General features: G+C 51.3%; 1 protein-coding gene across 1 annotated transcript; it reads right to left on the reverse strand.

Annotated features, from left to right (window-relative positions):
- Nucleotides 1–25,189: 25,189 nt before the first annotated feature.
- On the reverse strand, nucleotides 25,190–58,340 carry WNT7A (Wnt family member 7A). Its single transcript, XM_083869132.1, has 4 exons — nucleotides 57,290–58,340; nucleotides 56,325–56,551; nucleotides 45,522–45,793; nucleotides 25,190–28,529 (listed from the first exon to the last, which is right to left on the reverse strand). Exons 1-4 carry the CDS (start codon nucleotides 57,358–57,360, stop codon nucleotides 28,050–28,052), a joined length of 1,050 nt encoding a protein of 349 aa, XP_083725258.1. The 5' UTR covers nucleotides 57,361–58,340; the 3' UTR covers nucleotides 25,190–28,049.
- Nucleotides 58,341–70,492: the final 12,152 nt, after the last annotated feature.

Raw genomic sequence — 70,492 nt, forward strand, 5'->3', positions numbered from 1 at the left:
TGACTCACCCCTGCGATGGGAGCTGGACTTGCCTGCAGCATCCACCAAAGGAGCTGCAGAAGTCTTCCCTGTGGACACACCTGTAACTGAACGGCCACAGAAGCTTCTATCATCCCTGCCCTACTGGCTGACTTTTGGGCTCTGAGGTGGCAGCTCTTCCAGAAGGAAAAGCCTTGACCTACCCTCAGCATCTCCTACAGGCTCAGTCTTGGACATCGCTTCAGAAGCCAGATCACCTTGGCGAAGGGACTTGGCTGCAAAGAAAGGCAGGAGAGAAGAGCTCCCGTGGCACTGCAGGAGTTCCTCAGGCTCCCTGGGGCTGCCAAAGGAGCCACCCAAGGCACAGCCCCGGGGCACAGCCCTGGGCCCGGCCCCTTCCCTCTCTGCTCTTCTCCGTGGCTGCACAGAGCACACGGAAGGACACCCTGGCATTGCACACAGCAAGAGCATTGACAGCTAAATGCTCCTTCCTGCCCCTGACAGCCATGCTGTGGGATCACTCAGGGCTCCAGAAGGGAGCAGGGCAAAAATTCCAGAATCCTTCAACCCTGAGAGCATGTTAAGGGCAATGGCACATGAGTGAGCTCTTGCCACACTGACACGGATTATTCTGTCAGGAAAGGCACCCTCTGAACTTGCCTTCAATATCCTGGAAGAACTGCAAACCATTCTTCACCAGGGCTTCCACATAATCGGTATCACGTTCCCAGTCTAGAAGGGAGCAGAGATCAGAAGCATTTCCATGGTATGCGGGGATGCCCCTCTGCCTTAGGGAACTGGGCACTGCAAGGGGGTCGTGCCAGGCCGTGGGAGGCAGATGTCAATGGACATGGCCAAAGCTGCCCAGGGGCCTTGGGGAGTTCTGGGCTGCCTCTGCTCACTCTCCACACTCTTTGCAGCCCCTGTACAGCATCCCTGGAGACAAAACAGGGGCAGCCCTCACCCCATTGGAGCTCTCTCCCTCCCAGAGCAAACCCTCCCTTAAAGCCTGGGGAAAACCATCCCCAAGGCGTCCCAGGGAGAAGGGAGCACTGTCCCGGGAAAGGGGAGCCAGGCCCCGGCTCACCTGCTCCTTGTGCTGGCCATGGAGCAGCCTGGGCTGCCCTGGCAGGCAGGGCCACTGCCAGCAGGAGCAGGAGGAAGAGGCGCAGAGCAAGGGCCATGGTGCCTTGCCCTGTGCCAGTTCCCAGCTCTTGCTGCCACCGCTGTCCTTCACGGCTTTCCCGACACCGCTGTCCCCAATGTCAGCACTGCTGTCCGCAATGTCAGCACCGCTGCTGCTGCCGACGCTGCTGCCACAGCAGTTGTAGTCAGGGACTGACTGCTGAGTCCTTGTGGTGCTGTGCAACCACGGGGCTCTGGGGCCTCTGTGACCTCAGAGCCTGCTGTCAGCTCAGCCTGCTGCGACATCAGAGCCTGCTGTGACCTCATGGCCTTGGCTGTACTCGCAGAGTGTAGCGCCATCTGTACTAATAGGTTGCCTTGATTGTAACTGTTTGGCTTCATCAAAGGGCCATGGCTTAGCAAAACCTTTGTTTTGCCTGCTGACATTGCTGGTCAGGCTGTGCCCCTGGAAATGCTCTTCATGGCTTCCCTCTTTTCCTGGATATCCTTTTTGAGAAGACCCATGACCAGAGAGTCTACTGTAATAAACGGAATCACTGAATCACAGAATAAGCTGAGTTGGAAGGACTCACAAGGATCATGAAGTCCAACTCCTGGCCCTGCACAGGAGCGTCCTCAAGAGTCACAGCATGTGCTTGAGAGTATTGTCCAAATGCAGCTTGAGCTTTCTCGGACTTGGTGCTGCCCTGAGGTGCCTGTTTCAGTGCCCAGCCATCCTCTGCATAAAAACCTTTTTCTGTTACCCAACCTAAATCTCCCCTGGCACAACTACAGGCCACTCCCTATCACTGGGGACAATACAAAGAGATTAGTGCCTGCTTCTCCTCTTCCTGTCAAGAGCAAGTCAGAGACCTCAATGAGGTCTCCCATCAGTCTCCTCCAGGCAGAAGAGGCAGAGAGCCCTCTGCCGCTCTTCACACAGCTTCCCCTTAGGCCCTTCCCCATCTTCACTGCCCTCCTTTGAACACTCTTTCTCATACTGCAGTGACCAAAACTTCTGACATTATTTGAGGTGGGGCTGCCCCAGTGCAGAGCAGAGTGGGACAATCCCATCCCTGACCCCACTGGTCCTGCTGGGCTTGGTGCCCCCCAGGAGAGGGGTGTCACCCCTGGCTGCCAGGGCAGTGCTGACTCGTATCCAATTTCCCATCCATCAGGATTCCCAGGTCCCTTTCCTGCTCTTCAGCATCTCATTCCCCAGCCTGTCCACACAGCCAGGGTTGCCCCATCCCAGGTGCAGAATCCAGCACTTTCCCTTGTTGAACTTCACTGAGCTGGTGATTGTCCAGCCCTCCAAATTGTCCAGGTCATGCCCTCAGCTCAGGCACGCTCAGCACAGGCTCCCCCAGCCCCTCGGGGCCCCACCGCTGGTCACAGCAGCCCCTGCCTGGCTCCTGCCTGCCCACACCGTGGGCTGCTCCCGGGCATGGAGCTCAGCCAGTGCCGGGGTCCTCTAGGATTTGCTGGGGGCAGCACACGGACACTGGGGTAACAACTCCATGTCTTTATTAGAACACAAAGAGGCCGTCGTCTACGCTGGGTGGGGTGTGGGGAGGTCACCCTCAGTGTTATTTAGAGGGCAGGACCAGAGGGCACAGGTGCAGAGGGAAGGGCCATGTTGGTCTCAGCTGAGGCTGGAGGATGCTGGCTTGGTCCTGGGGTCTTTAGAAGAACTAGGGAATGGGCTGGGATAGGACAGAGTGAAATCAAAGAAGGGAGTGAAGGCAGTTTGGGGATACCTATGAGGGGAGGAAGTGGCAGTGGGATCCTACAGGAATGCAAAGTTTCCCTCTTCCAATGACTGTTCTGGGGTCCTCTTTGCAAAGATCTTGAAAAGGCTGCACAGGCCCTTATTACTGCTGGAGGAGCTGCTGAAGCTGTCCAGATGTGAGCTACAGCCACTGCCCTTCAAACGCTCTTGTGAGGAGCTCCTGTGGAGAGAGGAGGTGTCTGAGGCCTCAGCTGGTGCTACCTACAGTAGACTTTCAAAAGGAGTTGTTTGAGGGAAAGATGAACAAACACTCACCATTTTCTCTTCAAGCAACAGCAGATTCCAATGAAGCTTAAAACGACCACAAGCTCCAGAAGAAGCAGGCCTATAGTTAACGCTAGCCAGCAGCGTGTTCCCTGACAGACAGCGCTTAAAATGCCCTTCTGGGAGTCGGGAACATGTGTTGTGGTGAGGGCTGCATCTGTGAGAGCAATGGGGAGTGTGAAGCTGTGCTGTGCCCAACTGCTGAGCTGGCAGCACGGTGCACACGGGCAGGACGATCTCTGTTTCCCCCAGAGCTGGGGCCTGCAGGCACCTTGCCGCCCCTTGGCAGCAGGAGGGACCTTGGGCACCAGTGCCCTTTCCCAGGGGCTGCCAACAAGCTCCAGAGGCCTCCAGGCCCAGGAGCCTCCAGCTTTGGCTGCTGCTGGGCCATGCAAGGGTGGGTGCTGGGGGAAGAGCTGCTGCCACACAGCCCCAGAGAAGGCGGAGCCTGGCACAGCAATTACCTTCTGTAACTGTGTCTGGGTCTGTTTTCATGCCTGTGTCCATGTCCATGTCCATCTCGGTATCTGTGTCCCTGTCTGTGCCTGTGTCTGTCTCTCTCTCTGTGTCTCCGTTCTCCTCCCTTCCTGCAGCAGGGGTTGTCACCGAGCCACTGCTTTCTCCTGGATATTCTTCCTTCTGCACCACCTTCGGATCCATCCCTTGAGAAAGAAAAAAAACACAGCTGGATCAGATGTAAACATTCGCCGCTGGGGTGCTGGCGTTGTCAGGAGGCAAAATTTGTGAAAGATATGGATAAGGATAAGGAAAAGGCCCAGGATCTTGGGGCTGGGACAGAGTACTGTCTTCTCCAAAGAGCTGCCCTTCCTGATCTACCCAGGGCCCCGGAAATTGCAGGGATCTCAGGGTGTGCGTGGCCCGTGGTGCAGTTTGGGCTCCCTGTCAGCTGATGCCCAATGCATTCCTGCTGAGCTGAGGAGAAGCTGCAGCCAGGCCAGGCTGGGAAACAGCCCTGCAGGGTGTCAAAGCAGCAGTGGGGCAGCGAGGCTGCCATGGATCCCTTCCCACTGTGCCGGGCACGGCGGGTCCAGATGTGCAGAGAAAGGCCCCGGGTGCTGAGTGTCAGGGGAAGGCTCAGGGACATGCACCCACCTGGTCCTCCCTGCAGCACTTCCTTCTGTGTTTCTCTCAGGAATTTGCTTGACTCAAGAGGCATTTTGACTCCAATATCTTGGGTCTTTCGTTTTGGAGGACCTTAACAGAAAGTATTTCCATTTTCCAGGAGCAGATCCCACAAACTCAGGGTTCTGCCTGTGGGGTCAGCAGAGAAACTTGACTCACCCCTGCGACGGGAGATGGGCTTGTGTGCAGCATCCACCAAAGGAGCTTCACCTTCATGCTGAAGAGGTTCAGCTGCAAAGAAAGGCAGGAGAGAAGAGCTCCCGTGGCACTGCAGGAGATCCTCAGGCTCCCTGGGGCTGCCAAAAGGGCAGCCCAAGGCACAGCCCCAGGGCACAGCCCTGGGCCCGGCCCCTTCCCTCTCTGCTCTTCTCCGTGGCTGCACAGAGCACACGGAAGGACACCCTGGCATTGCACACGGCAAGAGCATTGACAGCTAAATGCTCCTTCCTGCCCCTGACAGCCATGCTGTGGGATCACTCAGGGATCCAGAAGGGAGCAAGGAAAGATTTCCAGAATCCTTCAACCCTGAGAACATGTTAAGGGCAATGGCACATGAGTGAGCTCCTGCCACACTGATTCTGATTATTCTGTCAGGAAAGGCACCCTCTGAACTTGCCTTCAGCACCTTCCAAGAATTGAAAATGGTTATGAGCCAGCGTTTCCAGATAATCCATGTCATGATCCCAGTCTAGAAGAGAGCAGAGATCAGAACCATTTCCATGGTGTTCTGGGATCCCCCTCTGCCATAGGGAACTGGGTACTGCAAGGGGGTCGGGTCAGGCCATGGGAGGCAGATGTCAATGGACATGGCCAAAGCTGCCCAGGGGCCTGGGGAGCTCTGGGCTGCCTCTGCTCACTCTCCACACTCTTTGCAGCCCCTGGGCAGCATCCCTGGAGGGCAGGCACTACCAAGCAGCAGAGGTGGCAGCTCAAGCCTCAGCAGGGCTCAGGCCCAGAGGAGCAATTACCTCCTGTGTCTGTGCCCGGCATCGCCTCCCTTCCTGCAGCAGAGGCCGGAACGGAGCCACTGCTTCCTCCGGGAGACCTTGCCTTCAGCACATCCTCTCTGTCCACTTCTGGAGAAAGGAAAAGCACAGCCAGATCAGATGGAGGTGTTGCCCATTGGATAGGAGGCATCTTCAGGAGGCAATGCTTGTCAAAGACACTGATAAGGATCAGGAAAGGCCGAGGTTCTTGGGGCTGGGCCTCACTTCTCCAAAGAGCTGCCCTTCCTGATCTATCCAGGGCCCGGGAAATTGCAGGGATCTCAGGGTGTGCCTGGCCCATGGTGCAGATTGGGCTCCCTGTCAGCTGATGCCCAATGCCTTTCTGCTGAGCTGGGGAGAAGCTGCAGCCAGGCCAGGCTGGGAAACAGCCCTGCAGGGTGTGAAAGCAGCAGTGGGGCAGCGAGGCTGCCATGGATCCCTTCCCGCTGTGCCGGGCACGGCGTGTCCAGATGTGCAGAGAAAGGCCCCGGGTGCTGAGTGTCAGGGGAAGGCTCAGGGACATGCACCCACCTGGTCCTCCCTGCAGCATTTCCTTCAGCATTTGCCACATGACTTCAAATGGCCCCAGGCATTTCTTGTCTGCTCTGTGTTCGGTCTTTCCTGTTGTAGGACCTTAACAAAAAGTAGTTCCATTTCTGAGGAATGGATTGCACAGAAGCAGGGCTCAGCCTGTGCGGCACACTACTCACCACTGCCGTGGGAGGTGGGCTTGTGCGTAGCATACAGCCTTGGGGCTGGAGAAGTCCTCTCTGCAGACACACCTGTAACTGAAGAGCCAGAGGAGATTCTGTCAGCTGGTTCCTGACAGGTTGACAATGATTATTCCTTGGTGGGACAGTGAGAACATACCTGCAGGAGGCCTGGAGGGCTTCAAAACTTCATACCTCCAGACTACTGGAGAAGCCTCCCCAGCAACCCCGTCTAGAAACAAACCAAGATGGGATCCATTTCCACTGTGTGCCAGGGCTGGCTCTGGTCCTGGGCTCAGGGCAGGGCTCCCACTTGGGGCTGCTCCTGTGCCTTGGGCCTCTGGGCACTCAGGGCCAGCTCTGGGAGCAGCTGCAGCAGGAGGGACCTTGGGGCACCAGTGCCCTTTCCCAGGGGCTGTCAACGAGCTCCAGAGGCCTCCAAGCCCAGGAGCCTCCAGCTTTGGCTGCTGCTGGGCCATGCAAGGGTGGGTGCTGGGGGAAGAGCTGCTGCCACACAGCCCCAGAGAAGGCTGAGCCTGGCACAGCAATTACCTTCTGTAACTGTGTCTGGGTCTGTTTTCATGCCTGTGTCCATGTCCATGTCCATCTCGGTATCTGAGTCCCTGTCTGTGCCTCTGTCTGTCTCTCTCTCTGTGTCTCCGTTCTCCTCCCTTCCTGCAGCATGGGCTGCCACCAAGCCACTGCTTTCTCTGGGAAGTTCTTCCTTCTGCACCACCTTCTGATCCATCCCTTGAGAAAGAAAAAAAACACAGCTGGATCCGATGTAAACATTCGCCATTGGAGTGGTGGCGTTGTCAGGAGGCAAAATTTGTGAAAGATATGGATAAGGATAAGGAAAAGGCCCAGGATCTTGGGGCTGGGACAGAGTACTGTCTTCTCCAAAGAGCTGCCCTTCCTGATCTACCCAGGGCCCCGGAAATTGCAGGGATCTCAGGGTGTGCATGGTCCTGGTGCAGATTGGGCTCCCTGTCAGCTGATGCCCAATGCCTTCCTGCTGAGCTGGGGAGAAGCTGCAGCCAGGCCAGGCTGGGAAACAGCCCTGCAGGGTGTGAAAGCAGCAGTGGGGCAGCGAGGCTGCCATGGATCCCTTCCCACTGTGCCGGGCACGGCGGGTCCAGATGTGCAGAGAAAGGCCGTGGGTGCTGAGTGTCAGGGGAAGGCTCAGGGACATGCACCCACCTGGTCCTCCCTGCAGCATTTCCTTCAGCATTTGCCACATGACTTCAAATGGCCCCAGGCATTTCTTGTCTGCTCTGTGTTCGGTCTTTCCTGTTGTAGGACCTTAACAAAAAGTAGTTCCATTTCTGAGGAATGGATTGCACAGAAGCAGGGCTCAGCCTGTGCGGCACACTACTCACCACTGCCGTGGGAGGTGGGCTTGTGCGTAGCATACAGCCTTGGGGCTGGAGAAGTCCTCTCTGCAGACACACCTGTAACTGAAGAGCCAGAGGAGATTCTGTCAGCTGGTTCCTGACAGGTTGACAATGATTATTCCTTGGTGGGACAGTGAGAACATACCTGCAGGAGGCCTGGAGGGCTTCAAAACTTCATACCTCCAGACTACTGGAGAAGCCTCCCCAGCAACCCCGTCTAGAAACAAACCAAGATGGGATCCATTTCCACTGTGTGCCAGGGCTGGCTCTGGTCCTGGGCTCAGGGCAGGGCTCCCACTTGGGGCTGCTCCTGTGCCTTGGGCCTCTGGGCACTCAGGGCCAGCTCTGGGAGCAGCTGCAGCGGGAGGGACCTTGGGGCACCAGTGCCCTTTCCCAGGGGCTGTCAACGAGCTCCAGAGGCCTCCAAGCCCAGGAGCCTCCAGCTTTGGCTTATGCCGGGCCATGCAAGGGTGGGTGCTGGGGGAAGAGCTGCTGCCACACAGCCCCAGAGAGGGCTGAGCCTGGCACAGCAATTACCTCCAGTAACTGTGTCTGTGTCTGTGTCTCTTTCTCTGTCTCTACCTCTGTCTCTGTCTCTGTCCGTGTCTATGTCTGGCATTGCATTCCTTCTTGAAGCAGAGGATGTCAATGATTGACTGCTTCTTGTGGGAAAAGCCACCTTCCACAGAAGCTCTAGGTCCATCACTTGAGAAAGGAAGGGAGAGAGCTGGATCAGATAGAACTGTTCTCGATTTGGATGCTGGCATCTTCAGGAGGCAATATTTGGCATAGACATGGATAAGGAAAATGCCCAGGTATTGGGGCTGGGCCAGGACATTCTCTCTTCCCTTTCTGATCTGCCTGGAGCCCTGGAAATTGCAGGGATCTCAGGGTGTGCCGTGGCCTGTGGTGCAGTTTGGGCTCCCTGTCAGCTGATGCCCAATGCCTTCCTGCTGAGCTGGGGGGAAGCTGCAGCCAGGCCAGGCTGGGAAACAGCGCTGCAGGGTGTGAAAGCAGCAGTGGGGCAGCGAGGCTGCCATGGATCCCTTCCCGCTGTGTCGGGTACGGCGTGTCCAGATGTGCAGAGAAAGGCCCCGGGTGCTGCGTGTCAGGGGAAGGCTCAGGGACATGCACCCACCTGGTCCTCCCTGCAGCATTTCCACAATTTGTTTCAGGTTCTTGTGTGACCCAAGCAATTCCTTCTCTTGCCTATGTTTGTACTTCTCTGTTGGAGGACCTTAAAAGAAAATAGTTCCATTTTTACAGGAATGGATCCCACAAACCCAGGGTTCAGCCTGTCCGATCAGCAGGGACACACGGCTCACCCCTGTGACGGGAGCTGCGCTTGCCTGAAGCAATCAGGAAAGGAGGTGCCGAATTCCTCCCTTCAGTCACACCTGTAACTCAACAGCCAATGAAATTTCTGTCATCAGGTTGCTTCCAGGTTGTCAATGATTATTGCTTGGTGGAACACTGAGAACATACCTACGAGAAGCTCCAAGGGCTTTGAAACTTTATCCAGCCAAGTTAATGGAGAAGCCTCCCCAGGAGCCTCATCTACAAAGGAGCAGAGATGAGAACCTTGTTCAGGGCATTCCTGGGTCCCCTTCTGCCTTAGGGAACTGGGCACTGCAAGGGGGTTGGGTCAGGCCATGGGAGGCAGATGTCAATGGACATGGCCAAAGCTGCCCAGGGGCCTGAGGAACTCTGGGCTGCCTCTGCTCACTCTCCACACTCTTTGCAGCCCCTGGGCAGCATCCCTGGAGGGCAGGCACTACCAAGCAGCAGAGGTGGCAGCTCAAGCCTCAGCAGGGCTCAGGCCCAGAGGAGCAATTACCTCCTGTGTCTGTGCCCGGCATCGCCTCCCTTCCTGCAGCAGAGGCTGGAACGGAGCCACTGCTTCCTCCGGGAGACCTTGCCTTCAGCACATCCTCTCTGTCCACTTCTGGAGAAAGGAAAAGCACAGCCGGATCAGATGGAGGTGCTCCCCATTGGACAGGGGGCATCTTCAGGAGGCAATGCTTGTCAAAGACACTGATAAGGATCAGGAAGATTCCCAGGATCTTCAGGCAGACCAACGACTATCCCTCATTGAAACAGCCACCCTTCCTATCGTCCTGGGGCCCCGGAAATTGCAGGGATCTCAGGGTGTGCATGGCCCATGGTGCAGATTGGGCTCCCTGTCAGCTGATGCCCAATGCCTTCCTGCTGAGCTGGGGGGAAGCTGCAGCCAGGCCAGGCTGGGAAACAGCCCTGCAGGGTGTGAAAGCAGCAGTGGGGCAGCGAGGCTGCCATGGATCCCTTCCCGCTGTGCCGGGCACGGCATGTCCAGATGTGCAGAGAAAGGCCCCGAGTGCTGAGTGTCAGGGGAAGGCTCAGGGACATGCACCCACCTGGTCCTCCCTGCAGCATTTCCTTCAATGTTTGCCTGATGAGTTCAGATGACTCCTGGGGTCTCTTGGGTCTTGTAGCTTTGTACCTCCCTGTTGGAGGACCTTAGGGCAAAGTATTTCCATTATCCAGTAACAGATCCCACAGACCTGGGGCTCAGCCTGTGGGGTCAGCAGGGAAACTTGACTCACCCCTGCGATGGGAGCTGGACTTGCCTGCAGCATCCACCAAAGGAGCTGCAGAAGTCTTCCCTGTGGACACACCTGTAACTGAACGGCCACAGAAGCTTCTATCATCTCTGCCCTACTGGCTGACTTTTGGGCTCTGAGGTGGCAGCTCTTCCAGAAGGAAAAGCCTTGACCTACCCTCAGCATCTCCTACAGGCTCAGTCTTGGACATCGCTTCGGAAGCCAGATCACCTTGGCGAAGGGACTTGGCTGCAAAGAAAGGCAGGAGAGAAGAGCTCCCGTGGCACTGCAGGAGATCCTCAGGCTCCCTGGGGCTGCCAAAGGAGCCACCCAAGGCACAGCCCCGGGGCACAGCCCTGGGCCCGGCCCCTTCCCTCTCTGCTCTTCTCCGTGGCTGCGCAGAGCACACGGAAGGACACCCTGGCATTGCACACAGCAAGAGCATTGACAGCTAAATGCTCCTTCCTGCCCCTGACAGCCATGCTGTGGGATCACTCAGGGCTCCAGAAGGGAGCAGGGCAAAAATTCCAGAATCCTTCAACCCTGAGAGCATGTTAAGGGCAATGGCACATGAGTGAGCTCTTGCCACACTGACACGGATTATTCTGTCAGGAAAGGCACCCTCTGAACTTGCCTTCAATATCCTGGAAGAACTGCAAACCATTCTTCACCAGGGCTTCCACATAATCGGTATCACGTTCCCAGTCTAGAAGGGAGCAGAGATCAGAAGCATTTCCATGGTATGCGGGGATGCCCCTCTGCCTTAGGGAACTGGGCACTGCAAGGGGGTCGTGCCAGGCCGTGGGAGGCAGATGTCAATGGACATGGCCAAAGCTGCCCAGGGGCCTTGGGGAGTTCTGGGCTGCCTCTGCTCACTCTCCACACTCTTTGCAGCCCCTGTACAGCATCCCTGGAGACAAAACAGGGGCAGCCCTCACCCCATTGGAGCTCTCTCCCTCCCAGAGCAAACCCTCCCTTAAAGCCTGGGGAAAACCATCCCCAAGGCGTCCCAGGGAGAAGGGAGCACTGTCCCGGGAAAGGGGAGCCAGGCCCCGGCTCACCTGCTCCTTGTGCTGGCCATGGAGCAGCCTGGGCTGCCCTGGCAGGCAGGGCCACTGCCAGCAGGAGCAGGAGGAAGAGGCGCAGAGCAAGGGCCATGGTGCCTTGCCCTGTGCCAGTTCCCAGCTCTTGCTGCCACCGCTGTCCTTCACGGCTTTCCCGACACCGCTGTCCCCAATGTCAGCACTGCTGTCCGCAATGTCAGCACCGCTGCTGCTGCCGACGCTGCTGCCACAGCAGTTGTAGTCAGGGACTGACTGCTGAGTCCTTGTGGTGCTGTGCAACCACGGGGCTCTGGGGCCTCTGTGACCTCAGAGCCTGCTGTCAGCTCAGCCTGCTGCGACATCAGAGCCTGCTGTGACCTCATGGCCTTGGCTGTACTCGCAGAGTGTAGCGCCATCTGTACTAATAGGTTGCCTTGATTGTAACTGTTTGGCTTCATCAAAGGGCCATGGCTTAGCAAAACCTTTGTTTTGCCTGCTGACATTGCTGGTCAGGCTGTGCCCCTGGAAATGCTCTTCATGGCTTCCCTCTTTTCCTGGATATCCTTTTTGAGAAGACCCATGACCAGAGAGTCTACTGTAATAAACGGAATCACTGAATCACAGAATAAGCTGAGTTGGAAGGACTCACAAGGATCATGAAGTCCAACTCCTGGCCCTGCACAGGAGCGTCCTCAAGAGTCACAGCATGTGCTTGAGAGTATTGTCCAAATGCAGCTTGAGCTTTCTCGGACTTGGTGCTGCCCTGAGGTGCCTGTTTCAGTGCCCAGCCATCCTCTGCATAAAAACCTTTTTCTGTTACCCAACCTAAATCTCCCCTGGCACAACTACAGGCCACTCCCTATCACTGGGGACAATACAAAGAGATTAGTGCCTGCTTCTCCTCTTCCTGTCAAGAGCAAGTCAGAGACCTCAATGAGGTCTCCCATCAGTCTCCTCCAGGCAGAAGAGGCAGAGAGCCCTCTGCCGCTCTTCACACAGCTTCCCCTTAGGCCCTTCCCCATCTTCACTGCCCTCCTTTGAACACTCTTTCTCATACTGCAGTGACCAAAACTTCTGACATTATTTGAGGTGGGGCTGCCCCAGTGCAGAGCAGAGTGGGACAATCCCATCCCTGACCCCACTGGTCCTGCTGGGCTTGGTGCCCCCCAGGAGAGGGGTGTCACCCCTGGCTGCCAGGGCAGTGCTGACTCGTATCCAATTTCCCATCCATCAGGATTCCCAGGTCCCTTTCCTGCTCTTCAGCATCTCATTCCCCAGCCTGTCCACACAGCCAGGGTTGCCCCATCCCAGGTGCAGAATCCAGCACTTTCCCTTGTTGAACTTCACTGAGCTGGTGATTGTCCAGCCCTCCAAATTGTCCAGGTCATGCCCTCAGCTCAGGCACGCTCAGCACAGGCTCCCCCAGCCCCTCGGGGCCCCACCGCTGGTCACAGCAGCCCCTGCCTGGCTCCTGCCTGCCCACACCGTGGGCTGCTCCCGGGCATGGAGCTCAGCCAGTGCCGGGGTCCTCTAGGATTTGCTGGGGGCAGCACACGGACACTGGGGTAACAACTCCATGTCTTTATTAGAACACAAAGAGGCCGTCGTCTACGCTGGGTGGGGTGTGGGGAGGTCACCCTCAGTGTTATTTAGAGGGCAGGACCAGAGGGCACAGGTGCAGAGGGAAGGGCCATGTTGGTCTCAGCTGAGGCTGGAGGATGCTGGCTTGGTCCTGGGGTCTTTAGAAGAACTAGGGAATGGGCTGGGACAGGACAGAGTGAAACCAAAGAAGGGAGTGAAGGCAGTTTGGGGATACCTATGAGGGGAGGAAGTGGCAGTGGGATCCTACAGGAATGCAAAGTTTCCCTCTTCCAATGACTGTTCTGGGGTCCTCTTTGCAAAGATCTTGAAAAGGCTGCACAGGCCCTTATTACTGCTGGAGGAGCTGCTGAAGCTGTCCAGATGTGAGCTACAGCCACTGCCCTTCAAACGCTCTTGTGAGGAGCTCCTGTGGAGAGAGGAGGTGTCTGAGGCCTCAGCTGGTGCTACCTACAGTAGACTTTCAAAAGGAGTTGTTTGAGGGAAAGATGAACAAACACTCACCATTTTCTCTTCAAGCAACAGCAGATTCCAATGAAGCTTAAAACGACCACAAGCTCCAGAAGAAGCAGGCCTATAGTTAACGCTAGCCAGCAGCGTGTTCCCTGACAGACAGCACTTAAAATGCCCTTCTGGGAGTCGGGAACACGTGATGTGGTGAGGGCTGCATCTGTGGGAGCAATGGGGAGTGTGAAGCTGTGCTGTGCCCAACTGCTGAGCTGGCAGCACGGTGCACACGGGCAGGACGTTCTCTGTTTCCCCCAGAGCTGGGGCCTGCAGGCACCTTGCCGCCCCTTGGCAGCAGGAGGGACCTTGGGCACCAGTGCCCTTTCCCAGGGGCTGCCAACAAGCTCCAGAGGCCTCCAGGCCCAGGAGCCTCCAGCTTTGGCTGCTGCTGGGCCATGCAAGGGTGGGTGCTGGGGGAAGAGCTGCTGCCACACAGCCCCAGAGAAGGCTGAGCCTGGCACAGCAATTACCTTCTGTAACTGTGTCTGGGTCTGTTTTCATGCCTGTGTCCATGTCCATGTCCATCTCGGTATCTGTGTCCCTGTCTGTGCCTGTGTCTGTCTCTCTCTCTGTGTCTCCGTTCTCCTCCCTTCCTGCAGCAGGGGTTGTCACCGAGCCACTGCTTTCTCCTGGATATTCTTCCTTCTGCACCACCTTCGGATCCATCCCTTGAGAAAGAAAAAAAACACAGCTGGATCAGATGTAAACATTCGCCGCTGGGGTGCTGGCGTTGTCAGGAGGCAAAATTTGTGAAAGATATGGATAAGGATAAGGAAAAGGCCCAGGATCTTGGGGCTGGGACAGAGTACTGTCTTCTCCAAAGAGCTGCCCTTCCTGATCTACCCAGGGCCCCGGAAATTGCAGGGATCTCAGGGTGTGCGTGGCCCGTGGTGCAGTTTGGGCTCCCTGTCAGCTGATGCCCAATGCCTTCCTGCTGAGCTGAGGAGAAGCTGCAGCCAGGCCAGGCTGGGAAACAGCCCTGCAGGGTGTGAAAGCAGCAGTGGGGCAGCGAGGCTGCCATGGATCCCTTCCCACTGTGCCGGGCACGGCGGGTCCAGATGTGCAGAGAAAGGCCCCGGGTGCTGAGTGTCAGGGGAAGGCTCAGGGACATGCACCCACCTGGTCCTCCCTGCAGCACTTCCTTCTGTGTTTCTCTCAGGAATTTGCTTGACTCAAGAGGCATTTTGACTCCAATATCTTGGGTCTTTCGTTTTGGAGGACCTTAACAGAAAGTATTTACATTTTCCAGGAGCAGATCCCACAAACTCAGGGTTCTGCCTGTGGGGTCAGCAGAGAAACTTGACTCACCCCTGCGACGGGAGATGGGCTTGTGTGCAGCATCCACCAAAGGAGCTTCACCTTCATGCTGAAGAGGTTCAGCTGCAAAGAAAGGCAGGAGAGAAGAGCTCCCGTGGCACTGCAGGAGATCCTCAGGCTCCCTGGGGCTGCCAAAAGGGCAGCCCAAGGCACAGCCCCAGGGCACAGCCCTGGGCCCGGCCCCTTCCCTCTCTGCTCTTCTCCGTGGCTGCACAGAGCACACGGAAGGACACCCTGGCATTGCACACGGCAAGAGCATTGACAGCTAAATGCTCCTTCCTGCCCCTGACAGCCATGCTGTGGGATCACTCAGGGATCCAGAAGGGAGCAAGGAAAGATTTCCAGAATCCTTCAACCCTGAGAACATGTTAATGGCAATGGCACATGAGTGAGCTCCTGCCACACTGATTCTGATTATTCTGTCAGGAAAGGCACCCTCTGAACTTGCCTTCAGCATCTTCCAAGAATTGAAAATGGTTATGAGCCAGCGTTTCCAGATAATCCATGTCATGATCCCAGTCTAGAAGAGAGCAGAGATCAGAACCATTTCCATGGTGTTCTGGGATCCCCCTCTGCCATAGGGAACTGGGTACTGCAAGGGGGTCGGGTCAGGCCGTGGGAGGCAGATGTCAATGGAGATGGCCAAAGCTGCCCAGGGGCCTGGGGAGCTCTGGGCTGCCTCTGCTCACTCTCCACACTCTTTGCAGCCCCTGGGCAGCATCCCTGGAGGGCAGGCACTACCAAGCAGCAGAGGTGGCAGCTCAAGCCTCAGCAGGGCTCAGGCCCAGAGGAGCAATTACCTCCTGTGACTGTGCCCGGCATCGCCTCCCTTCCTGCAGCAGAGGCCGGAACGGAGCCACTGCTTCTTCCGGGAGACCTTGCCTTCAGCACATCCTCTCTGTCCACTTCTGGAGAAAGGAAAAGCACAGCCAGATCAGATGGAGGTGTTGCCCATTGGATAGGAGGCATCTTCAGGAGGCAATGCTTGTCAAAGACACTGATAAGGATCAGGAAAGGCCGAGGTTCTTGGGGCTGGGCCTCACTTCTCCAAAGAGCTGCCCTTCCTGATCTATCCAGGGCCCGGGAAATTGCAGGGATCTCAGGGTGTGCCTGGCCCATGGTGCAGATTGGGCTCCCTGTCAGCTGATGCCCAATGCCTTTCTGCTGAGCTGGGGAGAAGCTGCAGCCAGGCCAGGCTGGGAAACAGCCCTGCAGGGTGTGAAAGCAGCAGTGGGGCAGCGAGGCTGCCATGGATCCCTTCCCGCTGTGCCGGGCACGGCGTGTCCAGATGTGCAGAGAAAGGCCCCGGGTGCTGAGTGTCAGGGGAAGGCTCAGGGACATGCACCCACCTGGTCCTCCCTGCAGCATTTCCTTCAGCATTTGCCACATGACTTCAAATGGCCCCAGGCATTTCTTGTCTGCTCTGTGTTCGGTCTTTCCTGTTGTAGGACCTTAACAAAAAGTAGTTCCATTTCTGAGGAATGGATTGCACAGAAGCAGGGCTCAGCCTGTGCGGCACACTACTCACCACTGCCGTGGGAGGTGGGCTTGTGCGTAGCATACAGCCTTGGGGCTGGAGAAGTCCTCTCTGCAGACACACCTGTAACTGAAGAGCCAGAGGAGATTCTGTCAGCTGGTTCCTGACAGGTTGACAATGATTATTCCTTGGTGGGACAGTGAGAACATACCTGCAGGAGGCCTGGAGGGCTTCAAAACTTCATACCTCCAGACTACTGGAGAAGCCTCCCCAGCAACCCCGTCTAGAAACAAACCAAGATGGGATCCATTTCCACTGTGTGCCAGGGCTGGCTCTGGTCCTGGGCTCAGGGCAGGGCTCCCACTTGGGGCTGCTCCTGTGCCTTGGGCCTCTGGGCACTCAGGGCCAGCTCTGGGAGCAGCTGCAGCAGGAGGGACCTTGGGGCACCAGTGCCCTTTCCCAGGGGCTGTCAACGAGCTCCAGAGGCCTCCAAGCCCAGGAGCCTCCAGCTTTGGCTTTTGCCGGGCCATGCAAGGGTGGGTGCTGGGGGAAGAGCTGCTGCCACACAGCCCCAGAGAAGGCTGAGCCTGGCACAGCAATTACCTTCGGTAACTGTGTCTGGGTCTGTTTTCATGCCTGTGTCCATGTCCATGTCCATCTCGGTATCTGAGTCCCTGTCTGTGCCTCTGTCTGTCTCTCTCTCTGTGTCTCCGTTCTCCTCCCTTCCTGCAGCATGGGCTGCCACCAAGCCACTGCTTTCTCTGGGAAGTTCTTCCTTCTGCACCACCTTCGGATCCATCCCTTGAGAAAGAAAAAAAACACAGCTGGATCCGATGTAAACATTCGCCATTGGAGTGGTGGCGTTGTCAGGAGGCAAAATTTGTGAAAGATATGGATAAGGATAAGGAAAAGGCCCAGGATCTTGGGGCTGGGACAGAGTACTGTCTTCTCCAAAGAGCTGCCCTTCCTGATCTACCCAGGGCCCCGGAAATTGCAGGGATCTCAGGGTGTGCCTGGCCCGTGGTGCAGATTGGGCTCCCTGTCAGCTGATGCCCAATGCCTTCCTGCTGAGCTGGGGAGAAGCTGCAGCCAGGCCAGGCTGGGAAACAGCCCTGCAGGGTGTGAAAGCAGCAGTGGGGCAGCGAGGCTGCCATGGATCCCTTCCCACTGTGCCGGGCACGGCGGGTCCAGATGTGCAGAGAAAGGCCGTGGGTGCTGAGTGTCAGGGGAAGGCTCAGGGACATGCACCCACCTGGTCCTCCCTGCAGCATTTCCTTCAGCATTTGCCACATGACTTCAAATGGCCCCAGGCATTTCTTGTCTGCTCTGTGTTCGGTCTTTCCTGTTGTAGGACCTTAACAAAAAGTAGTTCCATTTCTGAGGAATGGATTGCACAGAAGCAGGGCTCAGCCTGTGCGGCACACTACTCACCACTGCCGTGGGAGGTGGGCTTGTGCGTAGCATACAGCCTTGGGGCTGGAGAAGTCCTCTCTGCAGACACACCTGTAACTGAAGAGCCAGAGGAGATTCTGTCAGCTGGTTCCTGACAGGTTGACAATGATTATTCCTTGGTGGGACAGTGAGAACATACCTGCAGGAGGCCTGGAGGGCTTCAAAACTTCATACCTCCAGACTACTGGAGAAGCCTCCCCAGCAACCCCGTCTAGAAACAAACCAAGATGGGATCCATTTCCACTGTGTGCCAGGGCTGGCTCTGGTCCTGGGCTCAGGGCAGGGCTCCCACTTGGGGCTGCTCCTGTGCCTTGGGCCTCTGGGCACTCAGGGCCAGCTCTGGGAGCAGCTGCAGCGGGAGGGACCTTGGGGCACCAGTGCCCTTTCCCAGGGGCTGTCAACGAGCTCCAGAGGCCTCCAAGCCCAGGAGCCTCCAGCTTTGGCTTATGCCGGGCCATGCAAGGGTGGGTGCTGGGGGAAGAGCTGCTGCCACACAGCCCCAGAGAGGGCTGAGCCTGGCACAGCAATTACCTCCAGTAACTGTGTCTGTGTCTGTGTCTCTTTCTCTGTCTCTACCTCTGTCTCTGTCTCTGTCCGTGTCTATGTCTGGCATTGCATTCCTTCTTGAAGCAGAGGATGTCAATGATTGACTGCTTCTTGTGGGAAAAGCCACCTTCCACAGAAGCTCTAGGTCCATCACTTGAGAAAGGAAGGGAGAGAGCTGGATCAGATAGAACTGTTCTCGATTTGGATGCTGGCATCTTCAGGAGGCAATATTTGGCATAGACATGGATAAGGAAAATGCCCAGGTATTGGGGCTGGGCCAGGACATTCTCTCTTCCCTTTCTGATCTGCCTGGAGCCCTGGAAATTGCAGGGATCTCAGGGTGTGCCGTGGCCTGTGGTGCAGTTTGGGCTCCCTGTCAGCTGATGCCCAATGCCTTCCTGCTGAGCTGGGGGGAAGCTGCAGCCAGGCCAGGCTGGGAAACAGCGCTGCAGGGTGTGAAAGCAGCAGTGGGGCAGCGAGGCTGCCATGGATCCCTTCCCGCTGTGTCGGGTACGGCGTGTCCAGATGTGCAGAGAAAGGCCCCGGGTGCTGCGTGTCAGGGGAAGGCTCAGGGACATGCACCCACCTGGTCCTCCCTGCAGCATTTCCACAATTTGTTTCAGGTTCTTGTGTGACCCAAGCAATTCCTTCTCTTGCCTATGTTTGTACTTCTCTGTTGGAGGACCTTAAAAGAAAATAGTTCCATTTTTACAGGAATGGATCCCACAAACCCAGGGTTCAGCCTGTCCGATCAGCAGGGACACACGGCTCACCCCTGTGACGGGAGCTGCGCTTGCCTGAAGCAATCAGGAAAGGAGGTGCCGAATTCCTCCCTTCAGTCACACCTGTAACTCAACAGCCAATGAAATTTCTGTCATCAGGTTGCTTCCAGGTTGTCAATGATTATTGCTTGGTGGAACACTGAGAACATACCTACGAGAAGCTCCAAGGGCTTTGAAACTTTATCCAGCCAAGTTAATGGAGAAGCCTCCCCAGGAGCCTCATCTACAAAGGAGCAGAGATGAGAACCTTGTTCAGGGCATTCCTGGGTCCCCTTCTGCCTTAGGGAACTGGGCACTGCAAGGGGGTTGGGTCAGGCCATGGGAGGCAGATGTCAATGGACATGGCCAAAGCTGCCCAGGGGCCTGAGGAACTCTGGGCTGCCTCTGCTCACTCTCCACACTCTTTGCAGCCCCTGGGCAGCATCCCTGGAGGGCAGGCACTACCAAGCAGCAGAGGTGGCAGCTCAAGCCTCAGCAGGGCTCAGGCCCAGAGGAGCAATTACCTCCTGTGTCTGTGCCCGGCATCGCCTCCCTTCCTGCAGCAGAGGCTGGAACGGAGCCACTGCTTCCTCCGGGAGACCTTGCCTTCAGCACATCCTCTCTGTCCACTTCTGGAGAAAGGAAAAGCACAGCCGGATCAGATGGAGGTGCTCCCCATTGGACAGGGGGCATCTTCAGGAGGCAATGCTTGTCAAAGACACTGATAAGGATCAGGAAGATTCCCAGGATCTTCAGGCAGACCAACGACTATCCCTCATTGAAACAGCCACCCTTCCTATCGTCCTGGGGCCCCGGAAATTGCAGGGATCTCAGGGTGTGCATGGCCCATGGTGCAGATTGGGCTCCCTGTCAGCTGATGTCCAATGCCTTCCTGCTGAGCTGGGGGGAAGCTGCAGCCAGGCCAGGCTGGGAAACAGCCCTGCAGGGTGTGAAAGCAGCAGTGGGGCAGCGAGGCTGCCATGGATCCCTTCCCGCTGTGCCGGGCACGGCGTGTCCAGATGTGCAGAGAAAGGCCCCGAGTGCTGAGTGTCAGGGGAAGGCTCAGGGACATGCACCCACCTGGTCCTCCCTGCAGCATTTCCTTCAATGTTTGCCTGATGAGTTCAGATGACTCCTGGGGTCTCTTGGGTCTTGTAGCTTTGTACCTCCCTGTTGGAGGACCTTAGGGCAAAGTATTTCCATTATCCAGTAACAGATCCCACAGACCCGGGGCTCAGCCTGTGGGGTCAGCAGGGAAACTTGACTCACCCCTGCGATGGGAGCTGGACTTGCCTGCAGCATCCACCAAAGGAGCTGCAGAAGTGTTCCCTGTGGACACACCTGTAACTGAACGGCCACAGAAGCTTCTATCATCTCTGCCCTACTGGCTGACTTTTGGGCTCTGAGGTGGCAGCTCTTCCAGAAGGAAAAGCCTTGACCTACCCTCAGCATCTCCTACAGGCTCAGTCTTGGACATCGCTTCGGAAGCCAGATCACCTTGGCGAAGGGACTTGGCTGCAAAGAAAGGCAGGAGAGAAGAGCTCCCGTGGCACTGCAGGAGATCCTCAGGCTCCCTGGGGCTGCCAAAGGAGCCACCCAAGGCACAGCCCCGGGGCACAGCCCTGGGCCCGGCCCCTTCCCTCTCTGCTCTTCTCCGTGGCTGCACAGAGCACACGGAAGGACACCCTGGCATTGCACACAGCAAGAGCATTGACAGCTAAATGCTCCTTCCTGCCCCTGACAGCCATGCTGTGGGATCACTCAGGGCTCCAGAAGGGAGCAGGGCAAAAATTCCAGAATCCTTCAACCCTGAGAGCATGTTAAGGGCAATGGCACATGAGTGAGCTCTTGCCACACTGACACGGATTATTCTGTCAGGAAAGGCACCCTCTGAACTTGCCTTCAATATCCTGGAAGAACTGCAAACCATTCTTCACCAGGGCTTCCACATAATCGGTATCACGATCCCAATCTAGAAGGGATCAGAGATCAGAACCATTTCCGTGGTGTGCTGGGATGCCCCTCTGCCTTAGGGAAATGGGCACTGCCAGGGGGTTGGATCAGGCCGTGGGAGGCAGATGTCAATGGACATGGCCGAAGCTGCCCAGGGGCCTGGGGAGTTCTGGGCTGCCTCTGCTCACTCTCCACACTCTTTGCAGCCCCTGGGCAGCATCCCTGGAGGGCAGGCACTACCAAGCAGCAGAGGTGCCAGCTCAAGCCTCAGCAGGGCTCAGGCCCAGAGGAGCAATTACCTCCTGTGACTGTGCCCGGCATCGCCTCCCTTCCTGCAGCAGAGGCTGGAACGGAGCCACTGCTTCCTCCGGGAGACCTTGCCTTCAGCACATCCTCTCTGTCCACTTCTGGAGAAAGGAAAAGCACAGCCAGATCAGATGGAGGTGCTCCCCATTGGACAGGGGGCATCTTCAGGAGGCAATGCTTGTCAAAGACACTGATAAGGATCAGGAAGATTCCCAGGATCTTCAGGCAGACCAACGACTATCCCTCATTGAAACAGCCACCCTTCCTATCGTCCTGGGGCCTCGGAAATTGCAGGGATCTCAGGGTGTGCCTGGCCCGTGGTGCAGATTGGGCTCCCTGTCAGCTGATGCCCAATGCCTTTCTGCTGAGCTGGGGAGAAGCTGCAGCCAGGCCAGGCTGGGAAACAGCCCTGCAGGGTGTGAAAGCAGCAGTGGGGCAGCGAGGCTGCCATGGATCCCTTCCCGCTGTGCCGGGCACGGCGTGTCCAGATGTGCAGAGAAAGGCCCCGAGTGCTGCGTGTCAGGGGAAGGCTCAGGGACATGCACCCACCTGGTCCTCCCTGCAGCGTTTCCTTCAATGTTTGCCTGATGAGTTCAGGTGACTCCTGGAGTCTCTTGGGTCCCATAGATTTGTACTTCCCTGTTGGAGGACCTTAGGGCAAAGTATTTCCATTATCCAGTAACAGATCCCACAGACCCGGGGCTCAGCCTGTGGGGTCAGCAGGGAAACTTGACTCACCCCTGCGATGGGAGCTGGACTTGCCTGCAGCATCCACCAAAGGAGCTGCAGAAGTCTTCCCTGTGGACACACCTGTAACTGAACGGCCACAGAAGCTTCTATCATCCCTGCCCTACTGGCTGACTTTTGGGCTCTGAGGTGGCAGCTCTTCCAGAAGGAAAAGCCTTGACCTACCCTCAGCATCTCCTACAGGCTCAGTCTTGGACATCGCTTCAGAAGCCAGATCACCTTGGCGAAGGGACTTGGCTGCAAAGAAAGGCAGGAGAGAAGAGCTCCCGTGGCACTGCAGGAGTTCCTCAGGCTCCCTGGGGCTGCCAAAGGAGCCACCCAAGGCACAGCCCCGGGGCACAGCCCTGGGCCTGGCCCCTTCCCTCTCTGCTCTTCTCCGTGGCTGCGCAGAGCACACGGAAGGACACCCTGGCATTGCACACAGCAAGAGCATTGACAGCTAAATGCTCCTTCCTGCCCCTGACAGCCATGCTGTGGGATCACTCAGGGCTCCAGAAGGGAGCAGGGCAAAAATTCCAGAATCCTTCAACCCTGAGAGCATGTTAAGGGCAATGGCACATGAGTGAGCTCTTGCCACACTGACACGGATTATTCTGTCAGGAAAGGCACCCTCTGAACTTGCCTTCAATATCCTGGAAGAACTGCAAACCATTCTTCACCAGGGCTTCCACATAATCGGTATCACGTTCCCATTCTAGAAGGGAGCAGAGATCAGAACCATTTCCGTGGTGTGCTGGGATGCCCCTCTGCCTTAGGGAAATGGGCACTGCAAGGGGGTCGTGTCAGGCCATAGGAGGCAGATGTCAATGGACATGGCCGAAGCTGCCCAGGGGCCTTGGGGAGCTCTGGGCTGCCTCTGCTCACTCTCCACACTCTTTGCAGCCCCTGTACAGCATCCCTGGAGACAAAACAGGGGCAGCCCTCACCCCATTGGAGCTCTCTCCCTCCCAGAGCAAACCCTCCCTTAAAGCCTGGGGAAAACCATCCCCAAGGCGTCCCAGGGAGAAGGGAGCACTGTCCCGGGAAAGGGGAGCCAGGCCCCGGCTCACCTGCTCCTTGTGCTGGCCATGGAGCAGCCTGGGCTGCCCTGGCAGGCAGGGCCACTGCCAGCAGGAGCAGGAGGAAGAGGCGCAGAGCAAGGGCCATGGTGCCTTGCCCTGTGCCAGTTCCCAGCTCTTGCTGCCACCGCTGTCCTTCACGGCTTTCCCGACACCGCTGTCCCCAATGTCAGCACTGCTGTCCGCAATGTCAGCACCGCTGCTGCTGCCGACGCTGCTGCCACAGCAGTTGTAGTCAGGGACTGACTGCTGAGTCCTTGTGGTGCTGTGCAACCACGGGGCTCTGGGGCCTCTGTGACCTCAGAGCCTGCTGTCAGCTCAGCCTGCTGCGACATCAGAGCCTGCTGTGACCTCATGGCCTTGGCTGTACTCGCAGAGTGTAGCGCCATCTGTACTAATAGGTTGCCTTGATTGTAACTGTTTGGCTTCATCAAAGGGCCATGGCTTAGCAAAACCTTTGTTTTGCCTGCTGACATTGCTGGTCAGGCTGTGCCCCTGGAAATGCTCTTCATGGCTTCCCTCTTTTCCTGGATATCCTTTTTGAGAAGACCCATGACCAGAGAGTCTACTGTAATAAACGGAATCACTGAATCACAGAATAAGCTGAGTTGGAAGGACTCACAAGGATCATGAAGTCCAACTCCTGGCCCTGCACAGGAGCGTCCTCAAGAGTCACAGCATGTGCTTGAGAGTATTGTCCAAATGCAGCTTGAGCTTTCTCGGACTTGGTGCTGCCCTGAGGTGCCTGTTTCAGTGCCCAGCTATCCTCTGCATAAAAACCTTTTTCTGTTACCCAACCTAAATCTCCCCTGGCACAACTACAGGCCACTCCCTATCACTGGGGACAATACAAAGAGATTAGTGCCTGCTTCTCCTCTTCCTGTCAAGAGCAAGTCAGAGACCTCAATGAGGTCTCCCATCAGTCTCCTCCAGGCAGAAGAGGCAGAGAGCCCTCTGCCGCTCTTCACACAGCTTCCTCTTAGGCCCTTCCCCATCTTCACTGCCCTCCTTTGAACACTCTTTCTCATACTGCAGTGACCAAAACTTCTGACATTATTTGAGGTGGGGCTGCCCCAGTGCAGAGCAGAGTGGGACAATCCCATCCCTGTCCCCACTGGTCCTGCTGGGCCTGGTGCCCCCCAGGAGAGGGGTGTCACCCCTGGCTGCCAGGGCAGTGCTGACTCGTATCCAATTTCCCATCCACCCTGCAGTTCAGACCTGGAGACCTTGCTCCATCAGCTTCTTCTTTGGTTACAGGTTGGGGACAAGTGACAGTATTGGTTAATATGCACATTTGGGACATTCATGGTGCCTATTTCCTCATCTCTATTTTAATGACAAATGTGAAAATATTGTCAGAAATACTTTTACAGCATCCTCATCTGAATTTGTGTGTCCTGATTGCAGTCTGTGACGTTTCTCTGTTTAACAAATCGATTTTGAAGCGTTGTCAGTTAAAAAAAGTTTTATAATCCACAGGATTCATTGAGAGCCTTGTGCAATATGGTATGTAACCATTATTTGCCTTTTCTAAGTTACTGTGTCCCCTTACAATCACTTAAGTACCAAATGAGCCGCTTAAGAGTATACTTTAAGGATGTTTTCAGTTTAATTATCACTGTTGAAAGACACATCTCCATTAGCTGTGTGCATACATGGCAAAGAAAACTTAATCATGGACTGATCCATGTTTCATGTAAGTGCTTCTAACATCAAGCTGAGTGCATTCAGATCAGTTGTCCTTTCAAAAGGCCAAGAGGCAAAATTTATTTAGGAATCCTGAGGCAGAATACCTTCATTTCCACAACCCGGGGTTCCACTGTGGGATGGGGAAGGGAGATCCCACAATTATCTTCCCAACCTGCAGCCAGGCTTTTCCTTTCTGCTTCCACTGCTCTCCCTGCCCCTGCTCTGGGCTGTTTCCTCTGGCCCCGTGCAGGCTGTGCCTGGCTCTCCCCTGGCAGCATACGGGAAAAGATGTATTTTCCCTGCAGAGCTGCATTGTCCTGCACTTGTGTGCATTTCAGAGCCATTGTGAGTTCCTTCCCCACGTAAAAACAGAGCTCCTCAGAAAGACCGAGCTGTGGTGGGGGGAGGAATATCTGCAAACCCGTAGATCTTCCCCCTGCTCCTGTTTATTCTTTCTGCCATTCAAGCCCGTTTAGCCAATTAACTCCACATTCATGGCACATTCTGATGGGCCAGATTTCTCCTATCTAAGATGACACAGCCAAATTCCCAAATACTTTCTGGTTGAATGCAGCATTTGGTTTTCCTTGCTCTTTAATTCATGGTTCCCAAACTGTTATTCCAGTTATTAAAGAAATCAACTTCCCCCCCCCCCTTTTTTTTTCCTCTCTGTTTTCTCACCAGCAGCATTGTAAAATATAGGGAAAATGTGTACCAAATTGAATTCCTTGTGCATCCAGTTTTTTATTATTTTGAGTAAAACTATTTCAAGATATTTGTCCTTCAATAATTATTCTGCTAGCTGTACATGGCACATCACTGCATACGGAAATTTACAGGAAGCAGGAGTTTTACACATTACTTTTCTATGGTAAAAACATGCTGCAAAAGTAATAATTTGTAAAGGAAGTCTAATTAGTGAGGAAAATACAGTTTTAATTATGATATGGTATTCACTAAATGAAAGCCCAGTACAAACTATGGGGGAGATCCCAATATTAAATGTTAGATCTGAATTATTGAACCATAATACAAAGTTGTAATGAGCTGTACTGTCTGTGGTTGCATTTTAAATCTTGTTGTGCAGAATTGAGGAGGACTAAGAGCAGTGACTCAATGAAAATTGACAAGTTGTAAGTTTGAAGGTATATTACATTAATAACTTTATTTTGATACCCCATCTTGGTGCCTGAATTGAATAAAAATTCTGTTTTGTGTTAAGTGGCAGGTCTGCAAAAGAAATGTGCATTAACCCCTGATATACATGGCCAGGATTAGGTACTGCATAGGCTTGTGTTGTTAAATAATATACATATACAAGGAGTGAGTTCAAACCCGAGTCCTAACAGGTAGGTTGTCAAACTTGGCAGCATCTTTTGCGATGCTTCTGTTTCCCTTCTCAGAAATTCTCTGTTTTCACAGTGCTGGGTGGGAGTTCTGCCGGAGAAGGATCAGTGCACACAGGGCAGACCTGTGTCAGTACCCCTGGTGACACCTGCTGCTGTGCAGGGGGTCAGTGACACATCCCCATCACTGATGCCTCATTAACTGGGGAGATCCTGCAGTCTGGAAGGAGGAGAGGACCTGATCTGTCCCAGTCAATGTGCAATATCATCTGTAACGCTGGGCCATGTTTCTTGCCCAGTGGAAAACAACATTAGAATTAGACATGTTTCTTTATCAGTCACAAATGAGTGAAGCAGGAGGAACAGAAGGAATCTAAATGCAAAGAAATATTTACCACTCCAATGTCTGAAGATATCAGCAGTGATAAAAAGGAAATACCACAAAGGGAGTGCAAAACAGCTGAATTGGGCTCTGAAAAACAAGTGAGTAGTCTTTAAATTTGCCTCTTTAAACTTGTCCCAATGTTTTTCTGGATTTTTGGGCTCCGGCCTTTTGCGAGGGCAGGGAAGAATAATGTAAATGCCAAAAGGAGCTGGACAGAAAGTAAGCTTTGTATCCTATCTCTGAGAATCAGACGGTGTGTATCATGCAAGTTATTACAGTCACAGTCTACAGTCCTGCCCTGATGGGAATCACATTTGACAGCAGTACAAAGCAGAGGTTTAACTGACAGCACACACAGCACATTTGCGAGTCATAACGCCACAGTTTAATGACTGACGCATGTGGGAAGCTAATTCGGATTTTTTTTTCTTGAATGGGATAAATGAGCATCCAGTTAATACCAATCATGAATTCAAGCCATGTGACAAAATTGATGCTACATACCCTGTTCTTGTTTTGCGTATTCTGCAAACTGAGCTGCAGGAAAAGAGCCAGTTTGTACACACATCCGGAGAGAAAGTTCATCCTGCTTTCTGACACATCCACCAATTGCAGCTGAATGCATCCAGCTTGCTGCTGTTGTGTTCACAAACTAATTACCCTTTCCCTGTTAAATAGCCTAAGAATTACAAATTGTTTGCCTGTTTTGAGAAAAAGTACAGGTTGAACAAGCAGACGTAGTATAAATAAAATATTTATATAAAAATAGTCTCTTACAAAATATACTCTCTTATCCTATGGTTGATTTTTCCAAAAGATGGAATTTTGTCTGGATTTTCTTATTTTTAGACATATTCCAAACAGGATTTTTTAATGCTTCTTTCTTTAATTGAAGAAAAAAAAAAAATAACCACAAAAACTGGTAAAGATTTGTAACCCCTACCACTCCACTTTTGTTCCAGACAACTAGCAGCAAACAGGAGGAAACAAACAAACAAAAACCCCAAAATACAGTGTGTTTGTGTATGTACATATATATAAAGACGCCAGCTTTTGTCCTTAAACATCCAGTAGAACATATCCTGCAAGTCCAACTAATAGAAATATCCTAGTCAAGAATAATATATATACAGCTCCGGTGTTTCCTTGCTGATCCTACAAAATTATTCCACAAAGAAAGCCAGCTATCTACTTTAATTGCAGAATAGTTCCAAAAAGGTTGGTAAAGTTCTTCTTTTAATTAAATAAATTAATATTAGTTTTATCTGAATAAATTGTTAAATATTGTTATTATTATGCCCAAGTGTCCCAAATCCCTGTGCTAAAATCTGCAGCTCACACACACACGAGAAAGGCAGATAAAGCAGTGTCTACAGAGCCCTTTCACAGTTCTTCTCGCTGCAGCAAGTGCTGTGAAGTGGAAAGACGGGCAAGACCAGGAGAAACTTTTCACGGGTGTAGGAGCCTAAATCTGAGTTATCCGCCCACTCCCAGGGGAATTCCCGGGCAAGCTGCGTCCATCCCGTCCTGTGCAGAGCCCTTTTGTAGGGATTTCCCCCGCTCCTCCCGGCTCCTCGCACACGGAGGTGTTGGAGCGCCCCTTTCCCAGACCGAGGGTTGGCTGCCACAGCCAGAGGTTTCTCCCCATCCAGGCAGCCAGCGCTCCTTCCCTTCCCTTCGAGGCGCAGGCTCACTGAGACCATCCTTTGCTCTCTCCTTCGTGTGTCTGGTGGCCCGGGGTGGGCTCTGTTTGGTTTTGTTTCATGACTGACGTTATAAGGGTCTGAAATGAGCAAGGAGACGCGAGGAGAGCTCCGCTCCTCAGCTCCTCTCGGGCACGCCGAGTGCATGTGCAAATGTATGGGGGCCGGGCAGAGCCCCGGGCAGGCGCTCACTTACAGGTGTACACCTCTGTCCTCTCGCTGCACGTGTTGCATTTCACGTAGCAGCACCAGTGGAACTTGCAGTTGCACTGCCACACCCGGGAGTACTGGTGGGTGTTGTAGCCACGGCCGCAGCACATGAGGTCGCAGCCGTTGGACTGCTGGGCAGTCTTGTTGCACATCCTGCCCTGCGTGCCCACGCTGCCCGTCACGGGGTCCTCCTCGCAGTAATTGGGGGATTTCTCGATGTACACCAGGTCCGTGTCCATGGGTTTGCGGTACGAAAGCGGCTTCTTGATCTTGAGGAAGGTGGGGCGCTTGTTGCGGCTGGCGCGGACGGGCTCCACCTGCACGGCCTCGTTGTACTTGTCCTTGAGGATGTAGCCCAGCTCCCGGAACTTGGGCAGCGTGGTCCAGCAGGTTTTAGTGGTGCACGACCCCGAGACCCCGTGGCACTTGCACTCCAGCTTCATGTTTTCCTCCAGGATCTGTGGTGAGGAGAACAGAGAGGGATGAGTTAATAGCAGGGCTGTTGGATGGACCCTGGGTGACGCTCAGGAGTGGGCTTGTTCTGCAGCTGCCACCACACACGGGTCACCCTGCTGGCCCAGGCAGCAAATGCTCATCAGCAGGACCCAGTTCTGCCCACAGAGCTGATTCCCTTCTGCACTTGAGTTCAGCAGAGAGGATAACTCTGCCCAGCCCCACAGCCCAGGGACCAAAGCTCAAACAGGACCCTCCTCAGGCACAGCTTCTCTTCAACATGATTGCCCAGTGCCCAATAGTTTTCTCGTGAATTTAACAAGCTTCATCTTCCCTTCCACCTTCACATCCCCTGAAACTCTGTCCCTGTATCTTCCCCTGCTATTTACCAGCCCAGTCTTTGCCAAACAGAACTGGAGTCCAGCTTTGCTCTGCTCTGTGTCCTGGGCCCTACAGCTGACCCCAGGCAGCAGTGACATTGGGATAATGCAAACACACATCATTCCAGCAATTAATTCCCCACTCTCTTTTACTTGCAAGAGGCCACAATAATTTTGATGATGAAATTCTCCCTAACCTGGCAGAGCCCAGCACTGGAAAGCCCAGCCAGAGGGATTATCAGGGCTCAGGGAGTGGCCACATCATTCTTCCCCTGAGAAAACCCAGCTGATCCATGCAGCTCCAAACCTGGGCAGCCGGGAAAGCTGGAGGGAGGTCAGCGATATGGAAATTGGAATTAACCCTTTGCTGCAGTCTCTCCCTTCACTTTGGGGTGTTTGGAAACAGCAGCCACTGTCACTGGGCATTTTCAGCAGAAAACAACAGCCTGTGCTGAAGGAGCCAAGTCCAGCTCCTAGGCTGGACTTGTGTGGGGATCTCAAGCCTAAAACCTCAGTATGAGCTGGGGGAGGCAAGAACTGATCTAGAGGAAGGTGTCCCTACCCACAGAATGAGGGTTAGAATGAGATGAACTTCAAGATCTTTTCCCATGCAAATCGTTCTGTGACTTTTTGATTCTATGAAATAGATTTATTTTTATTTTAGTCTGTCAGCACGTGGTCTGAAGACAGGATCACAACCCCATAAAGCAGAGGTCCAAGCCTTTGACACACATGAACTCAGCTAGGTCACGTTTTGTGCTACTGGTTTTAAATCAGCTTCTCATGCAAATTATCTAATGACTGCCCTAAAACTCAGATGTGAGAAAATTCCATGTTCTGATCTATATCTTAGCTTCTGCTCAAACTTTGGCTTTATCTTGTTGAGTTTCTCTCTCAGCCACTGCATACTTCTTTTACTGCTCACTCATTCATAAGGCAGGACACTCGGAAGATAGATGAGGAGAGAGAAAAGGAGTTATAGCACAGAAACCGGAAAAATAACATAAATTCCTTTAGCCTCATTTGTACCTTTTTAAAAGCTCTCTTTTTTGAAATTGAAACTAGCCAGGGATACATTTCTCAGCCCTAATTCAACCACTGCTCTCGTGGAAGGGGCTGGCCTTACATCCTGGTACCATGTTCAAACTTGCAACAAAATATTTCCAACCCGCCTGCCATGGGGATCTGCCAAACTGGCTTGGAACACTCACCCAAAACACCTCATGTGCCATCTATCCAGGTAGGGGTTTTGTCCTGGAGTGTGGTTAGGTAGCCTGAATTGCCTTTTGGATTATTTCATTTCCAGGCAGCAGTCTGTGAGGGGTGGGAACTCCTCGGGAAGAGGCTAAGCCAGCAGCTCACAGCACCCCAAACACAGCCAGCCCTGCTCTGCAGCTCCCAGCCCAGCCTGGGCACGGGCACTGGGACTGAAAGGTCTGGTTTGCCTGAACAGGAGAAGTCTGAGCAATACCAGCTGAGCCCCAGGGCCAGGGGTCCTTCCAAGAGGTCCAAAAACACTTGGAGGGAATGGGAAGGAGGAGAGGGGTGAGAAAGTGCTGCTTTATTGTTCTCTTTTCCATTTATTGGTTCTGTATTTCCCTAAGGTTTACCGGCCACCTCTCCCTTTCTCTTTGCACTTGTCAGAGGTGCCAGAGGTTCCAAACCCTGTGCTGAAATCTCTCAGGCACATTTGCCTCATTTCTGTGCCCGGCACTCTGCAGCTGAGCTGGCCCCTCCAGACCTGCCTCTCTACCTGTGGCTCACAACCCCTTTTGTTGCTTCTGTTCTTGCACAGAAATCCATCCTCCTCTCTGGGCTTTCAGGGCCGTGTCCTGCAAATTCAGCAGGAGATGAATTGTCTCCACAGCCTTTAGAAATGAGGCTCTGTGGAACCTGAACCGTCTGGCCTCAGCAAAAGCAAACCCTGCAGTGGTGACTTGATGGCATTATTGTACTCTGATAGCAGGTGCTTGGACTATTTGTTTCACATTAAAATATGAGGATGGTGGTATTTTAATAATATTATATTATTCCAGTACCCTCTGATGAATCAGCTCCTGTAATATGGGATTCCTTGGGAAGGCACAGCAGGCCACAGTTTTTTCCTTGGTTTCTGTGAGCCAGAAGCAGTGCCCTTCCCTTAAAAACTTGGTGAGTGTTAAAACCAGAAAGTATTCCTCACCTTTAATTTCAGAATTTGTTTCTTTGAAGAGATTATCCAGCAGCTCGTACTTTTACATTAGATTAAAACTTTAGGTGTGTTACAGACTGACTTTTAGTAAAATATAAGAGCCTGGAGGGCACAAAATTTCAATTCCAGACCCCCTGGTTTTTACCAAATGACCAAATCCAGCTCCATCAGCCATGGGAAGTAAATCTTGTATGCACCAGTGGGTGCTCTGAACTGGATTAAATGCAGACAAAGAGCTGGAGTTCTTTTAGCTTTGTCCACTTTTTCTTTGAGCTCCTACAGCAAACTGTCAGTACTTGTTTCTCCCTGTGTCTCCCTTTGCCATTTGCCTCTGGGAAATAGTTTGCGTGGGGAGAGCTGGGCTGGCTCTCCCTGCTGATGTTATCTCCAGATGCAGCACCTTTGGGCACTGCTCTTGGGAGCACAACTGTGTTTGCTCTCCCCCTTCAGCTTTGCAGGGAATGTGTGGGGCTGGGAGTGTGACAGCAGCAGCCCAGGAACTGCAGTGGCTGTTCCAGCTCCGTGTGATGCTGTGGCTGTGGAGCCTGCCTGGAGCTGTTCCTGATCCTGCTGTGGCTCTGGAGTGTTTAAGTGACTTGTAGGCCTGTTCTAGCACCAAAGCTCTGAAATCTGGGCGCAGTACAAGAAATACTTGGTGCTTTTGATTGGAAAAAAACCAACAGGAGAGAGCACAAAAAAGAAGCCCTGCTGTCAGAGACAAACCCTATGGAATCATTAATAAATGTGAGAAACTGCATAAAAACCACCCAAATGCAAATTTAAAATTAGCAAAGGCAAACTTAGACAGAAAAGATGGAAAATATTCCCATCAGTGGATGGCCACTAATTATAAACATAGAGCTGCTGTCGAACGTGTTCTGTAGGAGCAGATTTTGCACTGATCTCCTTTGGCGAAGTGACTCGGATGAGCTTGGAAAGGATTGTGTCCTACACTGAGTGACTCATTCCAGACAGGCTTTGATTCCTCACTTCAACATCTTGTGAAGATCTTATTAAGTGCAGCCAAAAGATTTTTTTTTTCTCATGTTTTTGATAAGTTAATCCAGGCAAAGGAATATCTGAAGTCAGTATCAAACAACTTTGCTCTTGAGCACCATGAGCTGTGACTGTCCCAGAAATCTGCTACCCCAGGCAGGCTGAACCCTTTTTCTCATGACAAGAATTTCTGTGTTTTAAATCAAGAAGGACTGGGGAATCACCACAACATGTGACCTACATCAATCGAGCCACCTTTGCACTTTCCTTGGAATAGGTGTCTCAGGAAAATCAGGCAACCTGCTGCTCTGAGGGCTGGTTCTGAGGAGAGCCAAGAGCATTCTGATCATGACCCCAGCTGCAAACACTGCAGCTGGGAGGAATTCCCCAACACCACCATCTACCTTCACTGAGGGGATACCCTGTGTGAAAGAGCAGAAAAACCTTTTCCAGACTTGAAGTCATGACACCCTCAGAAAGGAAGACTTCAGAAATTTTATACTCTCATAAGTTCTATCTTCTGTGTCCTATTTCTGACCTTTCTCTATGCCACTTGAAACAAAAGGTTCCTTTGATTTCTTGTATGCCCTTTTTAGAGTTTCATATTTATTTTTGTACTTTCTGCCTGAAATATTAGTTGTCCTTTACTTCATCTTTATAAAAAATTGATCATATGCAGGAATTATTTTTGAAATGCAGCTTCTGTTTCCCCCAGTATGTCAGACAAGTAAAGAACCAGTATTAGTTAGACTTTCTGCATGGCCACAGTGCTCACACAATGCTGCCAGCACGTGCAAACAGAATGAGGTGTGTTCTTCTCTCCCTGGGCAAGTAGTGATGTTTAAATCACAGACCTGGTGCCCTTCAGACACTGCCTAACATTGTGCAGAATAGCAAATGAACCAGAGCAGGGCCAGTAAAAGCTGAGAGGAATGCAGCAAAAAATATTTTCTCCTGCATATTTTTCTTATACTCCTGATAACCTCCGTGACTTGCTGTAGACTAAATCAATTTGTCACCACTTCTGGGTCCAGAAAGTAAATTTCACAGAATGCTTCTATAGTTGTTATTTTTGAAGAATAGCTGAACTTGGGACAAAAAGGACGTAACTGGTTTCAAGAGGGGAGATTTAATGAGAAGATTCTCACCTGACTTAACTAATTCTCTTCTCAAACAATAAGACCTGGCCCTTGCCTTTTTTCAGGCTGTAGGAGCTGCTCTGAAATCAAACAAAGTGGCACAACACCTCAGAGCCACAGAAACACTGAGGGGGGGAAAAGCCTTACCAGCCCATCCAGTGCCTGATCCCTTCCTTGTCCCCGGCCCAGAGCTCTGAGTGCCACATCCAGGGTGACCTTGGACACCTCCAGTGATGGGGACTCCAAACTGCTCTTGGTGGCCCCTTCTAATGTTCACCAACACCTTCCATGAAGAAATTCTCCCTGAGAATTCAAGTTCTTCCTCAGCTCTCTGGCACTGAGGGGTCCTTCTAGGAGAAAGTTCATTTGCTCTTGGGATAAACTTCTGCCCAAGCCCTCCTGGTGTCACAGGAGTAACAGTGCAAGAGGATCCTGTGCACGTGGCTCAGGCTCTGAGCTTGCCCAGCCCTCAGTTCTCTCTGCCTGATCTGCAAACCGAATTATCACACTTATGGAAGTCAAATGGGGCTCTGCAGTTTGTATTTTCCTCCATCAGGATCCTGCCTGCAGAGATGGTGAGCATGATGTGGCTGCCCCTGACGCTGACAGCTCAGCATCTGCAGGGCTCTGAGAGGAGGGACAGCCCCAAATCCCCCGTGGGGTCGGACCCTCCTGCCTCTGGTGTCCCCAGGGGTTCTCCTCTGTCCCTTCCCGGGATCTGGTAATGCCTGCAGGGCCCTGGGACCCCTCTCCTGTCCTGGCACATCCCAGCTCTCCCGGGCAGGAAGGACCTGCACTCCCATCTCTCTTTGGCCATCCAAATGCAAATCAAACCATTCCCCAGCCGCAGCCTCAGGTTGGGTTTCCCGTGTTGGGCTGGGACAAAGTTCCTGTTTTCTGTGTTTTCTGGGGCACGTTCAGTACAAAACCTCCTCACCCACTCTCTCACAGGAAGTGCTCTTAGAGAACTACAGATTCCAACCACAAATTCCCGAATTAATGCTTAGGTAAGTTGTACATCAGGAAAGAGGCTGAGAGCAGCATTTTCCCAGCATCTGTTGGAAATAGCTAGGAAATGGGGGGTGCTGGTGCTTTCTCAGTGCTGGTGACAAAGGCTCACTGTTTGACAGGTGGCCTGGTTTATTGTTTCATTTTTTTTATAAATATATATGTATATAATAATATATAAATATATATTTTATAAATATACAAATATATAATATATAAACTTATAATAACAATGTATTTATATTATATCTAGTACATGTATTATATAAAATATATTACATATAATATATGATCTATATTACATATACTATATGATCTATATTACATATAATATATCATATATTTATAAATGTACAAATATATAAATTTATATAAGGGTTGTTGAGGGGTCACTGCCATTTTGGCTCCTGGGTACAGCTGCCTGCAGCACCACTTGCCTTTTGGTTCTCTGGGGTTTTCTATTTAAAAGCAGGGCAAATATTCTAACAGGAAAAAAAAATGGAAATAATTTGAAAACATAACTGTCAATGGATTTGATAAACTACTTGTTTTTCAAAAATAACTTTTGTGAGACACATTATCACCTAGATTAGACTGGATCAATGCAGTGCCAAATAAGTGTCATCATGTAGGAAGTTTAAAGATCTGTCATAAAAAGGAACTTGGAAAAAACAGTTCCAAATAAAATCTGGTTTCTTTTAACGTGCTTTCATTTGTTATTGTTAGAATATAGCTGAATTGTCTTCAAGACATTCAACATGTGATTTTATATTCTATAATTAAATGAAAATGTGATTTCCCAACCCCTTACTGAAATGGGATTGTGAGATTAAGGGAAAATTTATCTAGGATTGTTATTGCTGCTGTCCAAGCAAAACTGACACTGTGGACATGATGGATTTTAGCTTGTGAAATACTGAACAGCCTTGTTGTCTGGCCTACCTGGGCACTTTGTAGGATGAAGCTGAAAAAGGCTGGGAATGGGGGTGGTGGCACAGAATTAGAGATAGAGTTGTTGGTAATGTTATCTAGCTTTCCTTCCTATCACTGCATAAGTTTTCCACAGTACATATCTTCCTTTCCAAAAAGATACTGGATGGAAGGTTCATGCCAGAAAGGAATAAAAGATGATGATGGAGGAGTTTTGGAAATGAAGAAACAGCATGGTGCTCACTGACACTAAGACACTGAGTTTAGAAAGAAAATGAGGCAGCAATTTTTCTGCCTTTTGACAGGCTCCCCACACAACAATTCTTCTTAGGTTGTATCTACCTTCCTCACATTCTGGTCACCACTTTAAAATCACCCTAAAACACTGATACTTCCAAGCAGGACTCTCTAAAATTGTGATCTGTGTGGTATTTTGCTATGTATTAAAAATGTTGTGGATGTCCATTGTTCAAAGCATCATTTTCCTTAATCTCTGCTTCACCTTCATCCCTGCAGTCAAGGCATGGAGTGGAACAGTGAAGTCGATGAAAGCTAAACCGAGCAATGTCTGCTGACCTTGACCCCTTCAAAGTCAATACAATCCTTCCAGCATCCCACATCCAGTGTCTGCTTTAAGTTTTGATCCTGGGACAGGGATCTTTATCCATTCTCTGGGCTTCTGAACAAAAATATCATTAAGAAGGTAAGTGTGCTTGTAGGATATGTTTCAGCAGGATATTTCAGCAGGAAGCACTCCCAGGTAAGAGGAACTGAATTTAATTATGCTCCTCTGGGAACACAAGTTAAACTCTTAGGGTTATTCAGACAAGGACGTACGTCACTGCTGCCCCTCACTTTGGGTTTGTCATGGAGCCTGACTCACCCTGCACATAAACAAGATGCAGGCAAAATAAGAAATGACACAACTGGAATTTGTCCTCATTACAACGGATGCACAGGGAGAGGAATGACCAAGGCCTGACTCATTCCCACTGAAATCCACCTTCCCCAGTGCAGGGGAAGCTCTCCAGTGAAGTACTGCCACTAAAGGATTGTGTATGAAGAACTGGGAGCCACCAGGTAGAGCACTTTGACAAATGCTGAAGCTGTCGAGAGAAAAGTTTCCAGAGAGTGATGGAAAGCAAGAGAGCCTCGCTGCTTTCAGACAACTAATCAGGAAACACCTCTTGTGCTAAACTGACAAAGCTAGGTGCTCGCGAGAGCATGAGCTGCAAAATATTATCACTTCATATTGCTTCCACACATCTCCAGCCAATAGCCACACACAGTTAGCTTCATGTTCCTTTGGGTGCACCTCAAACTGTGAGAGTTAACCCTAGGCTACCCAGCAGGTGATAATACACAGGACCTTATTCATCATGCTGCAAAATGTCTACAAATTTTTCATTCTCCAAGACAATAGTTTTAGTTAAAGGGATGTTTTTCCTTTCTATCAACCTTTTTAGGCAATGTCAAAGTAATTCTCCATCAGTTTTGCAGCACTGCCTTTATAAAAGCAGAGTTTCTTAGCTCAACTTCTGCATCAGCTCCTTTGGTCTAGAACAAGGCATGAGCTCTGCTTGTATCTGATGCAGAGACGTATTTAAACTTCAGTCCTTACACTGTTCACAGCTCAGTAAATAGCACTGCAGAGACACTCATGGCCTGCTTTGCCTACCTGCCATTTACTGAGCTGAGAAGAGCCCCTGAGCACCTCACACCCACTCCCATTCCCTTCCTGCCCAGCCCCACTCTTCTCCAGGGATAACACAGACCTGGGCTGTGCAGAGGCTCCTGCCTGGCCCAGGAACACCCTTTAGGTGCATCTCACTTTCAAGTACCACAAGGCTGGGGCTGGTTTCAATATCCAGCATTAATTCTAATTAATCCCAGTGCCTTCTGCCACTAACTGGGCATGAGAGCCAAGCATCCTCCCTGCAGTTCCCTGAAATCTTTCTGTCCTTCCACAGCTCATTTCTGCATCCTCCCAGTACCAACAGGCCTTGTCTGTGTCCTTGGACTAAAAGGTTCTTCTTTGTTCATTGATTTTTTAATTGTTTACTTCAAAATACCTAGGAACACTTTCCATTAAAGCAAAAGTCTGCTCCATTTGTACAGCACATGCCAGAAATTATTTCTCCTGGTGAGCATTCAGGGCTTCATGAGCTCAGAGTTTTCTGCCACAACGTGTCAATGGCAAGGTTTGAAACAAAGTTTGGTTTAACTTTAAGTTCTACCAAAACCTCTGTTGAGTTACAGGCTTAGCTCAGGTAACTGAGTTCATGTTCCTGACTCATCACTGAGGCTCTTGGAAACATTCCTGGAGATACTTTCAGCTCAGGCTCAGGAGGTCTGGGCTGGAACTGCAGGGGATTCCAGTTTCTGCCCCTGTTGGCACAGCATGGAGGAGAAATCCAGCCCCAAGTCCAAGGCTAAGGTTTAATCTGGCAGAGATGCAATGAATGAGGCTGCAGGTGGGAGATCTCCACCAGAATTTGGTGTACACTTCAAGTATAATCTCTTTCTGCATTGGAAGTGCTCTCAGTGAACTGGCCTAACCATTTCCCACTGACTTGGCCAATACCAATCTTCTTTGAGTTTTGCTAAAGTGTGGATATGGAAGATCCCAATAACAGGCAAGGAAATCAGTCTTGGGTTTGGAAACCTAAATCTGCAGTATGACAAATGTCAGCTGGAAGAAACAGAACAGTCCCCAACAGCTATTTCTGAAATTTTTTCAAAAACTTAGGCCAAAATTTAGGCATGAAGCTCAGAAATCTTGGATTCTGATTAGACTTCTCAATGAAACATCAAGGAGCACAGGTTAGTAAATACAATACAAGGCAGGATAGCCAGGCTCATAGGTCAGAGTTAAGGTTAACCGGTGCTGGGTTTGTTCTTGCAACTTTTCATGGAGTCACAGAATGGCTAGAACAGACCTTGAAGCTCATCTTGTTCTAACCCCTCAGTTTTTTGTTCCATGACCAGGATAAGTTTTATAACCCCTAAACGCAGCAGGAATCTGCTGTGGGGTGATTGTGTTCTGTGAAAGCTGCATTGGATTCAAATCAGTAATGTTTCTTTTGTTCTTCAACAGGAGAGACACCAAAGACTCCACCAAGACTCCAAAGGTGCTGAAAAGCCTGGGAGAGGTGAATAATCTACACAGCACCTAGTTTTGTCTAGCTGATAGTCCCCTCTGAGCACTGAATGACAAGTGTGCTCCTATGGGAAGTGTTGCTAACTGTCCAAAGAGAAAGGGCAGATTAAATCAGAAATTGCCCAGAAACCTGTGACCTAGCCCATGGCTTTGCTGAGCAAATTAATCATCAAAGCAAGCATCTGATTATTGCCATTATAAAAGGTGCACAATATTAAATTTGGAATTTGAGATCTTTGTTATTTATGAAGAGAGCCTGGCCCTCAATCCCAGCTCTCTCTGTCAGCAGCATGACAGGCTGTCAGCTCCAGGAATCACACACATGAAATGCAGGTTTTGCTCATAATGCCAGAATCCTCTAAAACTGTGACTGCAGGCGAGCAATAGCATTTATCACTCCCTAATCTCCAGCGTAAATCAGGAATTCACTTTTCAACCACAGGAGATATAGGAGGGAGCCGAAAGCCAAAATACAAGTAGGACCATGTATCACCATTTCTGATTAGCTGAAAGTGGAGGACAAGTGGAATGAAAATTCATTCTTGTGGATTACAGTTCTCGTGCAGTCCAATTCCCTCTCATAATTCAGACCAACATTAATGCTTCCTTTATCTTTCCTCTGGGCTGTTGAGGAGATGCAGAGCTTGTCTGTCAAGCTCGGACTTGCTTTAAGACTATTATCTAAAAAGTAGGAAAGCCATAAATAGTGCTTTGATCCTTTCAAGCACAAACAAAATGCTGTAAGGGTGCAAGGAATCCGTGAATTCTTTTCACACCTAGGAGCTGCCCGGCAGAGCCTTGGGACAAAGTTATGTGAGATTTTGGAAGCAGTCAGTGTTGCCCTGTGGTCCCACCAGCCTCAATGGGAGCTTTCCCATTCAGTGAACTGGATTTCCTCCAAAATCAGTGCTTGGCCTTTCTGGGAATCCTGCTGGCCCAGCAGTGGGGTAATGGAGCTGCCAGGACAGGCTTTGTGGCATTGAAGGCTCCTTTTCTCATTGCACTGAAGTCCAGCTGGGTGCCAGGCCTTGGGGCTGGAGTGCTTGGGGGGAAGGCAGGGACCCAGCACTGGGTGTACCTTGGATAAATGGAACTGAGTCCAGGGCTTTGGTGGACACTCCTCTTTGCCTCTACAGCCACATCAGAGATTTGCCAGAAGATAATTTTCCAGATTCTGTCTGCTCACAGTGAGGCACAAGCCCTGTGTGTAAGCCTTCTCCTAAACATTCTCTGTCCTCCTGGGTTTATTCTAGGCAAAATATTGTCCCAAGAGAGCTCCTAGGACACCCTACATTGGCATTTCTGCTGCATCTAGCACCCGATTCCCTGGCTTTGTGATGTTTTAGCAGTTTTAGCCAATTTTTCATGTATTAATATTACTGCTCTGTGAGTGGAAGTGCTGAGTGTTGTCCTGGCTGAGGATAGTTTGCAGGATGGTTTGGGCATGGCTGTCTCCAGCACAGTGGTGCCACTGCCAGGCTGCAGGTCAGGATCTGCCCAGCTCCCCTGTCGCAGCCCTGACAATGACAGTGGGCTCTGGCAGGATTGGCACTGCCACCATCAACAAGGGGCACCATTCAGCTGAGTGTTTGAGGAGCATCCCTAATACTAAGAATAGGAGTTTCTGAAAAGGAAAGTGAGGAACATTTCTATGCCCATGCCAGAAAAAACAAACTAAACCAAATTAAAAACTGAAACTAAACAAAAAACCCCACCACCACCACAACAACAAGAACATTGGAAAATGTGAAGTGCAGTTACAAAGGCACTGCTGAATCCTGAATTGCAGGGAAGATGGCTGTGCTGCTGGTACTCCAATATCCCTCCATTTCAGGCAGAACTATCAAAGCTCCAGAATTTCAGGCCTATATTCAGAAAAATAGGAATGTTATGTTGCTTGGCAGCCTCTTCTATCAGCTCTGTCTCTTTTCTAACATGATGCTCACAGCATTTTAAGTGGTTCATCTGCAGGAGGCTGTGTTCTGTGCTGCTGCTGGTGCTCAGGTGAAAGGGTAGTTAAGGAAAAAGGTATTTTGAGAGAGGTAGAAATAGCTGTCCCCTCCAGAGAGAGTTAACTGCAGTGGTGACTGCACACCAGGCAAGAAGAGGAAGAAGTTCAGGAAGTCTCATGGCAGCAATGTCCCCCTGAGGTCAGAGAAGCAGCAAGAAATTAATCCCCCAAGTGTGGCTTTCCAGGGACAACCCCTGAGCCCTGTGCTTTCCCAATGCACTGTGTCACTTCAGCTTTGCTGCAGGATTTCACAGGATAAAACACTAAACACCTCAGTCTTTGGTGATCCCTGCATGATCCATTCCAGGAACACGTCCTGGGTGCTCACAGCTTTGATTGGTGTGCAGCAGCTCTGTCAGGCATGTCCTGCTCATTCCCTGGGAGCCTCAGGGCTGGAGGGGAAATCTGAAATGCTCCTGATTCAGAGGAGGGAGACACATTGCAAAGTTACTGCACTTACACATGCCTCCAAAGAGAAATGCTGAATAAAAATCCACCTTGATGTGCTCTTGAAGGCAAAAGCCTTCTAATGCAGCCTGTGCCCATGATTTATACCAATGACTCATAATATTGCATTATACTTAATATGATGTAACGCTGATGCAAGATGCCATTCGTGGAATTTCAATGTCACAGGAAAAAAGAGAGGAGGGAGCAGTCTGGTCATGTACCTTGCCATGCTGTCAGAATGAAATGTTTGCAGCCAGAATGTGTAGAGCCTTTCAGTATCTGCTTCGCTATTTTTTAGCAGGATAACTTGGAGAATAACGTTTATATTTCCTGGAGCATAAATATCTCTCAGACATATATTATTATGTTACTTACAGTAATTTAATCAACTTCATATTTGAGAAGACAAATTTGCTAACAAACAATTCAGTCTTGCAATTATACCCCCTGACATGGAAGCTTGCAGGGCAAATAAGGATTATGCCTTTAAATTAATTGAAGCTTTATCTCCCTTTTCTGACCCAGCTGTTATGAATTCTCCTCCCGTTCTCACTGTGCTGTTTGCTCCTTCCTGCAGTGAATCAGCACTTCAGGAAACACTAATTCAAAGAGGAAAGACACCCTAAACTGTGCTTCTGAAGGTCAGGAATCACTGCTCTTAAGGAGGTTTGACAAATGAGCCTGAGGCTCTGGGGCTGCTCAGGGCTGCCTTGGTGGGGTGTTTGTGACCCCTGTTCAGAACTCTGCCCTTCCAGCAGCAAGGAACTGGTGCTACACCAGTGATCCTGCTGAGTTGTCCCCCTGACAGACAGAAACAGTGAGAGCCCTGTCCCTCAGTGTGAGGAGAGCTGAGCTGGCTGCAGGACACCCTGGCTGTGTTTGTGGTGGGGAGCAGCAGGGTGGGCATGGCTTCTGTCCCCCAGGCTGCCCCTGGGCTGCTCCTGGCTGCATCCTGCCCGTGCTCCAGGGTCTGCAGGCACTGCACCACCCAAGCTGTCCTGCAAAGGAACAGGGATGTTCTCCGCCTCTCTGACCTCTGAAATCCTCCACCTCTGACACCCTCAGCTGTCTCATTTCCAGCAAGAGCTGGCAGATTGTAGAATCACAGAATATCCTGAGCTGGAAGAGATGTCCAGGGATCACCCAGTCCAGCCCCTGGCCCTGCACAGACACCCCAACAACCCCACCCTGGACACCCCTGGCAGAGCTCTCCCAAGGCTCCTGGAGCTCTGGCAGCCCTGGGGCTGTGCTCATTCCCTGGACAATCCTGGATGTGCCCCTGCTCTGATAGAGCTATGTGTTCAGCATGTTCAGAGGCTGCTGCTGGCACCCCAGGGAGCACAGAGACATTGCCTGGGTAAAACAGGACTGTGAGAGGCTGGAAAGCCTTGAACTGAGGTCTCCAGAACTCTTGGATCAGGCTTTTCCTGGTGGTTCTCTGTTGGTTCATACCCTGCAGTACCTCCTATGCCCAGTGTTCCCAGTAAGCCCAGCTGACCATTCTCCACCACTGAGATGGAATGAATGATTATTTTATCAGTGGTTCTCAGGACGACAAGTCGATATTGGTAGATCTGTGAATCCTAGAGTGCATCCTGAGCCACCTGCAGAAGAAGGACCTTGTCACAGGTGAGCACCAGGTGAGTGGCCACAGCACAGTTCCACATTTCAAGACCAAAGAAGTAGAGAGGACTGACTTTTGAACAGTGTCAGAGCAGTGCCTACAGGTGGTGGTAAGAAATCAATGAAAATTGATTTATTTTCGGAAGCCTGGTAGGTGCCAGTCTGTCTCCTAAGTGCATAAATATCATCAAAACCTAGCCACGGGCCAGTGAAACAAGACAAGAATTTGTAGCCCAGAGGAAAGCACCATGAATGGATTGTGTGGAGGCTGATAAGATCCACACTGCTCCAAAAAGGAGAGTTCCACCTCACAACAAGGCTGTCTTTGTTGTGGAACAGTCAGGTTCTGAGAGTCCTGGCATGCCAAATACCTGTAATGGCCTCCCCTGCCAATTGTCTTTAAATACTGTGATCTTTCACACAGGAGCAAAGCCTGAGAAAAATCTCTCTAGCAAAAACATCATTTATTCATTCTTTACAGGGCAGTGGAGCAACAAGCCTCTCCTCAGTCCTGTTCCTCTCCCCTGAAGATTTCAAGCAGAGATGTGTTGGAACAAAGATGGGTAATTTTGCTCTGTGAGGGATGCAGGAAGAAGAGCAGAGCTATCTCCAGATCAGAGCAGTTCCTGAGCCTGCTGGAGAAATGGCAGATGGCCAGAGATAGCACAAACCGCTGCTCTCCCAGATAACAATGCTGAACCTTCCAGGCACCAGATTTCAGGACAGAAAATTGTGCACAGAAAGGTGAGAAACACGAGGAGCCTCACGGGGAGGCTGGGGAGGTTCCTGGAGCCACCTTCCCACAGCCACCTCCAGCACCAGTGGCCTTCCTCTGCCCAAGGTCCAAACCTGGGGCATAACTGAGGCAAAAAAAAGCAGCTTTTCTATTTGCTTGTATTTTTGAGCTTTGCTTTGGAGAAAAAGTTCTGGCCAGTAGGGCAGTCCCAGCCATGTTTGCAGTCTGGTGCAGGCTGGTGTGTCATTTCCTGGGAATCTTTTACTGCCAGCACCCATCAAATACAAGCAGACCTTTCAAGGAAGTAGCTTTGCCACAAAGGTGAAACTCCTCTGTTGTTTTTTGTTTCACTGGGTCTGTGCTTGAGCAGCAGAGCAGGCTGTGGGCGTTGGTGTTTCACCAAGCTTTCCAGGATGTGCCTACATGCTACCAGAAGCTAAGTAATAAAGATCTCAGATCATTCCTTTAGCAAATATTAATGCTCAATCCTTGAGGTTTTCTCGGAATTCAGAGTTCATTTTGCCAGTGTTGAAGTAGAAGTTTTCGCACCACAGAGCCAGACACAGGCTCATACTACACAGAGTAAACCCCAGAATCCCACTTATAAAACTCCTTCAGTAGCATTAAATTGAAGAAGGGTTAGGCTTTTGTTTGGGGTGGAAATGGCTTTTCTTCAATACAATCTGCCTGGCCCCAGCACAACTGGAGATGTCTCAGAGCCTGCAGGTAATTACCACAACAAAAATACCATCCACAAATTAACTGCTGCTCCCAACTTCCTTCTCCCATTTGCCTCTAAGTCACACTCACATGATGCTGGAATCAGGACTATTGCACAGGAGGAGGTAAAAGGAGAGCTGAGGAAGCAGAGATTGCCATCCCTGGGAGATGGGATCAGCACAGCTCCTGCAGGGAGAGCCCTGCTGGGCTGTGGGAGCACACAGGCATCCCTGGATGTTCCAGCTGCTGGAATTGGAGGCAGAGCCCCGCTGGGACTGGCCCCGCTGGGACTGCCTGGGAATGCCTGACCTGCAGGACCTGGGAAGTACAGCTCACACCAGCCTGAGTGCTGTGCCTGCCCCAGCTGGAGATCAAAAATACAGCTGAGGCAGCAAACCTCAGTGCCTGCTCAGTGCCTGGATCCCCAGGACACCTCTGTGGGAGCTGCTGGGGTCCTGCCTTCCCAAGGGCTGCTCTCAGTCCCGCAGGGCGGGATGGGTGGGAATGCTGCTGTGCTGAGCCCAAATCCCTGTCACAGTGTGAGCACACAGTGACAGGGACTCAGCCTGCCTGCTGGAGCCTTTTCCTCTTCACACGGGCAGCTCTCACACAAAGAGAGGTTTGAACAGTGGGGCTGAAAATGATCCCTTTTCAGCTGAGTGAGACATTCATGTCTGAACCTGACGAGGCTCCTGCTCTCCCACACGGTAGCAGGCAGCTTTTATCAGAAGTACCGTTTGACTTCCCAGATAAAACGTTTGTTTTATTTTTTTCCTCCTTTTTTACAGCTGGAAAGAGTAACATTTAGACAAATGTTTGATGAGCAGATGGTCCAACAACCTGCAGAGGTGCCTACTTGTCTACTGTGAACGGTGTCAGCAAAGCAGCCCAGTGGCTCTCCTGCTCTGCAGGGCACCAAACCCCATCCCAGCACCAGGATGGTCATGGCTGTCAGGATACAAATTCCTCTGGGCCCCATCCATACAGGCCCAGGGGTGGTCAGAAACGTGAGGACTGAATTAAAACTTTCAGAGAAACTAAAATACATAAATCCATGCAGACATGAGGTAGAAATGCAAGTTTAGTCTTAAATTAAGTGAGTAAGAGACTGAATTAGTTAGTAAGAAAAGGCCCTAAAACCTAGTTTAAAGTTCAGTAGTTTCACCTTTTACAAAATTAATTAAATTCTACACATAACAAAAACAATGTAGCGTTGCTAGATAGAACAAGATAAAGTTATATATGTAGAATTTATATTGTATATATATGTATATTGTATATATATATATGTACTTTCATACATCAATCTTAGGTTAGGATAGGTCCAATAAAGCAATAGTAGACTTGTGTTTGTACCTGATTGGCTAAAAATAGAATAAAATACTCTGCTTTGAGCGTGCTAGGACACTCACAGATTGAGTGTTGTCGCTGCTGGTACCGCTACTACTACTAATAAGATGCTACTGCTCCTGCTGAGATATAAAGACCTTATGCTAAAAGGCTTTCTACACACTGCCACAAACTGTAACAACTTCACCTTCACGAGGCTAATTTTAGCCATACAACAAAGGACTTTTACCATTACCCAGCTTCTATAATCCTCAGTAAACACGCACCAAAAACTGAAAACGCGGGGACAGCGGGGCCACCCACCTTTCTCCCGGCCTCGTTGTTGTGCAGGTTCATGAGCGTCCTGGCGTTCTGCTTGATCTCACGAGCGTCCACGAAGACCTTGGCGAAGCCGATGCCGTAGCGGATGTCGGCGGAGCAGCCGCCCCATTTCCAGCCCTCCTCCTTGTGGTACTGGCCCTGCTTCTCCTTGTCGCAGCCGCAGTCGCTGAGGTTGCCCTGCGTGCAGGCCGCGGTGATGGCGTGCGCCACGCCGGCCGCGATGATGGCGTAGGTGAAGGCGGCCTCCCTGCTCCCTGCAAGGCAGAGAGGGCCGTGAGAGCCGTGGGGACACCACGGGCACTGCTCTGAGGGGAACGGGCAATTCCTGCTCTTGGAAATGCTGGAAATCTGCACCACAAACAGGGCTCTGCCCCTCAGAGCGTTGGCGTGGTGGGCGCTCGTCTCTAAAGCGTGAAGCAGGGGAGACCAAGCGTTGTTCAGGGTGATACCTTAGGATTTTAGATTTTAGTTAAATCTACAGTTTTCTAGAAGATATTTTATGACTACTAGTACTAGTACTGCATTAGTGTATAACTCTAAACCCCATATAGAACATTAGTTAACCGTCTTCACACTTTGGTGAGAAAAACAATCCCTCTGGGCCTGAAACTCAGGGACATCTGACTGCCTCATTCCCCAAAAAGTATAAATAACAGTGAGCTGGGGGGGAGTGAACTTGGGGTAAATGACTTCATTACCTGAAGCTGTAATTGGAGTGCTAACCCCTGATCTGTAAATGAACCAAACTTAAAATTGTCTGAAAAACTCATTACCATCATCCACCTTGGGTGTACACCCTGGGTGTAGCCTCTGGGAGGTTCTGACTGCCCAAGGTGTACCAATCGAAGGCCTTCAATAAATACCCACTTTATTCTCTTAACTTTGCCTAGCCTCTGTTCCAGGGAACCACTCCAAGGCATCAAGGCAGCTTCATCTCTGTATTTCCAGATGCTATCAGAAGGAGGCAAACTAAACTTGTGGCAAAAGAGTGGAGTGGCAAATGCTTGAGCTCAAAAAAAAAAAAAAAAAAGAAAGCAAAACAAAATAGGTGGGCTTGGGGGTTAAATTGTTAAAACATCCATACACTCAACTTCTTAAAAATTCAACTCAGAAATAGGATTTTATTTAAAAATTCAATCCTACACTAAATGGTATTTTTACAGGACGACCGCTTCTGTTGGACCCTTGCTCTGAAAACATTTTAACTCAGCTGGGGCATTTTTTTAATGCTGTAGGTGTCAAAAAGTTTTCAACACTGACATCTGTGCTGACTCAATGAAATGTCTTGGGTTTAATTTCAAAATTTCTCATAAAATGAAGAAAAACTCCTGACCTGTTGTAGGCACCGTGACCAGAGCAACTGTGACCAAGTAACAGCCTCACCAGAGGGCTGTGAGACTGAGGTTGGGCCAATTACTTTGTGCAATAAGGCCATAATGACTTGGGGGGGAGTTCTCACTTCAAACCTAAGATTTAATTTCTTTTTTGGAAGTTTTGTTGCATCCCAGTGTGTATTTCCCATAGGAGGACCCTCTTGGATGTGTGAGACTTCCGGTGCCAGTTCAGCTGAGAGAGGGTTCTTCACAGCCTGAGCAGGTGTGCAGAGGTTGCCCATGAATATCAACCAGCCCTTCAAAATTTTTATATCTCCCAAACCAAGAACTTGCCCTACTCTTATTTCTCCAGTGACCAAATGCACCCTTGTTCAATAGGATCAGAATCAGGCTCTTAATTAGGGGAGTGCAGATGGGAAGATCTGCTTCCCTCCTCCAAGTGCCCATCAGCCACATCTTGGCAGACCTCAGCTGCTGGCAGGAGTTTGTTACCCATGAAACAAACCCACTTCTGCTGTTCACTGCATTTCACAAAGAAATCACCACTTGGGAAAGAAAACTCCCAGCCCTTCAGCCTTGGCTGCATCCCTTTGGTGTAATACGATCTGAATTTCCCTGCCTGTCACTTTTAATGATAAATGTTCACTTCCTTATGTCGAGGAAGTAAAATGGAAAACAAGATGACATTATCACAATCTGTTAATAGTCAACTTCGTGCCCTCTATTAGCAAAGGCAGTATTCCCCTAGTGCTGCTACGTGCTGCATTTATTAAGGAATTTACAGTCAATTATCAGACTTCCTCAAAGGATTCCTTGTTTCTCTCTACTTTAAAAAAAAAATATCATAAAATGATTTGTCTTGACTGTGGAAGTTGCAGATGAAGCTTTCTAGAACTTTTGGCTTTTTATAAAAATCTGAATGTGCAAGAGAAATCCCAGGTTTTAGGTGTATTTGGAGTGGAGTGCCTCCTCCACTTTACACTCATCAACACTCATCAGCGTTTTAAGCACAACACTGTGGAAAAGGCACTGACAAACAGTGTACTATAAGAAGTCCCACTTGATCTCTCAGAGGGCAGCAATGCATCACACCAGGTTTATGTCCCATGAAGCAGCAAATGGGACATTGCCACAGAAATATTTTTGAGTTGAATTTACATGTGGCTCTTTTTTCGCTTTGATTACTTTTGTTCAGAACAAGTTCTTGTCAAGATCTAGAACAAAAAAACACTGGGAGATCACTTTAATCTGATACACTCAGCATTGTAGAGGCTGAGCAGCTCTTTTGCTTTTTAGAGGGGAGAAAAATGAAATGTAGAAAATATAAAATTAGTAAAAGCAGAGTCAGAAGCCAGTGTCAGGCTTGATCATAACTTACATTACATAAATTATTTTATAAGTTTGCCTTATTTGGGAGAAAATCTTAACAGCCTTTAAAAAGCTGAATTTTGGAGATTACAAGGTAAACAAAGCAAGTGCCTAGAAGAATTGACACAGGTAGGAAGTGCCTTGGCACTTGTGCTGTGGTGATAAAGTGATGTGAGTTTGTCACGTTCTGCATCCAACTGTTCCTGTTTCTCATAAATTATTGACTTTTTAAAGTCTCATTACCTTGGCCTGGCTCACAGAAATGCCAGCATGGGAGGGAGGCCCAGAGCAGCCTGAGTCTCTCCTGTGACAGAGCTGGAGGTCCCAGGGGCTTGTGCCCAGACAGGGTAACCTGAGCACAGGACTGTTCCTGCCACTTCTAAGTAGAAATTCTACTCCTCTCCTTTGGATTTCAGCAGAGAGCTGAAATTCCTGGAGGGTCTCAGGGGGAAATGTACCTTTACCCAGGTACGGCCAGGCAGCTGCTGCTGCAGAAGTCAGACAAAGGTGGAGAGGCACCTGTCACAGAATTATGGAATCCCAAATGGTTTGGGTTGGAAGAGACCTCAAAGCTCCTCTCATTCCACCCCTGCCTCGGGCAGGGATATTTCCAGCACTGCAGGGTGCTCCAAGCCCCGTCCAACCTGCCCTGGACATGTATAGAAATTACAAGCCCTCCTTTCAGCCCCCAAATCACACATTCTTCTCCTTATCTCAGAGCATGGCAAACACTCCAGAGCTGGACTCCAAGCACTGGAACCTCCGGAGGAGGACCTGGCAGTGGTCAAAGGGTGCTCTGGCCATTCCAAGACCCATGACCTGAAGGGTTCCAGCCATGGCTCTGCTCCCTCACCTCCCCTGGGGCTGTCCCCAGCCTCACTGAGCGCCTCAGTGCTGTGTGACCACGAGGGCTCCTCTCCAAGGGTTGGACAGAAATATCCTCCTGCTTTTCCTGGGCTTTTTTGGGTGTGCAGCACATTGCAGCTCCATTTGCTGTGATGGCACAGAGCTTGGTGCTGATGGCTTCCAAAATTTCTGCAGCTCCATCTGCTGATGCAGATCCTCCCCCAGGGCTCCAAGTCCTGTCTGCAGACCCTGCACTGGGCAGGGCACCTTGCCAGGCTCTCTGTCCCTCTGTCTCTGAGCTCTGCACAGTCAGCCCCCACCCTGGTGTGCCAGGTGTCACCAAGGGAACCACTGAGAGTCACAGGTGGGTGCAGACACAGCTATTACCTCGGTATTACCAGGGCAGCTGCTCTCCTAATGCTGAGCACAATTATACACAGCCCATGTACACCTTGGAGCCCTAACTCTGCAAACCCTCACTGCATGCCTCTGCTTTTGGATATGAATGTTTGCTAGGCTGGCTTTGGGTTGATCAGCCTGTCCACCAGCTGCATAGACTGGTCTGCATTCTAGTTTTAATTTAGCTAACTTCATCTGGGTTTAAGTTTAATCTTTAAATTTGAAAACTTTGTAAAAACTTCATTCACACAGATTAGAAATGGGAACTTATTTTTTAAAAGAGATGCAATATCTTGATGTTGCTTGGAAAACAAAGCCTAAGCCTGCAAAATGCAGGGTGAATTCCCTTGCAGGAAGTCAGAAGGTGCTCAGCAGTTTGGGATCTCAGGGTGTTTCTAAACAGCCTGTCCCACCCTATCAGTCCCCCTCATAAATTGACTAAGCTGTGAAATAAAAGAGAGACAAATTTCTGTTTATCTCACTGGAAAACATGGGTTGTATTTTCTGCTATTTAAAGCCAAAGGGTCAGAGAGGGAGTTATCTGCAGTGACATGAGCTGAAATATGATTGGGAAAATATAAAGATGGAAAACACAGCGTACCTTGCCAATTATGTGCCACAGCAAACATTACTCCTCATCTCTCTATAGAGGCCATAACTCACAGCCTGGAAAAATGCAGAGCAGAACCCATCCCCTGTCTGCTTTGGGCTTTGCCTCCTCCTTTTCTTTGTAGACTAGATATGGCCCAGCAGGGTTTTTTATTTTCATCTCTCTTTAACCTACCATGACTGATTAATTAGAATGGTAGCTTAAAAAAAAAAATCATTGAAGTATTCTCTTCCTAATTTTTTCTTCCCCTTCTGTTCAAAGTTTGGGGGGTTGGTGCCTTAAAATATTGTATTCAGTTGAAATTAAAAGGATGGTTACCCATAAAAGAGCACTGTGGCTTTACAAAGGTTAGCACAAATAAATAAAATACAGAGTGGCTTCAAGAGGCATTCAAGACTCTGGGGGATTAGTCCCTGCCCACTTTCACAAGCTGAAGTTCCTTTCATCGACACATGAAACTTTTGCAGAGGAAACACTCCAGCTGAAGAGATCATTTCTGAAAACACTACCTTTAAATTTATAAAGTTACTACTCAAGGCACATGCACTGCGAAAATCACAGCCATTATTTTGGAGTTCAGATAAGTCTCTCCTGAGCCCCCACACCCCAGCCCTGCTGGAGAGCCCTGCCACAGGAGATCTTCCACCTTCCCAACCAGATGCAATCTTCCTGTTTCTCTGGAACAAGTACTCACAAGACACATCTGAAGGCAAGTATGAAAACCTTGTGATGGGAATTCCAACTGCAGTGACCTTGGGGCAATGTTTTATCTTGTAGTGACAGTCCCTGCTGAGAAAGATTGACTTTTTGGCATAAAGCAGCTTTGGATGATCAGGCCATATTTCAGCCTGGCCTCTGTTTTGCCTGCAAATAACTGTTCTGTAAGACACTGACAGCAAAAACTGGTTGGAAGGGCTGGAAACCTCACCCAGAAATTCAGACTCTGACCTCACCTGACTAGACAGCAACACTCCTGTTGATGACATTTTTTCCTGTGCATCTTGGGGGGTTCATAACAGCAGTGGTTCATAAAACAGAGTATTTATCAAACTTTCCTCTAAATATTGACCAAACCAAATAGAGCAGCAGCAGCACTCAGAGCTCAGTTTCCCACAGCCCTGGGCAGGTAATCTTCCATGCAATATAAAACCAACAAGGATTTTCCTGCCAGAGCTCCAGGAGCACTTGGACAGTGCTCCCAGGTGTGACCAGGGTGGGATTATTGGGGTGTTGGCACAGGGCTGGGCTCAGTGACCTCTGATGGTCCCTTCCAGCTCAGGAGATTCTGGGATTCCACCAAGTTGTTCACTTGGTCTGTTATTCTGGAATGCAAACAATCTGACTTCAAAACCTGACACGAGAGACCACAGCAGTGTTTAAAATCAAAATACTCCCTGAAATGATTGAAGATTAAATCTGTTCTTCAGCAGACCTGTACTGGGACATTTTCAAAAGCCTTTGTCTCTAACACAGTGATAATATGAAGATTTACTCCTCATTTTCCTGCTAATTTTTCTGTTAAATCTACCCAGCCAGAGAGGAGAATGTCCTAGATCTTCTTCTCTTTTCCACAGCAGCAGGAGAGCTCTTCCTGACAGCTGTGAACAGCTTGGGGAAAGGTTTGCCCTGTAGGGCAGCTGCCATTCGTTCCAATAGGCAGGAGTGGGAAGGTCCCTTCTTCCCTTACGTGGTTTGAAGCCATAGAAGTTGGTTTTGATATCTGGAAAACAAATCACTGCTAAGTTCAGTCCAGTAGAGCCAAGAGTGCAGTGGGTAAAGGAAAGCCAGCAGGCTCTCCTGGTTCACTGTGTGCAGAGGGGCTGGGCTGCCCTGCTGTGCTCATCAGCTTTGGGACCAGCCTGCCCATGGTGATTATTCTTTTCATTTCATCTTTCCTTATTCCCAAGAGTCATGTCAGGTGGCCGAAGTATCAATGTGACTGTACTGAAGCATTTTCCAGGGTAGAAGAGAGCAAAGAACTGCAGCATTTTAGTAAGACCAGGATGAAGACCTGGCTGAAACATTTTGCTGTAATGCTCCTTGCAGACCAGCACTCACACCTCAGGACTCCCTCTGTCCTGCCCCTCACAGGGTCCTTGCAGCCTTTGCAGGGTTCTTGTTCCTCTCTTCTCTCAGATCTGTCCTGAGAAGTCTCCACTTTGCCGTGTCCCTCTGGAAGTTTGTACCACTTCACTTTCCTGTTTAACAGTGTCAGTGCTTCTCACTCGTGGCAAAAGGAGATGGGGTTTATTGTCCCCTATGGTGCCAACATGGTTCTGTCCTCCAGATCCCATGAAATGTAGGCATGTCCCAGGGCAGTCCTTTGAGACAACAGCACGGTCACTGCTGGCCACCTGCTCACAGGGTTGCAAAATGTGCCCCTGAGGCACCTGAGGAAAAGGAAAGCCTTTGCCACCGCTCTCGCTCTTCCTGTGATCCAGCAGAGCCCAAATCTGATTTTCAGTCTCTACCAAAGGCATCTCTGGCCGTTCAGGTCCTTAGGCTTGAACACATTTCACCTGAAGACAGATATTTCACCTGAAGACAGATATTTCACCTGAAGACAGATGGGCAAGAGGGTTTTGTCCTGCTTTAAAATCCTTGGTTTAGATTGTGGCCATCCTCAGGAACAGAACTGCTGACCACCACGGCAAATATATTTGGTTTTAAGTGTGTCCATAATTGCAGCATTGCGTCATCTCCACGGTTATTTTAGAGATTCTCTCTGCCACTTTACATTATTAATGAGGTGTCTGTGGAAGGGTCTGGAAAAAACGTCCCTGTGTCGATCTGGGCTGAGCCTCCATCGCTCCCTCCATGACCAGGGCAGAGCAAACTGAGGGCACTGAGGGCACTTTGGGACTGCTCCTGGTGCTCCTGGCACTGCTGGCACAGTAACACATCCACAGAGTGGCAGGAGGGGAGGATCTCTCTTTGGAAGGGCAAACCAGATAAAAGGACCCAGGAGATGGAGAGGGAGTGCTGGGCACTGGTTGGAAGGTCACTGTTATGAGCAGGACACTCAAGCCTGTGAGCACAAATATGCTCCAGGATGAATTCAAATGGTTGCTTACTGTACCTCTACAAATAAACTCTACAAATAAACTTTCACTTCACTGGGAGATGGATTACATGTGATTTTTAAAAAATACTCACATACTACTAGAACAGGGAAATATTGTCTGATGCTTCCCTTCCGAGAGAATTCCATGTGTTTCAATAAAGTTAATATCCCTGTTGCCATTTTAAAGGTAGGAAAAGAGAAACACAGAAGAGAGTGCCATGATCCCTCAGCTACACAACAGCAGGGCCAGGAGGAGAATCACCCTGAATGGCAATACGAGAATTTAAATAATTGCAGCACATTTGCATAGGATCCATAAAATAGATTACCCAGCAAGGGTAAAAGGAAAGAAACCTGGAATTGGAGACATGGTTGGTGTGCCACCAAAGCTGTGGGTTGGGAAATAGATCACAAAACTCTGTGGTACCTAAGGGAGCTGATCTGTGTGCACTGACACACACGAAGCCCATTTCCTGAGTTCCTCAGGCACATCTTCCCAGGCTGCTGGGAGCCTCTGCCAGCTGCATTGCCCGGGACAGCCACAGCACTGTCACCCTGCAGCCACCCCCTCAGCACAGCAGCCCAGCTGTGCCCCTCCAGGGGCAGAGGATACCTCAGAGACAGAGGGAGGAGCTCATGTGTGGCCCAGTGACTTCACTGCAAGACAAAGGTGCCCTGCAGTCAGTCCCAGCAGTAACTCAGGATGCAATTGCCCAAAGGTGCAGTCAGGTGTTCAGTGCCAGAGAAGGGACTGCTGTGTTTGGGGCCCTTGGAATGGTATTTTGGAACATACCGTGTCAAAGGCTAATCAAAAAAGCCAGGAGGGTACATTACCCTCCTCTAATGGTAACCTGGGTTGATCTGGTGTGCTGTCAGCTTGGAACGTTTCCTACACGGGTTTGTGGTCCTTCGTGTCACACATCACTCTTTCCTATTCAGGGTAAGGCCCTCAGGCCTGATCTCCTGCTCGTGGGCACCAAAGCTGACTTATGGCTTTATGGCCATAGTTGTACCCCTTTTAACCAAAGCAAAACATTCTTTCTCTGGATAGTAAACTGGAGCACATCCTGTCTCCCAGAGACACTGGGGAAGGAGCAAGAGAAGCCTTTTCCTCATAGCCATAGAAAGATGACCTGTGTCAGATATTTAGAGTTTCTATACTCACTGATAGGGAAGAAGCAGAAGAACAAAGAGACCACTTGAGCAGGAGCAGTTACATTAAAATATTTTGTGATGTTTGAGAGCCTGAGTAGTTTTATCCTTGAGACCACAGGAATGTCTGTGCAAAAGAAAAATTCACCATTGGATTTCAACCCTCTGTAATTTTTACTGAAGTTTACTTTAAAATTAACCTACATAACCTGTTCAAATTTGAGGAGTTTGTTATTCTTTAAATGAATTTCATGGAGTTTTGTAATTTGGATGCCATTCAACTCTTGACTCTGTTCTGAAACCAAGGAAGAGTTTACCCTATCCATCTTAGCCTCCTAATGGATAGATAGAACATATTAAGAGTTATCACCTCAAAGACAGATCAAAGTCTACTTCCTTTGATATTGACTTTCTTTAAAAGGACCTAAATATAACCCACTAGCTAAATAATTCAATTTTCAAAAGGGAGGAAAGGAACTGAGAGCATGTTTACACAACAGACCACAACAACTCCGCAATTTTCTAATTTCTGAGAGAAGAAAAAATCCTTCTCACATTTTCTGTTCAAGGAAATGTTACTAACTAAGCCCAAACCTGTCAGCCACCCAAATGGACTCTTCACTGACAGAAGTGGCAAACACTCGCCTGTGTTGCTGACAGGAAGAGTTCAGCTCAAGGAACAGAAACAATGAGCTAATCTGAATAAATGCTCCATTTTCAGATATTTCCTGGTGTTGTGCAGGGGGAGGCTTTTTACTCCTCTACTTGAGCCACTCTGACTATCAAAGGTGTTGAAGGGCGGGGCTTTCCAACCGAGCCGTGTTGTTCTCTTCCTGTCCTTCCCTTAAATATCTCAGTTTTGGAGAGCAGCTATCAGTGTGCCCTGATGTGATAAAACACATGCTCAGGGTGCACTGATGCGATAAAACACTCGCTCAGTGTGCTCAGGGGTTCCAGAGCAGAGTGGCAAGGCTGCAGCTCTGTGCTCCATGGGAATCCCAGGAATGAGGGATGGGGACAGGTCCTGCCATGGCACTGCCATGCCCAGCCCATGCACAGGGGTCCCCCACGGCTGCTCAGGGCTCTCCTGGCCCTGCTCTCTGTGCTGTCCTCATGGAACATCCATGTTTTCTACCATACTAAGCATTGTTTGATGGGGTTTTGCAACTTCATTTTACATGCGGAAAAGAGTGGAAACCACAGACCCTTCTGGAAGTGAAATGCGGTGCTGTGAGTGATTGGCTGGCAGCAATGGCTCTAAAAAAGACTGGAAAACATATTCCTTGGTCTTTGCATCTTAAGTGGAATAAAAAAAATTAGTAAATTTCACTACTGTGTTTTGCAGAATGGAGGCATGAGAGTTTTAACCTCAGCCTCATTTCTTCAGGTATTTACGTTTGTTATTATTAATGCCCCTTCAGTTCAGAATTTGGATATATTTTGTACCGCCTCAATAACTAAAAACATTGGAAATAGGAGTGGGATCTCCTGTCAGTTGATTGGAACAGCGTTTGTGTGAGTGCCCTGACATCTCAAAGCACAACACACCCACTCTTCCTCATGGCACAGAGGCACAGCTGCTCCAGGAAAACAATTTTGTGTGGTGGGAATCTCTCACGGCGAGGCTGATTGCTGTGCCTGGGTCCCACCAGGCACAAACACCAGGCCACTATCATCCCTGTGGGACTGCCTGCACCCCAGCAGTGCAATTCCAGCTCTGCTCAGCATTCTGGCCCTCACCAGAATGCTGCCCTCAACAAGAACCGACCCCCCTTTTCCCATCCCTGACTACAGGAATGATGCTGCAGCCCTGTGCACACAAACGGGAAGGATTTCTGAGAGTGGGACCCTGTAGTGGGAGCTGGCACACCCGCAGTGGAGCCCAGGCAAGTGCCCTGCCAGGAGGGAGAATGCTGGCAGCGACAGTGCCCATCCCCAGCCTGACAGCCCCGGTGCCACCCCCGGTGTCCCCGTGCCAGCCCCGGTGTCCCCGTGCCCCAGGGAGCACGTACCCACTTTGAGCTCCTTGCCGAAGACCGTGCGCTCGCCCAGGGCCGAGCAATTCCAGCGCCCGTTGCGGAACTGGAACTGGCACTCGTTGATGCCCATCTGGGAGCCTTCCCCAATGACAATGATCGCATCGGGCCTGCTCTGGCAGATGGCCCGCTGCCGGGGGGCGAGCCCCGGGATCTTGTTGCAGATGATGCTGGCTCCCAGGGCCACCACAGAGGAGAAACCCCTGCAACGACAGGACACCGGCGGTGGCTGAGGGGAAGCGGGTCCCGCGGGCAGAGCAGGTGCCCCGGGAAGCGCCCGCCTTGCCCCTGTCCCTGTGCCCCTGTCCCTGTGCCCCTGTCCGGGCCGAGGGATGAGCAGCGCTCCTGCCAGGACAGGACCAAACTTCCTCCTTGGAGCGTTCCAGCACTGCCTGCCCGGGCCACGCACAGGCTGGGAGGGTTTTCCCAAACCTGTCGAGCAGTTAGAGGAGAGAGGGAGGGAGGGAGGGAGAGAGGGAGGGAAGGAAGGACGGGGACAGCTCACGCTCCCTGCCCCGGGGCCGCACACAGCGCACCTGGCCGGGGATGCTGCGGCTCCGGAGCGCCGCCGCCCTCCCCGCGCCTCTCCCGGGCCGGGGGATGTCCCCGCGGGCACCGGGCACGGAGCGGCCGGGACAGCCCGCAGGGGGCTGGGGAAAGGCCGGTGCCCGGGGACCGCACGGGTGTCCCCTCCCGGCAGGGACTGCCCGGCCCCCCGCAGCCCCGCACGCCGCCGAGGCGCGGCCGCTCGGACGCTTTACCTGTCTTTTGAGAAATAATCGTGATCTCCACCATCACTTTTTTTTTTTTTTTTTTTTTTTTTTTTTTTTTTTTGAGACTTCCCGAGTTAAATACTAACAGGTCTGGGCAGGTTGGGCTGAGCGCGAGAGAGAGCGCGATTGTTATAAAAGAAAGAAAGAGAGAAAGAAAAAGTTACTTACCCGATCTTGATATACACAATCCCCAGGCTCAGGAAGATGTGGAAGATCCAGCGCCTTGTTTTCCTGTTCATATTCCTCGCCTGCCGTGCCTCAGCCCAAGACGCGAAAGGATGCCCGGCGCGCTCTCAGGGCCGCCCGGCCGAGCGGGGCTTTCCCCGCCGCGCCCCGCAGCGCCCGCGGCCCCGCGCCGAGCCCCCGCCACCGCCCCGCATGGCCCCGCCGGGCTGCGCTCCGCCCGCGGCACCGGCACCGGCCCCCGCGGGCTGTCCGGGCTGTCCGGGGAATGCGGGCTGTCCGGGGGCCGCCCGCCGCTTCCCCTCCGTCAGTGGGAATTGCCTCTCTCTCTTCTTCACAACCCCCCCCACCCTTTTCTTTCTTTCTTTCTTTTTTTTTTTTTTTTTCCTCTTTCTTTCTCTGTTTTTCAGCTACTCGGGCGTGTTCTCCGGAGGCGGGAGTTGTCCGGCCGGGAGGGAGGTGTGTGGCAGGAGGGGAGCGGGCTCACCTGCCTGCGGGCAGGCTGGGCGCGCTGCTCCTCCCGCGGGCACGGCCCGGGGCAACGCGGCGGGGGCTCCGGGGGGTGTCACCGGGGGACGCCCCCGGGGCTGGCCCCGGCCCGCCGGGCGGCATCGGGGGCGCGCACCCCGCGCTGCTCCGCGGCCGCAGCTCCGGCTCCGCGCTCGCCGCCCGCTCGCCGGGGCCGCCGCGCACCTGCGGCCGGTTTTATGCGTTCGCGCCGACGCTCCTCCCCCCGGTCTGCCTCCCGCGCGTGTCGGGCCGTCCCGCAGGCTCCCGGTGCCCGCGCCGAGGGGAGCCCCGGGCGGCCGCAGCATCCCCGGAGCGCCGCCCCGCCCCAGCGGGGGGAGAGGCGGCCCCGGCAGGTGCGGGGGGGCCCGAGGAGCCGCTGTGCCCGCACGGAGCTCCCCGCCGCTCGGGCGGTGACCGGGCAGGGCTCGGTGCCCGCGGCCGGGGGCTCGGGTCGCTGTCCGCGGTCCGGGGGGCGGCCCGGGGGCTGCGGGAGCCACGGGGGGGCCGGGCCGGCCGGGAGGAGGATCCCGGCTCCTCATTGCGGGAATTTACACGGATATGGTGACTATTTTATTATCCACTTAAAATATTTCAAACAGGGAGGTTACCTAAATGATAACAGGGGTGTGGTGCGGGAATTGTTCCGCTGATAATGTTTTTCTGAAAACAAAAGCACGATGACAGGATCCCTCGGGGTCCCTCGGAGAAGGCGGCCCGAGCTCTTCTGGCGGAGCAGCGGCCGCAGGGACCCCCCGTTCCCGAACCGCCCCGGGGGGCTCCGAGCGGGGCGCGGCTGCTCCTGGGGCTGGGCCGGGTCCGGGCCGGGTCCGCCCCTGCCCATCTCTCGGGGCAGGGAAGGGCTGTCCCAGTCCCGCTCCCCATCGCTCCCGTTCCCCGCGGCGGCGGGCGATTCCCACCGCCTCTCTGCGATGCCCCGCAGCCTCTCCGCGCTTCCCACGGGTGCGAGGGGTGCGGGCCGTGGGAGTGCAGGACTGCGGGATGCGCGGGGTGCGGAGGGTGCGGGGGGTGCGGGCCGTGGGGGTGCAGGGTTCAGGGAGGGCACCCTTCGGGGTTCGGGTTAGGTTTGGGGTCGGCTGGGGCGCGAGGTTCGGGTGCGGGTTCGTGTTCCGTTTGGGGTTCGGTTCGGGATTTGGGTGAGAGGCTCAGGTTCGGGGTGGGGTCAGGATTTGGATGCGAGGTGGGGTCAGTTCGGGCCCGGTTCGGGTCCGGTTCAGGTTCGGGGCGCCCCCAGCCCCGCGGGGAGCGCCCGCCGCAACCTCTTTGTCAGAGCGACACCTGGCGGACACGGCCGGAACTGCCGCGGCCGGGAGCGCTGCGGGGAAAGGGAAAAGGGAGAGCGGAGAGAGGGGAAAGGGGAGAGGGGAAAGGGGATAGGGGAGAGGGGAAAGAGGGGAAAAGGGGAGGAGAAAGGGGAGAGGGGAAAGGGAAAAGGAGAGAGCGGAGAGAGGGGAAAGGGGGAGGAGAAAGGGGAGAGGGGAGAGCGGAGAGAGGGAAAAGGGAGAGGGGAAAGGGAAAAGGGAGAGCGGAGAGAAGGGAAAAGGGAAAGGAGAAAGGGGAGAGGGGAAAGGGAAAAGGAGAGAGCGGAGAGAGGGGAAAAGGGAGAGGAGAGAGAGGATGGAGAAGGCAGCGTGGATGGAGAGAGCAGGGTGGATGGAGAGGGCAGGGTGGGTGCAGAGGGCAGGGTGGGTGCAAAGGGCAGAGCTGGCAGCAGCGGGCAGCCCGCAACATCTCCAAAGCCTTTGGGGCGCTGGGAGCAGCTGGCCCCAGGCTTTTGCAGCCTCCAGGGTAATAAATGCTCCCAGGCCTGGAGCACAGCCAGCACCGGGGACAAGGATGGGCCAGAGCCCGCCGGTGTGAGGAGAGGGCAGCAGGCATTGAGGAGAACAAATTCAAGGCTTGAGGCAGATGCTCTTTGGGTGGGGAAACCCCCAGCAGAGTGGAGTACCATGAGAAGGCAGCAGAAAGGCCGTTCTGTCACCTCCAGCAGCAGCAGGGAACACCTGGCACAGCTGTGGCCAGTCCAGAGCCACGGGCAGGGCAGGGACAGGGGTGCACAGCCAGAGCTCTGGGAATCCAGGAGAGCTGCCCTGCCCATACACCACGGGCTCCTCAGCAAACACAGCCACAGCTTTTTATGCTTCATTCTTCGGATTTATTTTATTTTATTTTATTTTATTTTATTTTGTTTATTTCTGATGCTGGAGCTAGTGATGATCAGTATAATTCAGCCTCAGCTGTTTAACACAGCACACGAGTATGAGACAGGTCAAAGATGAGCAAACTGTTGTCTTGAGGTTCAGGAAGAGTGGGAAATGACAAGCCTTCCTGAGAAAATAACTTCCTGTGCTAATCAATGACTTTCTCTTACTCTCTTCATTCCTAAAAAAGTTGTGACCTAAATGCATTTGAAGCATACATAAAATAACATTCCTGTGCAGATTACAGGAGGTAGTTTGGCTTGTTTGGCAAAGGTTTCTTTGGCTTCTTAATCATTTTTAAAATGCTGTAGACCTTAAATCATCCTTTCAACCACAGTGTCTTTTGAGTGGCCTGTAGTAACTAATCCTTACCTACATTACAGGGTCTGCAGATCCAGCTTCCTTTTTTACACTATGTCTTCATATTTATTACTTCTAATAAATAGATTCTAATATCTGCATAATATAATAAATATGAGGCATTGTGATAAATGATTCTACTTCTCTTTAGAGTAGAGTAATAAGTTACAGGCAAGTTGGTAAATTAACACAAAACTTAGAACAACAATTAGAGATTAATGAGAGAACAGTAGGAATCAGGAAATTGCCTGTGGCAAGAGAAATTAACTCAAAACCATGTTCTTAAAAGGATTTGAGAGAAATCCCAGAGCTCATGGCAAGAGGTTTGGCTCTGCTGCTCCTCTCAGTGCCCAGAGGGGAAGGCTAGAGGGGGACTTTCCATGAGGGTCTGGGGTGACAGGACAAGGGGGAATGGCCTCAAGCTGAAGGAGGCCAACTTTAGATGAGATTTGGGGACGAAATTCCTCCCTGGGAGGGTGGACATACCCTGGCACAGGGTGCCTAGAGCGTCTGTGGCTGCCCCTGGATCCCTGGCAGTGCCCAAGGCCAGACTGGACATTGGGGTTTGGAGCACCCTGGGACAGGGGAAGGTGTCCCTGCCAGGGCAGGGGTGGCACTGGGTGGGATTTGAGGTCCCTCCAACCCAAAGCATTCCCTGATTCCATGATTCCCTGGTGCCTGGCAGTTTCTAATCGTGACCAGAGCCATAGAGCTCTCCTGCCTCTCCTGAGATGATCAGTGCTGTGAGAAACACACCCCAAGCAGAGCAAATAGTTTTATTCCAGATACAATCTCTGTGCTCTCACCTCTTACTACCCACAGCTTTATTTAGCAGCAGCAACTTTCTTCTGAACAAAGCCTGGGCCCGAGCTGCACACTGGAGCCATCCATCACTTGTTGCCACAATGGTGTTTCTATTGTTAATTGTTTGTCAGGGCAGCTTTTTGGGGTTAGACAGTGCAGTGATTTAGTATGGCAGCTAATCAGCTCTGAAAATGTATTCTCAAAATAAATTAGATTAAAAAAAAAAAAAAAAAAAGAAAAAAAAAGCTTGGAAATTCTGTTGGTCTGGATACAATCCTGTGGGACTGCTGAGCTCCCTCCCTCTGCACAGCTGGGTGCAGGAGTGCAGAGGTTCAGTGCTGTCCCCAGCACGGAGCTGCCTCAGGAAGTTTGCACAGCACACAGCTCAGGGTTGTAATGGCTCATTTTCCAGAAGCATAAAGAAATGCAAGAAATATCCCCAGCTAAAAGGAAAAAGAAAGCTTGCCTTTTTAAAAAAAAAAAAAAAATTTTTTTTCTTTTGAGATGGCCTCTGATAACAGGAATTCGCAAGGGGAAATGTGGTTAAAAGCCCATTTTGTAACTAGATCCTGGATGCATATACCATCAATACTCTAACTCTGGCTCCCTTTTATCAGGCTAATCATAGCTGTACTGTTTTGTTGTCAAAACATCTCCTGTAGAAGTCAGACCAGAGAGTCCTTTCAGTAGCAAAAAAAGTTAGCTTAATACACCAACTTTCCCCGTGTTGAGAATCTCCTGCATCTCAAAAGCATGTGGAAAAGAAGATACAGTAAATAAATAAACAACATTCACAAAGCCAGGTAATTTCCTGGCCCACTCCTGATATAACCTGATATCAGCAGCCACAGTGGCTGCTCAGCTTCCAGCTGCAGCCGTGGGGCTGCAGAAGGAGCAGTAAAAGGCTGCAGAGCTGTTCCCTCCATGAATTCCATGAGGGGCAGAGCCAGGCAGGGTGACAGTTGCCCACAGCCCCTGCTGCCTTTGGTACCTTGTGGCCGTGTTGTGACCCATCCCCTTCCCATCAATTGGTCTGGGGACAAAAACCCTGGCCAGCTCAGAGGTCAGAGAGCCCAGGACAGGGTGGCACCACTGAAGGGACAGCTCTGAGGCCTAGTGCCACCCAGGGCAGCTCCAGGAGTGCCCCCCAGCCTGGCACAGGCATAGGGACACCCCACAGGGAATGCACCCAGGGTGCAGAAGGTGCCTGGGACCTCATTACCTGCATTTAATTAGCAGCTGATAGGCTCAGAGGGCTGTGGGGGCATGATGAGGAGGGGGCTGGATGATCAGAAGCCAATAGAAGATTTGGGATGAGGAAAGAGGGGCTCTGATTGGAGCATTTAGGGGTTTACTGGCTGTTCAGTGGTGTGGGAGGTGCAGCTGGTTCCTGTGTATGTGTGTGAGCACCAGGCGGGCTCTGCCACAGCCTCCAGCTCATCCCATGGATTTTGGAGCTGGGCACGGCCCGAGAAGCTCCTGAAAACATGGCCTGTGAGTCCAGGGTTTCCCTGGGTTTGAGTTTGCTCAGACTTTTTAACCCAAGTACGAATAAAGGAACACTTTACATCCAAACCAAAGTGATGGGTTGTGAAACTGCTCCAAGCCTGAGCTGCTGATCTCCACCCAGGTGCTCACTGCACATCACTGACTTCCAGACCTACGGAGGCTCATTTCTTTCTTTTTGTTTACCCTTTATTCCCTGACAGGCATAGACACAGCTATCTGTTCACAGGGATGATGCCCATCCAAAGTTTTCTTTTTCATTATTCATTTCCTGCACAGCTGCTTTGGGAGACTTTCCTGATTCCATCCCATAATGCACTACCTGTTGCAATCACACTGTGGTTTTGGGGAATATGTGGTATTTGCAAAAAACAAAACCCAAAAAAACATTATTCCTTCGTTATCACAACGTGCACTTAGACAAACACTAGTTTTGCTTTTTTTTTTTTTTTTTTTTTTTTTTTTTTTTAAGACATGACATTTCCTTTACACATTTATTAATGGACAGAAGGGGTGAGAGGATGAACTGTCAAAGCAGATTATTCATGGCCAAAGAAAGGTCTCAAACACCGTGGATCAGATCCAGAAAACACGACACAGGCAGTGTAAGGAGCAGGGAGCTGTGGGTGCTCTTGAAGAAGGGTCCAAAGCCACCAGAGTGTCCCTAAGGCTGCAGGGAGGGGGAGCAGGTGGAGAGGGAAGAGAGCTGGGCTGCAGGGCTGCCTGTGGATGGTCACCCTGGCTGCCTCTGGCCACCTGGGCCTGGCCCTGAGTCCTGCAAGAGTGGCAGGACTTTTGATGACAAAAGTGTCACCTTTGGGTGACAAAACCTGCTGAGAACAAGGACTGGCTGTGGGAAAACCTGAGCTCTGGTAGGAGGAGGAGGCAGAGCTGTGCTGGACACTGGATACTGCAGGAGCACGGGGCACTGGCACTGCAGGAGCACAGGGCACTACAGAACTGGACACTGGGCACTACAGAACTGAACACCAGGCACTGGACACTGGGCACTGGACCCTGGACACTGGGCACTGCAGAAGCACTGGGCTCTGGACACTGGGCACTGGAACCTGGGCACTGGGCACTGGGCTCTGGACACTGGGCACTGGGCACTGGACACTGGGCACTGGAACCTGGGCACTGGACACTGGACACTGCAGCCCCTGAGGTGCTCCTGGCTGGCCTGGCTGGCTGGGGGCTGTGCCCAGCACGTGTGGCTGGGTGGGGACAGCCTGGACAACAAGGGTGGTGTCCATCCCCTGGCCGTGGCAGGGAGGAGCCCATAGCCCTGAGTGCAAGGGGTAACAAAGAGCATGAGGAAATCATGTGGAGAGCAGGGGAAGCAAACTCCTGTCCATGGCAGGAAGGAGAGAAAGGGTGGAGAAAGTGGAATGATGGGGAGGAGGGCACAGAGAGACATGGGTCCACTTTGTGTGGTGACGAAGGCTGACCTTGGGCTAAAGCATATTTACACATCTGACAATCAGCAGAAGACATTTTGAGACTGTGACTAGATTAATATCTCCATATAACTATAATTAAAATGACTCAAACTCAAACCCTCTCTTTTTCCAAAACAAAACTTCCCTTTTACATCTATTCAGAGATTGGAGGTGCACTTTTACAAGGCTGATGTCAAATGTCAATAGAAATGCACGAGGCCATGGTGATATCATGGTGTGAGAGAGAGTCACGAGCAAGGCATGTAAACTTTATGAAATATTGTCATTTTTTTCCCTTCCGTTTTGGCCATTGCCTAAACTGGAACCATAAAACTCCTCTTAAAATAGCACTACAGGTTAAAAAAAAAAAAAAAAAAAAAAAAAAAAAAAAAAAAAAAAAAAAAAAAAAAAGGGAAAAGTACTGAACTGGATTTTGTTTTCCAGCCAAGTTTGTTCAAAACAGAGTTTGCTAATAGGAGAGTTTTGGGGCCGTTCTGTGAACCCTATGAAAATAGCTCATATTGCAGATATCAGGGCTCTTATCAATAATTTCCTATCTCCTTGCAAAGCCAGGAATACTTCCCTATCTACCTGTGCAGAGATATACTTTATGTCCAGATGAAGGGCAAAACAGTCTTGCATTCAGCACTTAGTTTTAAATTATGTAAACAGTATTTCAAATAAATATAATTATATATAATATAAATTTATAGAATAATATAGTCTACTTATATTTATTTTAATATTGAATATAAATATAAATAAATAAATAACTATAACTATAATGATAGATAGATAGATAGATAGATAGATAGATAGATAGATAGATAGATATTTTGATCTGTCAAAAATGCCTTCATGGAAAACACTTGACTCCTGCTCTTGGACAGGTTTCCTGCACAAACACTTGCAGCACATTGGTACCACAGGCTGGTGTCTGCAGCCATGCAGGGACACATTTCCCACCAGCAACTGTGCAGTGACTATTGCAGAGGTTTGTAACAACAGAGAGCCTGGGATGGAGCAGGGTGTGCAGGGACAAGGGGAAAATCAAGGGCCTGGTGATACATTTGATACATCTTAGAGAAAGGAGGTGCTCCGGTATGTAACTGAAGGGGAAACTGGAGAACTCAAGGTTAAAAGAGAAGAGCTAAACATAACTAGAATTAAAAGGGATGAAGGAAGGATGAAAGGCAGCGAGATGTCAGAGAGATGCTGCTGGAAGGGAGAACAGAGCAGTGTCCTACTGCAGACACGAGGAAAAGCAGCCAGCTCATGTTTCCTGGGAGAACAGGGGAGCCAGCACAGAGCCACCAGGGAGAAATTGCATCAGACAGAGCCGCAGACACATTCCCTCAGATTCAGCTGGATCTTACAGATGCAGAGTGAGAAAGGGAATGGTACAGAGGTGGAGAGAATGAAATTTCTGCTGTGTTAAAAGCTCCAGGGCATAAAAAGCAGTAAAATTCAGTCAGTAGGCCAGACTCTGGGAGAACAGGATAGACTGGACTGAAATGAAGCTTGAAAGCAAATGAGCAATTTTCAAATTGAGAAAAGGACAGGGAGGAGAGGTCTGCAAACAGAGGAGGAGAGGAGAACTAATTGAATTATGTGGATGAGCAGTGAGCAAAACACAGTGCACATCACAATTTGCACAGCAGAGAGGTGAGGGAGAGCAGTACTAGGAGCAGAATGTTGGAGATGAACCTTTTCAGAGTACCTGGGAGGCTCAAACAGGAGCTGTGCTCAGCTCAGGGAGCGAGGAGATGCCAGTGTGAGGAACGGGCTGGGCTGTCACTCCAGAACCTGAGAACACCAAGAGCGTGTGTGGGGATGTGGGAAGAGAAGGAAGAGCCTTGGATGGAGCCTGGAGGAGGAGGAGGATGGGGAGAGGCTGGGCAAGGGCAGGGGCTGGGGATCAGCAGGACCAGGAGGGATCCCCACCATTGGCACCACTCTGCTCCTGCTGCAGACAGCTCAGGGAAAGGAAGGGGCTGGGAGCAGGGGGAGAGCACAGGGGAGGTGCTGAGGGCTGGAGGAGCTGTGGGGGAGCACACGGAGCCCTGAGCAAGGGAGGGGACTGAGGAGGAGCAGTGGGGGCCCTGGAGGGCCGGGGCAGCCGGGCAGGACAGGGACACAGCCCAGGGAAAGGGATGAGCAGTGGGGACAGCACAGGGACATAGCCCAGGGAAAGGGATGAGCAGTGGGGACAGCACAGGGACACAGCCCAGGGAAAGGGATGAGCAGTGGGGACAGGACAGGCTTGGCAGGACAAACAGGAGGGCCCAAGGAGATAAGAATGCCAGTGCTGCACAGACAGGGGTGAGGTCAGAGCCACGGCAGACGGTACAAAATCACCAAACAAGAGGCAGCTCCTGCCTGTGGCTTCCAGGTACAGCCCTTGGCTGCCGTGAGCAGCAGTGATTGATTACAGAATTAGGCTGCTGCTATTTCGGCCCTGTGACTTCAGATGCTGTAATCTGAGGCTGCTGTGAGCCTATCCTTGCAGCAAGGATAACTCCTGAGGCAGAGGGATGCTTTAGGGGGACACGTCAGAGAGCTTTTCCCCAGGCTGCGTTTGTAATGCTGCCACTCCTCTCATCCATCACGGGCAGGCTCAGAGCCGGCCCTGCGCTTCCTGCTGGGGTGTTGGGAATGTTCAAAGGCAAAGTGCACCATTGTTTGATAGCAAATTATTCACTGGCATTGATAAACAGGCTCTGCCCGCGATTACTGCAGCAATTACTCACTCTCCTAATTTAGACACAAGGAAAAATTAATTTGAGCTTCCAGTTGATCATTTATATCTTTGGCTTTTGTAATACACATCACAGCACGCTGAAAACAGCCCCACCATAACGGAAACTGATCTGTCCAAATTGATAAGGTGTTTCACTCTCGTCCTGTCACTGAGGGAAGCGTGATTGAGTCCCAGCTGAAGGGCTGTGGCTGAAGGTGGGGGGTTTTTTATGTTTTGGGGACATAAAAAAAATTAAAATAATTTTGTTCTACCTTAAATTAAAAACAGAAGGGAGGGATGTTACTGCAGCCAGGAGGGAACTCCGCGTGCAGCTAAACAAGCAAATAAAGCAGTGGGATGTTTGAGTGGTTTGACCCCATCCTGCCCCCAGGCCACCTTCTAAGGGCTGCTGGACCCAAACCCAGACCCAAATCCAGGGGGCTGCTGGGGAGAGCCCAGAGAGTGTTGGCAGCCCAGCTCAGGATGAAGGGGAACTGGCAGAGGCACACAGAGCTGTTAACAGGCTCAGTAATGGTGAATTGCAACCGTCCACTTACTCCTTCTAATAACTCGGGAGCTGGAGAGGGGAAGGTATTCACGTCCCACTGGGGCAGGGAAATAATTTTATTCGTTTTCTTGTTATTATTGAAGTTCCTGCACGGATGGCAGAAGGCACAACACAACTCAGTTGTGCTGACTGCGAGCCCGGGGGAAGGAGCAGCACCCGGAAAGTGCCTTCTCCATCTCTGCCGCGGTTTCACTTTCCCGGCTGCTGGCAGCGCTTCAGCGAGAGGAGCCTTTCCCTGGGGCATGGCTGGCAGTGAATCCCTGTCCCTGTCCAGCCTTTCCTTGGGGCACGGCTGGCAGTGAATCCCTGTCCCTGTCCAGCCTTTCCCTGGGGCACAGCTGGCAGTGAATCCCTGTCCCTGTCCAGCCTTTCCCTGGGACACGGCTGGCAGTGAATCCCTGTCCCTGTCCAGCCTTTCCTTGGGGCACGGCTGGCAGCACATCCCTATTCCTGCCCAGGCTGAGAGAGGTGCAGCCCTGCAGGGGCCGGCGATGCTGCAGCTCCGAGGCTGCTGCTTCCCTGCAGTCTCCTTTGGCAGCTCCTGCCTCGCCTGCCCCAGGTGCCGTCACTGCAGAGAACCTTCATGTTCACAGCGCAGACTGAGTGACCCCAGTAGGTTTTTCACTCAGCTCTCCCCTGGGAAGTGCCCGTGCCCGTTCCCAGAAGAATTCCAGCAGGCTCTGCAGCCTCGGGGGCAGACAGGGCGAGGCACAGACAAGGCTGTGGCACCTCTGCTGCTCAAGACACACTCGAGGCAGATCACTGGGTGTAATACTGAAAGACAGCAAAACATTGTCACCTCCCAACATCCTGACTGACAACGTGGAGCATTAGCCCAGGCAAGCCAGGCTGAGCACAGGCTTGGTTCAGCCACGAGAACGAGGAGATTGTTTCACTTGGGAGCCAGAGCTGGGCCTTCCCTCTCTGCTGCTCCAGTGCAGAGGTGTTTGATTGTCAGCAGCTCACTGTGCTCACTGTGCTCAGTGTGCACTCACTGCTGCCCCAGCAGAGGTGTTTGATAGGCAGAAGTTCCCTGTGCTCAGTGTGCTCAGTGGCAGCCTGGGCACTCACTCCTGGGCACTCACTGCTGCCCCAGCAGAGGTGTCTGATGGGCAGCAGCTCTCTGTGTTCACTGCGCAGCCTGGGAAGTGCCCTGCCCACAGTGGGCTCTGCAGGGACTGGAGGTGCTGCTGTCCCTGCCCAGCTCTGCTGGGGCTCAGGTCCTATCCCCACCGTGGCTCTGCCCATCTCTGGGATGTCTGAAGCTCTTGGGAGCAGTGGAAGAGCCAGGCAGGCAGAGCTCTCCTGCCTCTCCAGGAAGGACTCCTGCTGTGCTGGGGAGGAGAGAACACTGCTCTGGGGACGGGCTGTGCCCAAATCCCTCCAGGGGCTCAGTGCTGCCCCGGGAGCTGCTGGCTGCCTGCACATGGCAAAACCATGGGAAATGCACACGAGAGGGGCAGGCAGGGACTGCAGCACTCCGAGATTCCCGGCCCTGGGCGCGGCTCCAGGTGTGCCCGGACACAGAGCACTGACCGTGATGTTGTAATGGGCTGATGGGAAAGAAAAGAGAAAAGTATCAGAGCTCATCTTATCTGAGACAATCATGCACACTCAGGAACTGTGTAATTCAGTTGTCCTGCTTAGCCAAAAGTTAAAGAGTTTCTAAAGTTTATTTCCTGTCTTTATAGCAACTGTCTGGGCCTTTATTTATTTTCACTGAAAGCTGCTGGTGTGCTAAAAATAATTTTTGGAGCAATTCTTGTGGCAGATTGTTTAACAATCACGGGCTGAAGTCGGAGTAGCTGGGAAGTGAAGGATGCCTCCTTGGGCAATCTCTTCTCATGAACTTCCATAATTTTTATTTTTAAGCTTTGTGCTGCAGCATTTTGTGTCCCTCACCACTGAGAAGAGCTGACGGCTCGCATTGTTGTTACCTTGAAAGGGCAGTTATCACGGCTGATCCACCCTCCAAGGTTTTTCCTCAGGATAATTACTGTTTTGGTGATTCATCTTGTAGACCCTGCCCTTCCTTATTCGCACAAAATATCCTACTCCCTGCAATATTTCTGGGTCAGGCTCGTGCCACACATGTGATTTCCTCTTGGGCATGCAAACAAGAGGAGATGGATGTAAAGGTCAGGCAGGGTCGGGCTGGGCACTGCCCCAGCGTGTCACCTGTGGGGACACGGTCACACGGGCAGGGCTTGGGGCTGGCCATGCTCAGGTAAAGGTCATCCCTGTGGGGTGGGGGCACAATGCCTCCACTGTTGTGCTGGAAAATCTCGCCGCTCCCGTCTTCAGTGGAAAACATTATCACCAGCACATCCTGGCATGTAATTTGGCCTCATTTATTATCCTCCAGTGTTGGCTTAATGCTTATGGTGCATTTCTGAGTTACTTAGAGAGGGCTGTGGTTTCTCAAGGAAGCATAAGTCATGGAGGACAGGGGAGGGAGAATCCTGAAAGATTTTGGCACTCGGATTTTACTGAACGTGAAAAACATAACCTGGGCAGGCTTTAGCATGATCTCCTCATGGCCCAGAGGCCCTGGGGAAGGGAATGTGCCCAGCAGGCAGGATTAGCTCCCGGGACAGCCAGGCTCTGCTTTTCCTGCCAGCCTGCCTGTCCAGGGCTGTCGGTACATCCTGTGCTCCCCCTGGGCACGGCTTCCACCTCACACAGACACGGGTGACACCCGGACACGGCACCAACAGGAGGATCAGGCTTGTTTTGGGTTTCTTTGGGAACTTTTCTCTCGCTTGCACTCTGGTGTTTGTGCTGGAGGGGTGGGCTCCCAGCTCGTTTGGCTCTCCCTGACAGTGTGACAGAGCAGAAAAGAGGGAGCAGAGTCACAGGAGTCAGGAAAAGTCCAGGCTGGATGGGGTTGGATTCACCACCTTTACCTGGTGAACTGGCAGTCTTTGAGGTCCCTGTGCAGGGCAGCACAGGCACAGCCCCTGTGTGACCCTGTCACACACAGGGCCCATCTCCAAATACAGGAGGGTCCCTGGGCCTGGAGGGACAGCACAGCCAGGG

The sequence above is a fragment of the Zosterops lateralis genome (assembly GCF_965231275.1).
Source record: "Zosterops lateralis genome assembly, chromosome: 11".
NCBI classification, from domain to species: Eukaryota; Metazoa; Chordata; class Aves; order Passeriformes; family Zosteropidae; genus Zosterops; species Zosterops lateralis.

What these genes read in the sequence shown, in the direction of transcription:
- WNT7A (XM_083869132.1), bottom strand. Translation starts at nt 57,360, where the DNA reads ATGAACAGGAAAACAAGGCGCTGGATCTTCCACATCTTCCTGAGCCTG. An exon ending in ATTGTGTATATCAAGATCGG is followed by an intron (nt 56,552 to 57,289) that starts GTAAGTAACTTT and finishes CTGTCGTTGCAG; the next exon opens with GGGTTTCTCCTCTGTGGTGG. An exon ending in ACAACGAGGCCGGGAGAAAG is followed by an intron (nt 28,530 to 45,521) that starts GTGGGTGGCCCC and finishes TCCTCACCACAG; the next exon opens with ATCCTGGAGGAAAACATGAA.